The 71675-nt window shown below is 42.6% G+C and overlaps 3 protein-coding genes and 3 pseudogenes across 3 annotated transcripts; all 6 read right to left on the bottom strand.

The window, feature by feature from the left end:
* Window positions 1–10376: 10376 nt before the first annotated feature.
* On the bottom strand, window positions 10377–11058 carry LOC128052281 (interferon omega-1-like; annotated as a pseudogene).
* Window positions 11059–15295: 4237 nt separating this feature from the next.
* Window positions 15296–32399, bottom strand: LOC128052697 (interferon alpha-1-like). Its single transcript, XM_052645261.1, has 2 exons — window positions 32243–32399; window positions 15296–15795 (listed from the first exon to the last, which is right to left on the bottom strand). The coding sequence occupies exons 1-2, from the start codon at window positions 32397–32399 to the stop codon at window positions 15296–15298; spliced, it is 657 nt and encodes a 218-aa protein (XP_052501221.1).
* Window positions 32400–33620: 1221 nt separating this feature from the next.
* LOC128052299 (interferon omega-1-like) lies at window positions 33621–34239 on the bottom strand (annotated as a pseudogene).
* An 11793-nt stretch (window positions 34240–46032) lies between these two features.
* Window positions 46033–46602, bottom strand: LOC128052432 (interferon alpha-1-like). The gene has a single exon (XM_052644992.1). The coding sequence runs from the start codon at window positions 46600–46602 to the stop codon at window positions 46033–46035; it is 570 nt and encodes a 189-aa protein (XP_052500952.1).
* Window positions 46603–53080: 6478 nt separating this feature from the next.
* On the bottom strand, window positions 53081–53762 carry LOC128052282 (interferon omega-1-like; annotated as a pseudogene).
* A 10868-nt stretch (window positions 53763–64630) lies between these two features.
* On the bottom strand, window positions 64631–65200 carry LOC128052431 (interferon alpha-H). The gene has a single exon (XM_052644991.1). It carries the CDS (start codon window positions 65198–65200, stop codon window positions 64631–64633), a length of 570 nt encoding a protein of 189 aa, XP_052500951.1.
* Between the last annotated feature and the right edge of the window lie 6475 nt (window positions 65201–71675).

The following is a 71675-nucleotide window of genomic DNA, read 5'->3' as shown; positions in this document are numbered from 1 at the left end:
TAAAGACAAGCTGTAATAACTGACTCTTGGGATGAAGGCATTGGGGTTTTGTTTTTTGCTTTCTCAAAGGATCCTTGAATTCTGCAATGCAAATTTACTCCCCCACCTCTATGATCAATTACCTGCAAGTTCTGCACATTAATTTCTTTCTTTTTAAATATACAATTTTTTAATTTTTAAATTAATATTTTGGCTGCTCTGGGTCATACTGCTGTGCTTGGACTTTATCTAGTTGCAGCAAGGGGTGGTAAGGAAGTTTCTCACTGTGGTGGCTTCTCTTGTGACTCATGGGCTGTAGAGCTCGGGCTCAGTAGTTATGGTGTTAGGACCAAACTGAAGCCAGGACAGGCTCTAAGGGGCAGGCTAGGCCTGAGGTTTAGTCTCTAGGAAAGCTGAGGCACTGGGAACTCCCGCAGGCAGTGTAGCTTGATGAATCAGAAAAAATCCCCGTAGCCCCCCGCCGGCGCCAGACCTGAGCCAATCCGGATAGGGATGCAAGGTGAAAAGTCCCGCGCGCGCATACGGTTTAACCAATCAGCTATGCTGTTACAGGAACAAAGAACCGTCTGTATAAAAGTAAATGTGATTCAGAGCTCGGGGCTCTGGCCTTATTCCACTGTGTTGGATGTAGCCAGGGCCCTGGCTCGAGCTAGTAATAAACCCCTTTATGCTTTTGCATTGCTGTGGACGTCTTATTCTCTCAGTTTTGGGGACTCGGACTCTGGGCATAACAATGGGACACAGGCTTAGCTGCCTCAGGGCCTGTGGGATCTTCCAGACCAGGGATCCAGTCCATGTCCCCTGCACTGGGAGGTGAATTCTTAACCGCTGTACCACTAGGGAAGTATGATAATTTCTTTCTTAGAAAGAATTCCTTGAAAGCATATGCTCACTGGATATTTTTTTCTCTCCGTGGACTCACAGGAGCTATGTCATGATCACAAGCACCACAGTTTTCAGAGCCAGAAGAAAATTCACTGTGGGAAAAAAAAAATACACAGTGATATGAGTAGCTCATGATGAGGCTAGAAATGTAATTTTTCCAGCCAGATTCAACAACCTTCCTGTAAACATTCCAAATCTCTGGACTACAGAAAACCAGGTTTCAGCTCCATCTCTTGGAGCTCAGTTTCCAGGCCCCTTTCAAGCAAGTTGGACCTGACTATACCTATACCTGTTGACATTCCTTCCCCAAGAGGTTGTCCCACAGCCCTCTCCTGAGATGACATCTTAGCCTAGCCCAGCCTGAGTTCCTGTCCCTTTGTAGAACTCTGAGGTGGAAAAGATAGGAGTATGAAGAGTGAGCAATCCGCCCTTTCTTCCACAGTTCTGCTGACCCAGAGTTCATATTCATGTCAGGATTTGAGCAGACTTCTGCTTCTGGAATGTGGTGACCTGTCTTCTGGGATATGGTGACCTGTTGCATCTGAGGGGTACTGAGGGGCATGGCAGTGATACTTCTAGCTTGAAAGATGGTAGGATGATGAAATCTTTCACCTACTCAGTGATATCAAGGGGAGAAACATAACTAGGCTTTCATTTTTCATGCCTGACTCCCATTCATGAGTGCTGTTAAGCTGGAAGAATCAGGCACAACAACACCCTTGTCAAGGATCTTCGGTAGGTCTAAATTTCATATTGTTACCGAATCCATGCTTGCTCTGCTCACCACACAACAGGTCAGCGAATCCGAGGGAGGAAGTGTTGAGGCAAGGAGGAGACTTAAATCGGGGAGCCGGCAGCCAGAGAAGATGGGAGGCTAGTGCTTCAAAATAAACATCTTGTTTAGGCCTAGATGCCAGGTTCCTTTATGGAACAGAGATGCACGGGAGGAAACAGAATAAAAAGACTTTTAACTCTGCACACTTGCAAATGTCCCCTAGAATGGCAAGCCCCAGGCAGGGGAATGTGTTCGTTTTACTTCCTTACAGTTAGTCTTTCACAGATGGGCAGGGTCAGGTTATCTCCCTGAGGCAGGCCATTATGGATGTTTATAATAACAAAAATGGGTTAAAGTCACAGAAGCAGATCCAGTGCAAATTTAAAATTAATTCTTCCCGGTTATAATATCAGCCTTCACCTGGACTCCAAGGCTGCAGTCACATTAACAAAATGCCTGTGTTGAAAGCTGTTGTCCACATCGTCCACAGTATAGGAGACTTGCTTGTGTTTCCCACCATAGAAGGGTAGCAGATCAAGCGGCAAGATTGTGCTGGATTTGAAGTGAGAAAGACCTGGATTCAATTCTGAGTACTATTTTGAACCATTTGAGCTATAAGGAAAATCACTGAAGCTGAGTCTGTATTTTCTCATCAGTAACAATTTCCTACTCACGTCTGGTTGTCTCTAAGGTTCTACGAGTCCTGTTTGATGGGCTCAGACAGACGACTTTTAGAAACGAAAGTTCACAGAACCTGAGGATAAGAATACTGGCGACAATGACCGTCTACCTTGTCCAGTTCCTAAAGCCTCCAGCCTGTGGAAAACGAAAGCAGGAACACTGGTGACAGCAACGCTGCAGAGCTCCTGAAGGGTTCGGATTTCTACTCTCGTTTTTCATCTTGCTGAAAATTCACCTGATTGTAAAGTGTACATCAACACTTCTATAATGTAGATGTATCGTTTTTATTATGTACACTTTCCAGTAAAGACAAAAAGCTTTAGAAATACTCAGTAATTTGCCTGAGGCCACACAGTTACCAAGTGATGAAGTCAAGACTGAAACTCAAGGTAGTCCATCCTGACTAACCCCTTCTACCCTTATACATTGCGCGGGGAGCAGAGATGAATAGATAAGCTCTTAGCCTACAGCTTACAAGTAATTAATAACAGGCCAGAAGCATTCTGCCAGGGCCTTGCTGAGAGGTCGAATGAATGGTAAGGAAGAGCTGTAGGGTAATCAGCATGGCTACGAGCCAGCAGAGACTGATTTGTAAGGACCCCACCTAAGAGCTGGACATGACCGAGTGACTAAGCACATGCACACACATGCTCTCAACCCAGAAGCAGGTGTGTTTCAACTTTAACCTATGCCCTCGGGAACCACAGGGCCAAAAATGTTGTAAACACCTGTGCATTCTTCTCTCATTCTCACATGCCTTGCCTGGTTTTAATTTGTGGAATCAGATCTGCAGTCAGAATTTCTTGGATAAAATGTACACCAGCAAGAAAATTAGCTCTTTCTTCTAAAAACAGCGTTAGTGCACATAGTTTAAAAATGAACAGGGTTCTTCTTCAGCAAGATTGAATCTTCTTCCCACCAGCCACAAAATTAGACTCCTGTTCCTAGTCTCTTTACAGTGAGGAATGGTCATGACAATGAATTCTGGCCAGTTGAACATGGTTGGAAGTCATGTTTTCCTTGCACAGGTCTGGCCTTTGAAAACACAGCCATGTACTCCATCAGGCTTTTTCCCTTTACCAAGGAGAGGAATAAACCCAACACCACAGAGACATTTAAAATCACATATTGTTGATAGCAAAGGCATTGTAGGGAAGTGTCCCTGATTCACTGTTTGGGATAGAGCCATCTGGTCAGGAATGCTTACACTGATGAGGTGTTAACATGGATGGAAGATAAACCTCTATTGTGCTCAAAATGCAGTTATTTTCATGTTTTTCTGTTTGAGCAGCTAATATTAATTACCTTAACAGACCAAAGTCTGTAACAAAATAATGAAGAAAGTTTGCCATGAAAAGTTACATCTCAGCTTCTAGTAAGAAATGGAATATTTCCTGCCATATTAGTAAACAAGGATGTTACAGTCATCAGCAATTGCAGCCCTTCCCAGGAGCTTGTGAGCCCTGAGGGAACTCCTGAAGGAGAACACATGCCATCTAGCAGCCCTCATACTGTAGCCACTCCCTACAGTGAGCCCTGAGGAAAAGAAGATCAGGATGTGTCAACACAAGAAACTGGCCCCAGACAGCCAAGGTGCAGATCAAAGGAATGATTCCGGTCAGCCCAGACTCTTGCATCTTCCATACATAGAAAACTGCTAAATTCCTTTACTGGGCATATCTAATTTTAGTTCGGGATAATCTTTTGATGTTCAGACTACCTGCCCTTTGTTGCAAAACTTCTAGGTAACCTGGGTCTTCCCCATGCCTCCTCGGGGCAGTCCTCTCAGGATGACTTAAGATGTTGTCTCCCAGGCTTGAAGTCCTAAAATTTCCCATTGAATAAAACATAACTCTCAATTTTTAGGACATGAATAATTTTAAAGTCAACACAAGGGACAGCATATACCTTCCAAAAAAACAAAAAAGATAAATGATTTATTATAACGAGGTTATTTAAAGAAGCATAAGTTAAAAAAATAGCGTAAGTCATTTACATTTCTGAAACTGTCTTTTTTTGGAAACCCTATGGATTTTAAATATAAAGCCTTGAATTTCAGATTTTTTGTAGCTGATACAGAAAATACAATGCAGATTGCTTGCTTGGATTTGACAAACAGTAGTATTAACATAATTGATTAGAGAGTTATGAGAATTGCGGGGGACTGCCCGTAAAGGGTTAAGTCTTGGGAGCTGCTCGGCAGATATGCAGAGCCTTAGGCACGTTCCTAAGCTCCCTGTCCCGCCACCCTCAAGAATTTTTATAGCCCTTAAAGCCCCAAGATGTCTTGTTTCTGCAACATGTAAGATAGATAATCTTATAGTGCTCTGTACACAATGGTAAGGGTCTGGTGATTGTATCCTGAGGTTAAAAAATAATCCTGTGCATGTCTTAAGTCACGTATTTTATCCTATAAATATTGTAGCCTAATAAAGAAAGGCATCAGCCATTTGTGGTCTGATCCTCTCAACCCCATCTTTTGTCTCTATCTCTTATTTTTCTTAGCGGGGACACTCCGTTCTCTCCCTGTGCAGGTGCAACTCTTGCTTGTGCTGGCCGCGGCAGAGAATCATTTTATTATTTTCTGAATTTTCTGTGAAATTTATTCAATGGGGAAAGCACACTTCACTCATCCTTTGGACAATCTCCAAGGCAAGGCAGCTATAGTCCTCCTCTTCTAAATAGCTGCTGACTCCTTGGAGGCACTTTTGGGACAACTTTCCCAAGCAAGGACAAGCTAGAAGATTGTCTATTTTCATCTTCTGCTCCAGCTCCAGACTGGCTAGAGAGTAATTTAACAAGCAGGTCTTACTCCAAACTATACTGTAGTTTTCTGAGTGGAACAGGTTTAAGATCTGGAACAGATTGAGAATCCAATGGTAGACACAGGTGGCTTGCCTAGTTGTAGTGAAAAAAAAAGAAAATGAAAGCCGGTCCTGTCATGCTTGCGTGATTGATCTGACATCTCAAAACGGAGGATTTCCTGCTTTTCACAGCTTTGAGCCTAGGAGAAGCTGAAGCAAGGTATCACTAGCACCATTAGCAAATAGATTTTGCCATTCCGCTCAGTGATTCAGCGGACCACGGAGAAATGGCACGCGCTGCTGCGGTTCAAGTGAGCCCAAAGCTCCTTTGGCTGCGCCCCAGCGGCCGGGAGGGCGCACCCCAATTCGCCGTAACGCACCGACAGCGCCGCCCACCCAGCGGGACCCGCCTCCAGGTTCAGCGCCGCGAACTCTAGCGCGGGATCCACCGGGAGAACCCGGGAGTCCCCGTCGGCAGGAGCCTCGGCCTCGGGCGAGGCGCTGCCGGGGCCCAGGGAGCGCGTGGGGCCGCCGGAGCCGTGAGGAAATTTCCTTTTCGGGCCCGACTGCCCACGGCAGCTTTGCCGCGGCATCGCTCAGAGCCTTTGATTTCTGCACCTGCTCCTGCGTTCACCCTCCCCTTCCTGGGAAGAGATTTTAGCCAGAGCGGTTTACACCATGCCTGTTGATGCTGCGACTGATGGCTTGAAATCAGAGCATGTCGTGGTATGTTTTCAGATTCAAGGTTGTTTCTGGGGGAAAAGACTAATTCAGGGAAAGGGGACAGGCATCTACAATCTGGACAGGTATCTATGGTGTAATGGGATCCCCGAGACCTGTGAGTGGAATGACTTAGGGACACTGCTGATGCGCGACTCAAACTTACTGGAGCCTGAGGCAGAGGTAAGCTTTGTTTCTATAGGCTTCCTTTTATGATTTTTAATGGATTATTTTTCCTACAGCTTTAAATTGGTGGAGAAATATTGAAACTATTTTTGAAAATATTATTAATATTAATAACCATGTATTATTATAAACTTATTAAAATGCACAGCAACATTTAAAATATTGAAACTATTATTTAAAATACTATTAATGATTAACATTGAAATTTTAAATATTGAAGCTATTATTTATTAATAGCTGCGTAATTAATATACACTGTCAATTATTAATATTAAAATTCACAGCACCTTTGAAAATTTACATGTTTTATTTATACCCAAACCAGAATTCATTATACTTTTTTCTTCGTTCTAATAAAAGGAAACTAATCAATTTTCAAAATATGCTTCTTTAATTATCTTGTCATTATTAAGAATTGCTATTTTGACATTTTTTGTGGTTTTAAAGAATTTTTAATTAACTTCAGCTCACTGGAATTTCTTTTGCAGCATCCCACTGTGACTAGTATTTGCTATAAATTTTCAAGGTCACTTCTGATTTTGCTTAAGATTGCACTAAATCGAATTTGTGAGTCACTTGGGAAGATACAAAACTGATTTTATATTACAAAGTACTGATGCTGCATCTTGCTTGTGTGTGTGTGTGTGTGTGTGTGTGTGTGTGTGTGTGTGTGTGTGTTAGTCACCCAGTCATGTCCCACTCTTTGCAAGACCATGGATGGTAGCTCGCCAGGCTCCTCAGCTCACGGAATTCTCCAGGCAAGAATACTGGAATGGATGCTATTCCCTTCTTTAGAGGATATTTCCAACCCAGGGATTGAACCCAGGTCTCCGTATTGCAGCAGGATTCTTTACCACCTGACCACCAAAGAAGCCCCACATCTTGCCTGAAACCACTTAAAATGAATTTCTGCAGAACCTAAATCATCAAAATACGTAAGAGCCAAGTCAGTGGCTGCTTTTTGCATATCAGATATATCTACATGAAAATAAAGTTCCTTTGTTAAATACTCAAAATGTGAATGCGCTTAGTTTGGATTTTTATATTGCTATCTAAATGTCAAAGTTGAAATCAGGACGTCTATAATCTAACTTTAAAAATATGCTTATAGCCCATAATAATTGATACTTTCATCCAGTTATTCCTGCATTTCCAATTTCTAATTCCTGTTTTCCCATTTATGTTCAAGTTCAGAAAGTGCGTTCATATCTATCCCAAGCATTTACATTTATTAACATACTTTCAGGGCTTCCCAGGTGGCTCAGTGGTAAAGAATCCACCTGACAGTGTAGGAGCCACAGGAAACAGGGGTTCTTTGCCTGGATTGGGAAGATTCCCTGGAGGAGGAAATGGTAACACACTCCAGGATTCTGGGTGGGATAATCCCATGGACAGAGGAGCCTGGTGGGTAAATCCATGCGGTCGCAAAGAGTTCAAGCAAGAGTTGAACACCACTAAGCGTGCGGGCAACATACTTTCAAACTTACTGTGTTTCATTTGTTGTAAGCAACATGGTAGGCCTCCTATGAGTAAGCTGTTTTGTTTTTGTTTCGTTTATTTATTTCTTTGGCTGTGGTGGGTCTTAGTTACTACTTGCAAGGTTTTCCATCATCCTTGCAGTGTGATCTTTAGTTTCGCCTGTGGGACCTAGTTCCCTGACGAGGGATGAAACCGGGCCTCCTGCACTGGGAGCTTGGAGCCTAAGCTACTGGACCACCAGGGAATTCCCCGAACAAGCTGTTTCATTTCAAGAAGGGTTTATGCAGGGTTTTAGTAGAGCTTTATAAACTTTTACCATTTGGTTTAAAATAGCATCCTGCCAAATTAAACTGTACGAAAATGTATAATCTCTTTGTGCCAAAATCCTTTAGATTTTAGCACAACATACATTGTCACTTGATACTATATCTTTTAATATTTGGCAGACATCTTTGTGTGTGAAGTGCCATGATTGCACATGACCTTGATACCCATCAGATGTCTATTTAAGTTTTTAGTATGGATTTTAGAATAGGAAAACTGAAAAATACATTTATCCTCTGTACAGTACTACAAAAGCTTATCATACGTCAAGTCACAAAAGCAATATGTTGATGATTGAACTAAAACTATGAGTTGAATAAGGCACAAAGTTAGCATAATGATCCTTGAGGGAAATAATGACTTGTTCATCACTGCATGCGCTTCTCTGTCTTTCCACTCTGACAAGTCCACCACAAAGTGATATTATTTACAGAAATGAGAAATTGCTATGTTAGCCAAACAGTCATTTAAAATAGTAAAATATTTAAAATACTCATGTTTCTGTCATTTCCTACATTCTTCAAAATAACTCTCAGAAAACATATTGCAAAAACATAAAAAAATATGCACAGAGATAGTAAGCTACACTTCCCTCAAAGTTCCACCTTATTTCTCTCCTCTGCTTCACAAACAAGTTTGCAAAATCGTTGTCTGTACACAGCACCCTTAATCCCCCTTCCTCTTCACTTACTCCCATCTGGTTTCTGCCCCGTTAATTCTGCTAAACCAGATCCTGCTATGGTCACTGGTGGCGTATGTTTCAGGGCCGCTGGCACAGTTCAGTCCTCACCCACCCTGCAGGCCCCACTGTGTCTTTGAAGCACACGCCTTCCCTTCAGTAGTCTCTCCCCTGGTCATCCTTGTGTCCTTCTCGCTGCCCTGCCCCCTGCCTCAGTGCCTGTTACAGACTCTCCTCTGCCTGACCCTATAATACTGAGGGTCCTCTTCTCATTGTCTATTCTATTTATAAGCGACCACATCCATCCCCATGTCCTTATTACCAGACTCACAACGCTGCTACTGCTGCTGCTAAGTCACTTCAGTTGTGTCCGACTGTGCGACCCCATAGATGGCAGCCCACCAGGCTCCTCTGTCCCTGGGATTCTCCAGGCAAGAACACTGGAGTGGGTTGCCATTTCCTTCTCCAATGCGTGCATGCATGCTAAGGTGCTTCAGTCATGTCCGACTCTGTGCCACCCCATGGACATCAGCCCACAGGCTCCTCTGTCCACGGGATTCTCCAGGCAAGAATACTGGAGTGGGTTGCCATTTCCCTCTCCAAGACATACAGTAAAGAATTTCAAATCAGCACTTATACCCGTGGCATTTGTTTATTGTAGACCCACTTGGCCAACAGCCATTCAGGCTTCTACAATTACATACCTCTCACGTATGACTGAGAGACTTCACTTTCACTTTTCACTTTCATGCATTGGAGAAGGAAATGGCAACCCACTCCAGTGTTCTTGCCTGGAGAATCCCAGGGACAGAGGAGCCGGGTGGGCTGCCGTCTCTGGGGTCACACAGAGTCGGACACGACTGAAGCCAACTTAGCAGCAGCAGCAGCAAGTACCATAGCAAAGGTATCCCTCTTTTTTTCCCTGAAAATTACCTGTAAAAGTTACCTGTAAGTATCTTCTGATGTGAGAACCCAGTTTTCCATTACTTCTTTTTGGATTTTTTAATATAATTGAAATTTTAAAAAAATACATTATTTTTATGTATCGTTCTCTATGAGACTGAAAGTTTCAACATAGAAGGTACTGAATTAGATTTATTTATCAGTGTTTCTTAAGGCAGTTCCACCATCTGCCACTTTGATACTCAATTAATACATGTGACGTGAACTGAATGAATGAATGAGTAGAGAAGTGTTACCATCAGTTACTCACTTTTGTTTAGAATACTGAAGATTGAATTTAGGTGTTAAGAATAAACAGACTCAGTGTCTGGATTTCTACACAGAGACCACTGCACAAATATGTTTCCAGTGAGGCAGTGGAGATCTTCACCTGTGGAGATTTCTTTCATCAAAACACAGGATTTTCTACATAAATGCTCATTGCTGGATTAGTTCATTTTGTGTTTATTCAATCATTCAGTAAAAATATGTTTAGAAATGCCATCCACTAAAAGAGAGCAGAATAAATATGATCTCACACACAAAAAAAGAAAACTAAAAGAGTTTGATAAGAATTTAATAAATAAAAAAATCATATTTAATGAAATGGAAAGCTGAACATATTTCCTAAATCTTAATACAGTGTGAAGGAAAATATCCTTATATGAAAATATAAATATGACAAGAACAAGTATAAATAAATAATAAATAACTCAGGGAAATAATCGCTTAAGGACTGATGACCCTAGAGCTAAGTTTTTAACATCCTTGCTTAATACTACAAAATATATGCTTAAGTAATTCAGTGAATTTTGTGGCTAAAGCAGAAATCAGAAACTTCTGAAATGACCACAGGTGAGTGTGCAAGGCTGATGTGACATCTTAGTGAGTGAGAGTCCTTTCAAGGTGAGTTCAGATCTCCACCCATCTTTCTTAACCTTTCTTGCAAGCTGGTTGATGATGAGAGGGCTTTCATCATCTCCACTCTGAGGATTTCCCAGGCGCAGTCGCTGTATTCCTTCTCTTGCAGGTAGACATGGATGCCCTGGAAGTACCTCTTCACAGCCAGAGTGGGGCCCCTCCTTCCCAGGGCAGAGTCTTCCTCTCCCATCACCTGCCCCAGGCAGGCGTCCAAGTCGTCCAGCTGCTGATGGAGTCCAGTGCGGAGCTGCTCCAGGAGGGTGGTGTCCCAGGCAGCAGAGGAGCGCTCTGTGTGGAAGAGGTTGAAGCTCTGCTGGAGCATCTCGTGGAGCACAGAGATGGCCTGGGCCTCCTGGAGCTGGCCGTCCTCCACCATCTCCTGGGGAAAAGCGAAGTCTTTTCTGTCCTGCAGACAGAAGCGAGGGGAGAGTCTCCTCATTTGGCCCAGGAGCCTGAGGTTCTTCCTGCCAACCAGCATGTGGTTCTGGGACAGGTCACAGCCCAGGGATCCTCCTGGGCCGTAGCTGACCAGCACCAGGGCCATGAGTAGAGAGAGCACGAAAGCCATGGGGAAGATGCGGCTGCTGCTGGGCTGGCTGAAATGGCATCGGGTGGAACCTTGAGGTAGGTTCTCTGATGCCAGGCTTTCTAAGTGAGGCCATTAAATAGGGAACATGGTAGTTTTCATTTTCTAGTCATTTCTCTACACTTTTACTCCCTTTTTTGATTTTCATTTATGTATTCACAATATGATCAAATAAGATGACATCAATATAAACTATTACTTTTGTGTATTTCCCAATAACTTCCTATGTGCCCATCCAAATGGATATTTATCAATCAAATGAGAAAGGTCTTTTTCTTAACTCAGGAGTGATGTATGTGTGTAGTTACATACATTATTGCTTTTTGTCTCTCATGCGTAAATGTTGCTTTCCTCTTGTCCATGAACACATCTGCAGCCCTGATCTTAGGCTCCACTTTTCCCTCTTACTTTACATAGGAAACCAGGCTCCCTCAGCTCTATATTTCTGTATTTATAAAATATTTACCAGTTCACTCTGGTAATTAAGCTCTTTGAAATAAATGATGTTTGTCTTTAGTTTTTGATTTAGAGAAGATTCTGAATATTATGAGTCCATGAGCTCCCCCCATGTTTCTCTTCCTTCTAGAACCCGTTCCTGCAGGTCCATGTGTTTGTGCTTCAGGGAACCATGGAGTCAGGACTATTGCAGACATGACGCTTTCTTTTCACCATTTCCATACTGGAGACCTGTTGTCCTTCACTGGCTGGGCCAATACCCGCAGAAGAATCCTGGTTCTTGTCAGGGAACATGGGTGAGGAGACTAATTCCAGGATGATTGTGTTTCCCCAGCAGCACCTCACTCACAGGGAGAGATCACATACCCCCTGTCCTCTGGGTGACAGAGTCCCCTTGCTCACCTGCTGGACTCCCTCCCTGCAGACAGACTCACCACAGCCTGAGGATGCGAAAAATCTCCTTTCTGTGGAGGGCTTGTTTACTTGTTGGGAAAATAGATGGTCTTCCTAAACCCCCACCTTCTCCTCTGGAATGTTTGTGTGAAGGACCCGAGTTCCCAGTGGTGACCTCTCTTCTCCTGGCCCATATCCCCAAGTGTCCTAAGTGTCAGTATTGCCCACATGCTGAGAGTAGGATGCATTTGTGCAAGTAGACAGAGGAATTATCCAACTGCCATTATTTTACCTTTAGTAGAGAGATAATTTCATTTTACCAAGTGTAGATTTTATCGTTCAACTCTCTTAATTTTTTGAACACGTGTGATGTTCAAAGTTTCTGAGTTGGAGGAATGAGATTCAGTGGTGTTGCTGTCTCTCATCAGAAGTTTATGTCACAGAACCTAGTGAGCTTCAGTTGCTCCTTCAGTCAGTTGATTCCACTGGGCTTCTTTGTTCCTGTGTCTCTGTCTTCCTCTGAGAATGCAGGGCAGAGAGACTCATGCTACTCAGTCGAGGGAAATAGCCTTCGTCCTTTGCTTGTGGGTGATTCTTCAGTTGAAGTTGTTTTAATTTATATTGACATACTGGACAAGATGAGTCTCACTGCTCCTGCTCTAGTCCTAATTCATGATGAGGTGAGAACAATAAAAGGAAGTAAAGAAAGCCAGAGGGGCTGTACTCTATCATTTTCAAGGCTTTAGATTTTTTTGTTTTTCTTTGCAACTTTCCTAGAAAGTAAAATTCGAGATGAGAAAACCAATGTAGACCAAAAGAAAACCAATGTCAATCTGAATGTCATGAATATGAAAAAAGGGAAGTGGCTTTCCCCTGACACAATGATGTATTCTGAGTTAGCAAACTTCAGTGCAGCACAGCTGGGGACATGCTGAGGCAGAGGGGAAGGATGAGGCCAGTATGAACAACAGAAAGCCTGGGACAGAGCTGGGTCTGCCAGAAACTCAATGAAGGAAAAGTTCTGGGTCAGTTGACTGCTCTTTGCTTTGCAAGGTCAGTGGCCTCATTTTTCTTTCATTTAATCCATGTAAGATCAGTTTCAGGAGAGAAGGAAGAAGTCACACCCATCAGCTCACAAGGAACTGAGAAGCAGAGCCTCAGCTGGTGAACACTAACCCTCTCTGGCAGAATCGTGGGGACCAGCCTTGCTGAGCATCTGTCCTGGTGATAGATCCGCTCAACAATGAGAAGATGCTTTGTGAAAGCTGGAATTAAATAAAACGGAATCAGATAATTCCAAAGATCCTTGTGTTAATCTGAGTAATAGTAATCATAATATTAAAAAGTAATAACTGAATTTTGTTTGCTACTAATGGACTTGCCATTTTAAGCTCTTTAAGATATTAACTCAGTTCTCTCATTAACCCTATTTGGATCACACCATTTATACAACTGGAGAGAAATATCAATCTGGAGCATTGAATTATTCCCAATGTGCCAAATACAAAGGAGCTTTACAATGATTTGTCTGAACAAGCCCATTAAAAAGAGTGAAGGGTTCACATGAACATGATACTGGGAAACCAACAAAATAAGTTGAAGGAGGAAAATGAAATGACAAAAGCCCTTAAGCCCCCTGTAGGGCAGTAAGGGAGCTGGTCTTAAGTCTAGAGAAATCTCTTTAAGGTCTAATCAGAACAGACAAAATTGCTATTGGGTAGTTAGAGGGGAATAGATTTTTCTGCTAGATGAAAAAAATAAATAAATGAGGGACTTTCCTACAGGTGAGGATCTGCCCCTTTCACACTGTGACCTGAATTCAGTCCCTGGTATGAAAAATGACATCCCACAAGCCATGAGGCGGTAAATCTAAGATTTTATGAGTGATTTCTTCAATGAGATATAGTAAACTCACTTTATTAACCCTATAAGAGCTGACCCCTGGGATCTTTGTATTTTAAATTCTTGACTTTTCTCATGAGTTTAAGAACAAAGGAAGAGCATCAATTTCTAGCCACATAAACTCTGACTTTTCTCCTCTAAGATGACAGCTAAAACGTCACTTGGCATCTTGTTCTACAGGAATGAAGTCATTACCCATTGTGTCCCCTGGCCTCCAGCAGGCTCTGATAGAAGTTCAGGGTGGAGATCAGGAAAGAGGCACTCTGTGCTCTGGGAAACTAACACAACAGACCAGCAGAGAGTCAGATAATTTTCCTGAGAAAAAGTTATGAACCGTTTTTGCAACTTCTCATAGGTAGAAGAGCACTACAATCATTCATGGAGATGCCTGTTCCTGCTGACTCTCAGCCACCTTCTACCAAGTGATGGCATGCAACCCCTTTACCACACTCACATTTATATACTGACCCCCTCTAAAACCTTGAAGCAGTTCCTCAGAGCTGCGTAGACTCTCTCCTCTTGGCTAGAATCCTCAGTAAGTCCACCCAAAAAACTGAACTCCCAGCAGTCATGTTGCCAGTATTCTTTCAGTTGACAAGAATCCTTTGTGGTGTTCCCTCCCTTTTAAGATTGAGGTCATAGGACTCAATTTTAAGTCCTTTTCTCATTTTATACTCTTTTCCGATTTGATCAGTTTTTCTGTTCCATGCTTTATATTTAATGGAATTGCTTGTAAATTGCCATCTCCAATATCCAATGGGCATTTGCAGTGATATGTTTACTAATTACCTATAGTAGTTAACTTTTTATATCCTCCACAGCTTGGTCCATATTCTACTGGCAGTATTCCAATTTTCTCCCTTTTATTGTAGAACTCAACCTAACTGATATTCATTTCTGCTACTAATTAGTACTATTTTTAAAATAGTTAACATTTTAATATGCATTAACTGATTATTGATTTGATATAATTTCCTTTTAAAGAAATCAAAGTTACAAAAATGATTGAATTAGTTATGTCTATATCTAGGTCTTGAGGGCAACACGCAACCTGGCTAAAGGAAGTGTATTTTTCATTCTAATCTGCATATTAAAAAAATGGGTCAAGGACTTGTAAAATAAATTCTTTAATCAAGTTGTGCAATTCAGCTTGGTGTTTCTTTTTTAAAGAAAAAAGCAAAGGATGTTTTTTAATAGTAAAAATTTAATGATAAGAAAAATTATAAGCTGACTAAATACAAAATATGTATTTTCTCTTAAGTATACATACATAATATTATATCAACAAAATAATTTTAGTAAATATAAATAGATAAATAAATATTAAAGTAGATAAATGTCCATGTAGATAAATAAGCAGATAGATCAGCTTGAGTATCTGTGAGGGAGTAGTTCCTGTAGAGTAGAACATGTTATGCTTTAATCTTCCTGAAAACCTTTGACAAACTGAATCAATTCAGGCCATGATGACAGCAGAAATGAGAGTCCTTGACATAGCACCACAGGAGTAAGGGTGGTCTGTTGGTCCATGAGAATCATTTCCGTGTTGAACCAGGTGTGTGTCAGTCCTTGCTCCTGAATCTCTCCTGCAAGTTTGTTGAGGAAGAGAAGGCTCTCATGACTTCTGCTCTGACAACCTCCCAGGCACAAGGGCTGTGTCCCTTCTCTTGCAGATAGAGAGTGACTCTGTGGAAGTATTTCCTCACAGCCAGGCTGGAGTCCTCCTTGAGCAGGGGAGCCCCTCGCAGCCCCTCCTCCTGCCTGAGACAGGCTTGCAGGTCAGTGAGCTGCTGATCCAGAGCAGTGCAGAGCTTGTCCAGGAGCCTCTGGTCCCATGCGGCAGCTGAGCCCTCTGTGCTGAAGAGCTGGAAGGTGTGCTGGATCACCTCGTGGAGCACAGAGATGGCTTGAGCCTTCTGCAACTGGCTGCCACTCAGCACCTGGGTGAATGTGAAGTCTTTTCTGTCCTGCAGGCAGGAGGAAGGGGAGACCCTCTTCAGTTGTCGCAGGAGCATCAGGACCCTCCTGTTGGCCAGAAACTCCAATGAATAAGTGTTAATTGCTCAGTCGTGTCTGATCTTTGTGACCACATGGACTCTAGCCAGCCAGTTGCTCTCCTGTCCATAGAATTCTCCAGGCAAGAATACTGGAGTAGGTTGCCATTCCCTTCTCCAGGGGTCTTCCCAACCCAGAGATCAAACTCGGGTCCCCCGCATTGCAGGTACATTCTTCACCATTTGAGCTATCAGGGAAGCCCTATATTTTGGCCATCTGATGTACAGAACCAACTCACTGGAAAAGACCCTGATGCTGTGGAAGATTGAGGGCAGGAGGAGAAGGGGGCGACAGAGGATGAGACGGTTGGATGGCATCACCAACTCAGTGGTTATGAATTTGAGCAAACTCCAGGAGATAGTGAAGGACAGGGAATCCTGGTGTGCTGCAGTCCATGGGGTTGCAAAGAGTCAGACAGGATTTAGTGGCTCAAAAATAACAGTAAGATTTCCTTCCATTGAACCCTGAATGGTAAGCTTCTCCAGGCAGCTGCAGGAGGGAGAAGGTCTTTTTCTTGGGTTCCTTTGGGAAATGCCCACTTGGGAGAGTTTGCAGTTCTGGGCTCTGCAGACAACCAGGGCATAGCATCCTCAGTGAGCCTCTTGTACTGACTTACTGTCAGGGGAAAAACCTTTCTTTTTTACAGGGAACCTTGTCATAGCCGTGCCAGCAACAGTGTTCTCTGGTTGGAAGCATGGAACCTTGCATTTTCCGAGCCATCCCTAGAGTTTTGTGCTTTATTTTCCAGGAAGGATTCCACTTATTGAGGGGTTTCAGGTAGGGAGACAGCAAGTTGGAGTCTATTTTACAGATTCGGATCCTTTCTGGTGTGATCCAGCGACAGCTCAGAGACAGGGGAATCTGGCAGTGGTGATGGGACCTCTGGAAGGTGTCTGGGATGCCCTGGGGGGTGAGTCAGAGGGTGGCCACCACCAGGGCCAAGGACTGGGGAGCTGTGATTTCCTGTTTTAAGAATATTTATCCCTGCGCAGACTAAATTTTAAAAAATCTTCTTGGCCTATCACAGATAGTAAGAAAAGAAAAGAAAAGAAAAGAAAAGTAATTTAGAACATGGAACCAAAAGATGCAGGAAAACTCAGGAATTAAGGGAAAATATTTTAATTGTCAAGATGCTGAAATTTACTGACTCTTACTGATACGTGAAGTTAAGCAAATTGGTTAATGTCATTCCCCCTCTCTGACTTGTTACTGATTAAAAGATTGGCTGATGCAAATATCTGGACCAAGCCATGGATACGGAACAATTGGCTAAAAGATTAAATGCCTTAAAAAAATACAATTAAAAAAATTAAAAATTATTTTGAGTATATTTTCCCATTATCCCCTAGGAGGAACATGAAGGCAGAGCATTCTTTCCTGTTGCCTCATATTTCTTGATGTTTTTTTTTCCTCTCAAAATACTTTTAATGTCTTTAAGATGGGCCATCATTCCTCTCTGTTTGATCCAGACTCTATGGTCTTTATTTGTGAGCACAGATTATCAGTTCTTTTTGTTAAGAAGGTGACTGAGAATAATTACACATGACAATTTCTTCTCTGTCATGGGTGCTTTGAACATGAAATATTTACGTACAGCTTCAACTAGTGTATTGCAGGAGCTAAATGTGCCATGCCCTGTGTCTTAATTCAGGCTGCTCTAACAAGATCCCAAAGACTGGGTGGCTCATCAGTGATAGAAGTTTGTCAGAATGGTGGGGGCTGAAGTGTGAGATCAGTGTACCAGCAGGGTTGAGTTCTGGTGAGAAACCTCTTTTGGGTTGCAAACTGCCAGCTTCTCTCTGTCCTTCCATGGTGGAGAGGAAAGAGGAAGTAAAGTGTCTTGTGAGTCTCATAAAGACAATACTCCCATGCTTAAGGAATCCCTCCTCATAACCTCATCTATTGGAAGTGGATGAGCAAATTAAAAGTGGTAAAACGAGATGGCAAGAGGGAAGATTGACATTTTAGGATTCAGTGAACTAAAAAGGACTGGAATGGGTGAATTTGACTCAGATGACCATTATATCTACTATTGTGAGCAAGAATCCCTTAGAAGAAATGGAATAGCCATCATAGTCAACAAAAGAGTCTGAGATGTAGTACTTGGATGCAATCCCCAAAATGACAGAATGACCTCTGTTCATTTCCAACCGTTCAGTATCACAGTAATTCAAGTCTATACCTCAACCAGTAATGCTGAAGAAGCTGAAGTTGAACAGTTCTATGAAGACCTACAAAACTTTCTAGAACTAACACCCCCAAAAGATGTCCTTTTCATTATACGGGACTGGAATGCAAAAGTAGGAAGTAAAAAAATACCTGGAATAATAGACGAATTTGGCCTTGGAGTTCAGAAGGAAGCAGGACAAAGGCTAATAGAGTTTTGCCAAGAGAACTCACTGCTCATAGCAAACACACTCTTCCAAAAACACAGAAGACTCTACACATGGACATCACCAAATGGTCAATACTGAAATCAGATTGATTACATTCTTTTTTTTTTTTTTTTTTTTACTTTATTTTACTTTACAATACTGTATTGGTTTTGCCATACATTGACATGAATCTGCCATGGGTATACATGAGTTCCGTATCCTGAACCCCCCTCCCACCTCCCACCCCATAACATCTCTCTGGATCATCCCCGTGCACCAGCCCCAAGCATCCTGTATCCTGTATCGAACATAGACTGGCGATTCGTTTCTTACATGATAGTATACATGTTTAAATGCCATTCTCCCAAATCATCCCACCCTCTCCCTCTCCCTCAGAGTCTAAAAGTCCGTTCTATACATCTGTGTCTCTTTTGCTGTCTCGCATACAGGGTTATCATTACCATCTTTCTAAATTCCATATATATGTGTTAGTATACTGTATTGGTGTTTTTCTTTCTGCCTTACTTCACTCTGTATAATCGGCTCCAGTTTCATCCATCTCATTAGAACTGATTCAAATGTATTCTCTTTAGTGGCTGAGTAATACTCCATTGTGTATATGTACCACCGGTTTCTTATCCATTCAAATGCTGATGGACATCTAGGTTGTTTCCATGTCCTGGCTATTATAAACAGTGCTGCGATTAACATTGGGGTACATGTGTCTCTTTCAATTCTGGTTTCCTCGGTGAGTACGCCCAGCAGTGGGATTGCTGGGTCATAAGGCACTTCTGTTTGCCTTTTTTTAAGGAATCTCCACACTGTTGTCCATAGTGGCTGTACTAGTTTGCATTACCACCAACAGTGTAAGAGGGTTCCCTTTTCTCCACACCCTCTCCAGCATTTATTGCTTGCAGACTTTTGGATCACTGCCATTCTGACTGGTGTGAAATGGTACCTCATTGTGGCTTTGATTTGCATTTCTCTGATAATGAGTGATGTTGAGCATCTTTTCATGTGTTTGTTAGCCATCCATATGTCTTCTTTGGAGAAATGTCTATTTAGTTCTTTGGCCCATTTTTTGATTGGGTCGTTTATTTTTCTGGAATTGAGCTGCATAAGTTGCTTGTATATTTTTGAGATTAGTTGTTTGTCAGGGGCTTCATTTGCTATTATTTTCTCCCATTCCGAAGGCTGTCTTTTCACCTTGCTTATAGTTTCCTTTGTTGTGCAGAAGCTTTTAATTTTAATTAGATCCCATTTGTTTATTTTTGCTTTTATTTCCAGTATTCTGGGAGGTGGATCATAGAGGATCCTGCTGTGATTTATGTCGGAGAGCGTTTTGCCTATGTTCTCCTCTAGCAGTTTTATAATTTCTGGTCTTACATTTAGATCCTTAATCCATTTGAGTTTATTTTTGTGTGTGGTGTTAGAAAATGATCTAGTTTCATTCTTTTACAAGTGGTTGACCGGTTTTCCCAGCACCACTTGTTAAAGAGATTGTCTTTAATCCATTGTATATTCTTGCCTCCTTTGTTGAAGATAAGGTGTCCATCGGTGTGTGGATTTATCTCTGGGCTTTCTGTTTTGTTCCATTGATCTATATTTCTGTCTTTGTGCCAGTACCATACTGTCTTGATGACTGTGGCTTTGTAATAGAGCCTGAAGTCAGGCAAGTTGATTCCTCCAGTTCCATTCTTCTTTCTCAAGATTGCTTTGGCTATTCAAGGTTTTTTGTATTTCCATACGAATTGTGAAATTATTTGTTCTAGCTCTGTGAAAAATACTGCTGGTAGCTTGATAGGGATTGCATTGAATCTGTAGATTGCTTTGGGTAGTATACTCATTTTCACTATATTGATTCTTCTGATCCAGGAACATGGTATATTTCTCCATCTATTAGTGTCCTCTTTGATTTCTTTCATTAGCGTTTTATAATTTTCTATATCTAGGTCTTTAGTTTCTTTAGGTAGATATATTCCGAAGTATTTTATTCTTTTCGTTGCAATGGTGAATGGAATTGTTTCCTTAATTTCTTTTTCTACTTTCTCATTATTAGTGTACCGGAATGCAAGGGATTTCTGTGTGTTGATTTTATATCCTGAAACTTTACTACATTCATTGATTAGCTCTAGTAATTTTCTGGTGGAGTCTTTAGGGTTTTCTATGTAGAGGATCATGTCATCTGCAAACAGTGAGAGTTTTACTTCTTTTCCAATTTGGATTCCTTTTATTTCTTTTTCTGCTCTGATTGCTGTGGCCAAAACTTCCAGAACTATGTTGAATAGTAGCGGTGAAAGTGGGCACCCTTGTCTTGTTCCTGACTTTAGGGGAAATGCTTTCAATTTTTCACCATTGAGGATAATGTTTGCTGTGGGTTTGTTATATATAGTTTTTATTATGTTGAGGTATGTTCCTTCTATTCCTGCTTTCTGGAGAGTTTTTATCGTAAATGGATGTTGAATTTTGTCAAAGGCTTTCTCTGCATCTATTGAGATAATCATATGGCTTTTGTTTTTCAATTTGCTAATGTGGTGAATTACATTGATTTATTTGCAGATATTGAATAATCCTTGCATCCCTGGGATAAAGCCCACTTGGTCATGGTATATGATCTTTTTAATTTGTTGTTGGATTCTGAGTCCTAGAATTTTGTTGAGTATTTTTGCATCTATGTTCATCCGTGATATTGGCCTGTAGTTTTCTTTTTTTGTGGCATCTTTGTCAGGTTTTGGTATTAGGGTGATGGTGGCCTCATAGAATGAGTTTGGAAGTTTACCTTCCTCTGCAATTTTCTGGAAGAGTTTGAGTAGGATAGGTGTTAGCTCTTCTCGAAATTTTTTCGTAGAATTCAGCTGTGAAGCCATCTGGACCTGGGCTTTTGTTTGCTGGAAGATTTCTGATTACCTTTCAATTTCCGTGCTTGTGATGGGTCTGTTAAGATTTTCTATTTCTTCCTGGTTTAGTTTTGGAAAGTTGTACTTTTCTAAGAATTTGTCCGTTTCTTCCATGTTGTCCATTTTATTGGTATATAATTGCTGATAGTAGTCTCTTATGATCCTTTGTATCTCTGTGTTGTCTGTTGTGATCTCTCCATTTTCATTTCTAATTTTGTTGATTTGATTTTTCTCTCTTTGTTTCTTGATAAGTCTGGCTAATGGTTTGTCAATTTTATTTATCTTTTCAAAGAACCAGCTTTTGGCTTTGTTGATTTTTGCTATGGTCTCTTTTGTTTCTTTTGCACTTATTTCTGCCCTAATTTTTAAGATTTCTTTCCTTCTACTAACTCTGGGGTTCTCCAATTCTTCCTTTTCTAGTTGCTTTAGGTGTAGAGTTAGGTTATTTATTTGACTTTTTTCTTGTTTCTTGAGGTATGCCTGTATTGCTATGAACTTTCGTCTTAGCACTGCTTTTATAGTGTCCCACAGGTTTTGGGTTGTTGTGTTTTCATTTTCATTCGTTTCTATGCATATTTTGATTTCTTTTTTGATTTCTTCTGTGATTTATTGGTTATTCAGTAGCGTGTTGTTCAGCCTCTATATGTTGGAATTTTTAATAGTTTTTCTCTTGTAATTGAGATCTAATATTAATGCATTATGGTCAGAGAAGATGCTTGGAATGATTTCGATTTTTTTGAATTTATCAAGTTTAGATTTATGGCCCAGGATGTGATCTATCCTGGAAAAGTTTCCATGCGCACTTGAGAAAAAGGTGAAATTCATTGTTTTGGGGTGAAATGTCCTATAGATATCAATTAGATCTAACTGGTCTATTGTATCATTTAAAGTTTGCGTTTCTTTGTTAATTTTCTGTTTAGTTGATCTGTCCATAGGTGTGAGTGGGGTATTAAAGTCTCCCACTATTATTGTGTTACTGTTAATTTCCCCTTTCATACTTGTTATCATTTGTCTTACATATTGCGGTGCTCCTATGTTGGGTGCATATATATTTATAATTGTTATATCTTCTTGGATTGATCCTTTGATCCTTATGTAGTTTCCTTCTTTGTCTCTTTTCACAGCCTTTGTTTTAAAGTCTATTTTATAGGATATGAGTATAGCTACTCCTGCTTTCTTTTGGTCTCTATTTGCGTGGAATATCTTTTTCCAGCCCTTCACTTTCAGTCTGTATGTGTCCCTTGTTTTGAGGTGGGTCTCTTGTAGGCAGCATATGTAGGGATCTTGTTTTTGTATCCAGTCAGCCAGACTTTGCCTTTTGGTTGGGGCATTCAACCCATTTACGTTTAAGGTAATTATTGATAAGTTTGATCCCATTGCCGTTTACTTTACTGTTTTGGGTTCGGGTTTATACTCCCTTTTTGTGTTTCCTGTCTAGAGAATATCCTTTAGCATTTGTTGGAGGGCTGGTTTGGTGGTGCTGAATTCTTTCAGCTTTTGCTTGTCTGTAAAGCTTTTGATTTCTCCTTCATATTTGAATGAGATCCTTGCTGGGTACAGTAATCTGGGCTGTAGGTTATTTTCTTTCATCATTTTAAGTATGTCTTGCCATTCCCACCTGGCCTGAAGCGTTTCTATTGAAAGATCTGCAGTTATCCTAATGGGAATCCCCTTGTGTGTTATTTGTTATTTTTCCCTTGCTGCTTTTAATATTTGTCTTTGTGTTTGATCTTTGTTAATTTGACTAATATGTGTCTTGGGGTGTTTCGCCTTGGGTTTATCCTGTTTGGAACTCTCTGGGTTTCTTGGACTTGGGTGATTATTTCCTTCCCCATTTTAGGGAAGTTTTCGACTATTATCTCCTCAAGTATTTTCTCATGGTCTTTCTTTTTATCTTCTTCTTCTGGGACTCCTATAATTCAAATGTTGGAGCGTTTCATATTGTCCTGGAGGTCTCTGAGATTGTCTTCATTTCTTTTAATTCATTTTCTTTTTTCCTCTCTGATTCATTTATTTCTACCATTCTATCTTCTATTTCACTAATCCTATCTTCTGCCTCCGTTTTTCTACTATTTGTTGCCCCTAGAGTGTTTCTGATCTCATTTATTGCATTATTCATTATATATTAACTCTTTTTTATTTCTTCTAGATCCTTGTTAAACCTTTCTTGCATCTTCCAATCCTTGTCTCCAGGCTATTTATCTGTGATTCCATTTTGATTTCAAGATTTTGGATCATTTTCACTATCAACATTCAGAATTCTTTCTCAGGTAGATTCCCTATCTCTTCCTCTATTGTTTGGTTTGGTGGGCATTTCTCCTGTTCCTTTACCTGCTGGGTATTCCTCTGTCTCTTCATCTTGGTTATATTGCTGACTTTGGGGTGGCCTTTGTATACTCTGGGAATTTGTGGAGTTCTCTTTATTATGGAGTTTCCTCACTGTGGGTGGGGTTGTATCAGTGGCTTGTCAAGGTTTCTTGGTTAGGGAGGCTTGTGTTGGAGTTCTGGTGGGTGGAGCTGGATTTCTTCTCCCTGGAGTGCAATGAAGTGACCAGTAATGGGTTATGAGATGTCAATGGTTTTGGAGTAACTTTCAGCTGCCTGTATATTGAAGCTCAGGCGTGTGTTCCTGTGTTGCTGGAGAATTTGCGTGGTATGTCTTCTCTGGAACTTGTTGGCCCTTGGGTGGTGCTTGGTTTCAGTGTAGGTATGGAGATGTTTGATGAGCTCCTATTGATTAATGTTCCCTGGATTCAGGAGTTCTCTGATGTTCTCAGGATTTGGACTTGAGCCTCCTGCTTTTGGTTTTCAGTTTTATTTTTACAGTAGCCTCAAGACTTCTCCATCTATATAGCACCAATGATAAAACATCTAGGTTAAAGATGAAAGGTTTCTCCACATCGAGGGACACCCAGAGAGGTTCACTGAGTTACATGGAGAAGAGAAGAAAAGAGGGAGGGGGTAGTTAGAGGTGACTGGAATGAGATGAGGTGGGATCAAAAGGGGAGAGAACAAGCTAGCCAGTAATCACTTCTTTATGTGCACTCAACAGTCTGGACCACTCAGAGGTGTTCACGGAGTTATACAGGGAAGAGGAGAGGGAGGAAGTAGACAGAGGTGGCCAGGAGGATAAAGGAGGGAAATGAAAAGGAGAGAGACAGATCCAGCCAGTAACCAGTTCCCTAAGTGTTCTCCACTGGCTGGAACACACAGAGATTCAGAGAGTTGGGTAGAGAAGAGAAGGGAGAGGGAGGAGACAGAGACAACCTGGTGGAGAAAAAGGAAAGTCCAAAGGAGGAGAGAGTGGTCAAGCCAGTAATCTCGCTCTCAGGTACAATTGGGTAGTGAAGTTTGGGTTTTTTAATGTACAAAATTGACAACAAATACCAAAAAGCAAAGATTAAAAATCTAGAGTAGAGGTTGGATTTTCAAAAATACAATATTAAAGAAAAGAAGAAGGAGAAGAAAAAAAAGAAAAAAAAGCCACAAGAATTATTTAAGAACAACAACCACAAAAAGAGTATATACGGCATTTGCTTTAAAAATAGGGTCTTTTATTTTTTTTTGGAAAATAGTAGGTTATAAAAATATAAATTAAAGGAGAAATAGAGGACTTAAAATTTTAAAAGTTTTAAAAAAAGAAGAAGAAAAAGAAAAAACAATCACACAACAATATCAACAACAACAACAACAAAAAGAATGATCGTAAAAATAGTAAAGATATATCTGGGTCTTTCACTGGTGTTGTGGGCAGTGTGGGGTCACTTCCAAGGCGGTTCCCTCTGTTCAACTTCTTCTGTTTGCTGGTCTCTTCAGTGTCTGATTTCCGCCCTGACACGGTGGGGCGGCGGGGGTGGGGGTGGGGGCGGGGCGGGGGAGAGCAGTGGTGGACACTTATTATTATTTTTTTTAGGCTCACTTGTTCAGTCACGCTGTGGGGAGGGAGGGATGCTGCAAACAAATAACACTGGCGTGTGCTCGCAGTGTCTCAGCTCTGCTGGGCCTCCCCCTGCTTGTGGCGCACACCGCTCAGGCTCTACATTGTTCCTCCGGAAACCGTCTGAGGCCGGCCCTAGGCTGCGTGCACCTCCCCTGTCTAAGCCGCTCAGGTAGCCCTCAGAGGCACAGATTCAGTTGGGCCTGCGTTTTGTGCCCTTCCCAGGTCCGAGTAGCTCAAGTGTTTGGCGAGTGCAGTCGCTGCGACTTACCGCCTTCCCGTCTCTGCTGCTCAGTTTTCTGGGTGTATCGCTGGCGTCCCTTCTCAGGCGGATGATGACTGTCCAGAACCCCCATAAGTCTTAGTTAGCAAAGAAGCCTGCTTGCATTTTGGTAGGTAATGTCTCTCTTGGGCTGCGATTGCCCCCTTCCAGGCTCTGGCTGCCTGTCACCGGAGGGGGATGGTCTGCAGCCGGCTATTTCTGTTCCATCCTTTGTTCTGTGCGCGGTCCTGGTGGTGTCCTATGTTTGAGCTTTTTGCGTGGTAGCTATCCCACAGTCTGGTTTGCTAGCCCAAGTTAGTTCGCTCTGGTTACCCGTGGGGCGTTCCGGCCCGTATCTTACAAAGCACTGCAGCCCGTGCCTCCTGCGCCTCCCTGCCCAGCCTGCACTTGCTAGTGGTGGATGCAGGCGTCTGCACTGCTTCTCTGCTGGGGGAGTTACTGTTGGGCTTGTAATCTGTTGGTTTTAATTATTTATTTATTTTTCCTTCCTGTTATGTTGCCCTCTGTGCTTCCAAGGGTCACCACAGACTCGGCAGTGAGAGTGTTTCCTGGTGTTTGGGAACCTCTCTTCTTAAGATTCCCTTCCTGGGACGCAGCTCCCTCCCTGCCTCCTTTGTCTCCTTTTTTGTCTTTTATATTTTTTCCTACCTGTTTCTGAAAACAATGATCTGCTTTTCTGGGTGCCTGATGTCCTCTGCCAGCATTCAGAAGTTGTTTTGTGGAATTTACTCAGCGTTGAAATGTTCTTTTGATGAATTTGTGAGGGAGAAAGTGGTCTCCCCGTCCTATTCCTCCACCATCTTAGGACTGCCGCCCCCCCATTTTTTTTCTTCTAGAAAAAAAAAATTTCTTTACAAAAAATTTCCTAATGTTAAATCTGATTTCTTTTTCTCTCAGTATGATTTTGAAGTATAACATAATCTGTAGCTTTAAAAGTGCATCAGAGGTTGTCTAAAACATACTGAGACTGAGGAAAGGGACTGCTTATTATCTCATTTATTAGCAGAGCAATTGTATTTTATTAGACAACTTTCCTAGAATCAGTTTCTCTGCAAAGAACTTAAAGTACTGTGGTATTTCCCTCCATAATGTACCAGGCACTGATCAAAAGGGAGGAAACGTGGGCTCCTGGGCTCCTTCAGAGCCATGCAGGCAGTCCCTCTCCTAGAATTAATACTTGAGTCTCAACATGCAGACCCTTGGCAGTGTTAAGAGATTTGCAGGCAAAACTTCTCTTGGTTGGACTGAGAGTGGAGTATAGAGGTTACTATTAGTTATATGCATCATGAGAAACGATGGGCTGGAGGAAGCACAAGCTGAAATCAAGACTGCGGGTAGAAATATCAATAACTTCAGATATGCAGATGACACCACCCTTATGGCAAAAAGTGAAGAAGAACTAAAGAGCCTCTTGATGAAAGTGAAAGAGGAGAGTGAAAAAGTTGGCTTAAAGCTCAACATTCAGAAAACAAAGATCATGGCATCTGGTCCCATCACTTCATGGGAAATAGGTAGGGAAACAGTGGAAAGAGTGGTTGACTTTATTTTCCTGGGCTCCAAAATCACTGCAGATGGTGATTGCAGCCATGAAATTAAAAGACACTTACTCCTTGGAAGGAAAGTTATGACCAACCTAGACAGCATATTAAAAAGCAGAGACATTACTTTACCAACAAAGGTCTGTCTAGTCAGTTCAGCTCAGTTCAGTCGCTCAGTCATGTCCGACTCTTTGTGACCTCATGAATTGCAGCATGTCAGGCCTCCCTGTCCATCACCAACTCCCAGAGTTCACTCAAACTCACATCCATCGAGTCGGTAATGCCATCCATCCATCTCATCCTCTGTCGTCTCCTCCTGCCCCCAATCCCTCCCAGCATCAGAGTCTTTTCCAATGAGTCAACTCTTCACATGAGGTGGCCAAAGTACTGGAGTTTCAGCTTTAGCATCATTCCTTCCAAAGAACACCCAGGACTGATCTCCTTTAGAAGGGACTGGTTGGATCTCCTTGCACAGCTATGGTTTCTCCAGTGGTCATGTATGGATGTGACAGTTGGACTATAAAGAAAGCTGAGCACAGAAGAATTGATGCTTTTGAACTGTGATGTTGTAGAAGTCTCTTGAGAGTCCCTTGGAGAGGGAGAAAGTAGACAGAGGTGGCCAGGAGGATAAAAGAGGGAAACGAAAAGGAGAGAGACAGATCCAGCCAGTCCATCCTAAAGGAGATCAGTCCTGGGTGTTCATTGGAGGGACTGATGTTGAAGCTGAAACTCCAATACTTTGCCACCTGATGTGGAGACAGCTGACTCATTTGAAAAGACTCTGATGCTGGGAAAGATTGAGGGCAGGAGGAGAAAGGGACGACAGAGGATGAGATGGCTGGATGGCATCACCGACACAATGGACATGGGTTTGGGTGGACTCTGGGAGTTGGTGATGGACAGGGAGGCCTGGCATGCTGGGGCTCATGGGGTCACAAAGAGTCAAACATGACTGAGCGACTGAACTGAACTGAACTGAATCGGTTATACTGGTATGAAAGACTGTTATCATTCACTAAGTTTCATATTCTCAGCCTAATTTTCAAACTGTATTATTTGAAGTAACGAATGTCCTCTGTGGCTGCTACTAAAGTTGTCGTCATCTTTTAGAAGAGGAAGTGAGAGTCTGGAACGGCTACACTCAGGAGCCCCAGGTTGTGTGAGAATAGAACTTCCTGCTGCTCCCTCCCTCTTCTTCATCAGCTCTGAGTACTGGCCCTCAGCTGCTCTGAGCACGTGCTGCCTCCTTCCTCCTCATCCTGCTTTGATGTCCTCTTCCCTGCTCCCAGGAGGGCAGTCACCATTTGTGCCTGACTGTTCTGGAATGCACATCATCAAGCACATTGTCACATGTGTGTGCGGTCAGCACACTTTGGTGACAGAATAAAGAAACTGTGAATTAACCCATGTTCAGTATTCAGTTCAGTTCAGTTCAGTTCAGTCACTCAGTCATGTCTGACTCTTTGCAACCCCATGAATTACAGCACACCAGGCCTCCCTGTCCATCACCAACTCCCGGAGTTCACTCAGACTCACGTCCATCGAGTCAGTGATGCCATCCAGCCATCTCATCCTCTGTTGTCCCCTTCTCCTCCTGCCCCCAATCCCTCCCAGCATCATAGTCTTTTCCAATGAGTCAACTTTTCGCATGAGGTGGCCAAAATACTGGAGTTTCAGCTTTAGCATCATTCCTTCCAAAGAAATCCCAGGGCTGATCTCCTTCAGAATGGACTGGTTGGATCTCCTTGCAGTCCAAGGGACTCTCAAGAGTGTTCTCCAACACCACAATTCAAAAGCATCCATTCTTCAGCGCTCAGCCTTCTTCACAGTCCAACTCTCACACCCATACATGACTACTGGAAAAATCATAGCCTTGACTAGACAGACTTTAGTTGGCAAAGTAATGTGTCTGCTTTTGAATATGCTATGTAGGTTGGTCATAACTTTTCTTCCAAGGAGTAAGTGTCATTTAATTTCATGGCTGCAATCACCATCTGCAGTGATTCTGGAGCCCCCCACCCCCCCCAAAAAAAGTCTGACACTGTTTCCCCAACTATTTCCCATGATGTGATGGGACCGGATGCCATGATCTTCATTTTCTGAATGTTGAGCTTTAAGCCAACTTTTTCACTCTCCTATTTCACTTTCATCAAGAGGCTTTTTAGTTCCTCTTCACTTTCTGCCATAACGGTGGTGTCATCTGCATATCTGAGGTTATTGATATTTCTCCCGGCAATCCTGATGTACTCTGCATAGAAGTTAAATAAGCAGGGTGGCAATATACAGCCTTGACATACTCCTTTTCCTATTTGGAACCAGTCTGTTGGTCCATGTCCAGTTCTAACTGTTGCTTCCTGACCTGCATACAGATTTCTCAAGAGGCAGGTCAGGTGGTCTGGTATTCCCATCTCTCTCAGAATTTTCCACAGTTTATTGTGATCCACACAGTCAAAGGCTTTGGCATAGTCAATAAAGCACAAATAGATGTTTTTCTGGAACTCTCTTGCTTTTTCCATGATCCAGCAGATGTTGGCAATTTGATCTCTGGTTCCTCTGTCTTTTCTAAAACCAACTTGAACATCTGAAAGTTCACGGTTCACGTATTGCTGAAGCCTGACTTGGAGAATTTTGAGCATGACTTTACTAGCGTGTGAGATGAGTACAATTGTGTGGTAGTTTGAGCATTCTTTGGCATTGCCTTTCTTAGGGACTAGAATGAAAACTGATCTTTTCCAGTCCTGTGGCCACTGCTGAGTTTTCCCAATTTGCTGGCATATTGAGTGCAGCACTTTCACAGCATCATCTTTCAGGATTTGAAATAGCTCAACTGGAATGCCATCACCTCCACTAGCTTTGTTCATAGTGATGCTTTCTAAAGCCCACTTGACTTCACATTCCAGGATGTCTGGCTCTAGGTGAGTGATCACACCATCGTGATTATCTGGGTCATGAAGATCTTTTTTGTATAGTTCTTCTGTGTATTCTTGCCACCTCTTCTTAATATCTTCTGCTTCTGTTAGGTCGATACCATTTCTGTCCTTTATCGAGCCCATCTTTGCACGAAATGTTCCCTTGGTATCTCTAATTTTCTTGAAGAGATCTCTAGTCTTTCTCATTCTGTTCTTTTCCTCTATTTCTTTGCATTGATCACTGAAGAAGGCTTTCTTGTCTCTTCCTGCTATTCTTTGGAATTCTGCATTCAGATGCTTATATCTTTCCTTTTCTCCTTTGTTTTTTGCTTCTCTTCTTTTCACAGCTATTTGTAAGGCCTCCCCAGACAGCCATTTTGCTTTTTTTCATTTCTTTTCCATGGGGATGGTCTTGATCCCTGCCTCCTGTACAATGTCACGAACCTCATTCCATAGTTCATTAGGCAGTCTATCTATCAGACTGTTATCTGTGGACCATCAGAAAATGAGGACTATGGTCCTGTAAATCACTGTGGAAGAGTTCAAACCTTATGCATTAGACCTTAAAAAGGAAATGCAGAAAGTTGTGCCTAAATTTATTTTGTGCAATTTAAACTATCAAAATAGACTATGTAGTCACACCTCTGAGTTTTCTTTTAGACTAAAAAGAGAGTTAGATTGAGCCTCGGGTTTTTATTTCAAGCTGAGTTGACTCATATAGATGAATATCTCCTTTTTGATTGAGATGTTTCCATGAGTATATTTCATTTCCAGTGTAATAACACAAAAGAATCATCGAAGCTGTGACATTCTCTGATGCCCAGAATACAAGGGAAAAGTTTCTCCATGAAAATAATATTGACAAAAGTGCAGAAAATGACAATTCTGCCCTATTTAAAGATCTTATTTGCAGGAAGGTGTTGGGAACAGCTGGATAAAGGCTGGCACAGCCCAACATCTGCAGCATCGCCAAGCTCACCAGATGCCAACCCCTTCCCTGATGATACAGAGGGTGATGTTCTCCAGCCCTGGAGAATGGTGATCATCACCATTGCCATCCTCCTAGAGATCAGGAATCGCCAAACTCAGCACTTCAGTGAAACTGAATCCCAGGACTACAGCTCTACAAGGAGCACAAGACTGCCTTCCCCATGCCTCTGTGGCTGGGGGCACATCTCCTGCAAGAGCACTGAATTCTCAAGGAGCTGTTAAAAACCATCCACAGGAGGACTCTGGAGCCCACCCAAAAAAGGTACCCCATGTCCAAAGACAAGAAATTATGAGATGGTAGGAGGTGCCCCATGTCCAAAGACAAAAAAAAAATTATAATGAGATGGTAGGAGGTGCTCAAGCACAATAAAAATAAATCCCATACCTGCCCGTTGGGAAACCAACAAACTGGAAAACAATACAACCAAAAAAGTTCTCTCACTGTTGTGAAGGATCTAAGACTCACGTCAGTCTTCCAGGTCTGCAAATCCAGCAAAGGGCCTGGGAATCCCCAGGAAATCTGACTCTAAAGGCCAGCGACATTTGATTACAAGTTTTCCACAATACTGAGTGGAAGAGAGACTCCATTCTCAAAGGGGACAAACAAAATCTTGCGAGCACCAAGATGCAGGGGAACTGAGCAGCAGTGACCCCACAGGAGACTGAAGCAGACCTACCTGCTAAAGGTGGAGTCTCCTGTGGAGGTGGGTCAGCAGGGGCTTGCCGTGGGGACAAGGGCACTAGCAGCAGCAATCCTGGAAGGTGCCCCTAGGTGTGAGTCCCCTGGGGGTTTCAGAAAATCACACTTCATTCATTAATAATGTTTCTCACATCTTTAGTATGAGAAGGGTAACAATTGGTTTCTGAACTCTTTGTTGGGTTTTGCCTTTCAGTAGCAATGCGGAGAGGGCAGTGGCACCCCACTCTAGTACTCTTGCCTGGAAAATCCCATGGACAGAGGAGCCTGGTAGGCCGCAGTCCATGGGGTTGCTAAGAGTCAGGCACAACCGAGTGACTTCCCTTTCACTTTTTACTTTCATGCATTGGAGAAGAAAATGACAACCCACTCCAGTGTTCTTGCCTGGAGAATCCCAGGGGCAGAGGAGCCTAGTGGACTGCCATCTATGGGTTCGCACAGAATCGGACATGACTGAAGTGACTTAGCAGCAGCAGCAGCAATGCAGAGGCTCCAAGAGGTGACATTGCCAGCAAGTATGGACAAGGGACTTTATTGAAAAGATAACTAGGATCCAACCTTTACAGCGTAGGACTGGAGGGCAGAAATACATTTCAGACTGCCTGCTCTTTCCTTCCTGCCTCTGCATGTGTTTGATTTTCTGGATTGTTATGATATCTCTAAGCATTTTCTACTAATTCATCTTTCTCAAAGAGCTCTTTATGAACTCATAGGAGTGCTTTTAGAGATATGAAACCCAGAAATTGGAATGCTCTTCAACATACAGCAAAGGAAAGTTCTCACACTGAAAACACTATGAAACTAGCACCCAAGGTGAAAAGAAAATACCTTTGTCGGGGGCCAGCACCTTTCCATGCTGCCCTCCAGTCACTGTCTCCGAGCAGCTGTCCTGTTTCCTCCCTGAGGGCAGCCACTCTGTGATTCTCACGGTCCTAATGATTTCTGCCAGGAGCGCAGTGATGCCTCTTGTGTGATATGGACTCATTGAATCCAAACAGTAATCCTGTGAAAACTACTCTTATTGTCCCCATATTAAAGATGAGGAAACTGACCTGTTATGTTTGTGAGATTTTTCAGAGTCACATTGTTGGTAAATAGCAGAGCTGGGATTCAGAGGTTTTGGAATTTCTGCTGCTGCTGCTAAGTCGCTTCAGTCGTGTCCGACTCTGTGTGACTCCATAGACAGCAGCCCACCAGGCTCCCCCATCCCTGGGATTCTCCAGGCAAGAACTCTCCTCTCACTTGGGCTCTCTTCCTGTGGCTTCCACTCTGACTACACCATGCAGCTAGAAACCAGCACAGAACAGAGCTTCTGTGTTGGAAGCAATGAAGTTACTGTGGAAGGGAGTGAATTGCTCAGTAAGGCAGGCAGTACTGAGGAGAAGGTGGGAGGCCGAGTAATAGGAGTCAGGAGCAGCCAGTCAACACCATATGGCATCAGCTTCCTAGCAGGAGGTGACTGCTTCCCTCAGATATGTACATCAACCATTCTTTAATGAGTGGGTACAAATTAGTTACGCCTGTGACATCAAGACTAACCATTTTCTACAATTTCATAATCTCCTTTCTAACTTTTTTTTTTTTTGGCACCCTCCACAGCTTATAGGATGTTAGTTCCTCAACTGAGGCTCCCTGGAGGAAAAACTCAGAGTCCTAACAACTGCACCCACAGAAGATTCTCAAAATTCCACCTTTTGACAAACATTTCCTAGAAAATTATAGAAATGTTCCACAGTATAAAGTGAGCAAATACTATTTTATGATAGGTATATGTAGACAGAATAGGATTTAGGTTTTCAAAATAAAAACTCAAGAAATTTATCTTGATAACTATTTAATAAATAACAATTTTAATGAAATAGGGAAATATATTTTCTAAATTTTGATACAGTGTAAACATATACATCTTTTATATGAAAATATAAATATGAGATAAAATATTACATTAACTAAATAAAGAATAAATAACATCAGGGCAGTCATCATTTATGGATTGATATCCCCATACTTGATTACTTTTGTGTCTACTTGCTTATTACTACTGACATGTATTGGCTGAGTTAATTCAATAAATTTGGTGGCTAAAGCAGAATTCAGAGTCTTCTGAAATGACCCCAGGTGAGTATACAAGGATGATGTGGCATCTTAGTCAACGAGAGTCATCTCAAGGTGAGCTCAGGTCTCCATCCATCATTCTTAACCTTTCTTACAAGCTGAGTGATGAAGACAAGGATCTCATGATTTCCACTCTGACGATTTCCCAGGCGCAGTCGCTGTATTCCTTCTCTTTCAGGTAAACATGGATGCCCTGGAAGTACCTCTTCACGGCCAGGGTGGGGCTCGTCCTTCCCAGGGAAGAGTCTTCCTCTCCCATCACCTGCCCCAGGCAGGCCTCCAGGTGGTCCAGCTGCTGATGGAGTCCAGTGCGGAGCTGCTCCAGGAGGGTGGTGTCCCAGGCAGCAGAGGCGCGCTCTGTGTGGAAGAGGTTGAAGCTCTGCTGGAGAATCTCGTGGAGCACAGAGATGGCCTGGGCCTCCTGGAGCTGGCCGTCCTCCACCATCTCCTGGGGGAAAGCGAAGTCTTTTCTGTCCTGCAGACAGAAGCGAGGGGAGAGTCTCCTCATTTGCTCCAGGAGCCTGAGGTTCTTCCTGCCAACCAGCACGTGGTTCTGAGACAGGTCACAGCCCAGGGATCCTCCTGGGCCATAGCTGACCAGCACCAGAGCCATCAGTAGAGAGAGCACGAAGGCCATGGGGGAAGATGCGGCTGCTGGGCTGGCTGAGACGGCTTCTGGGTGAACCTTGAGGTAGGTTCTCTGATGCCATGCTTTCTAAGTGAGGCCATTAAATAGGGAACATGGTAGTTTTCATTTTCTAGTCATTTCTCTACACTTTTACTTCCTTTTTTTGATTTTCATTTATGTATTCACAGTATGATCAAGGAAAACAATCTAAACTATTATCTATTTCCCAATAACTTCAAATGTTCCCAGCCAAATGGAAATTTTTCAATGAATTGAGAAAAGTCTTTGTCTTAAGTCAGATGTACTTTTGTAATTACACACATTATTGCTTTTTGTCTCTCATGCATAAATGTTGCTCTCCTCTTATCCAGGAACACATTTGTAGCCCTGATCTTAGGCTCCATTTTCCCCTTTTACTTTACATGGGAATCTAGTCTGTCTCAGCTCTGTGGTTTCCATATTTATTAGGAATTTACCTGATCACTCTGGCAATTAACCTCTTTAAAACAAATCATGGGTTTTCTTCAGTGTTTGATTTACAGAAGAGGCTGATTATTACGAGTCCAAGATCTTCTTCCATGTATCCGTTCTTTCTAGAACAATTTCCTGCAGGTCCCTGTGGTTGTGGTCAGGGACTGTTACAGACAGTCCCTTTTTCCTTGAGGTCAGGACTGTTACAGACATCACCCTTTCTTTCCACCATTTTCTTACTGGAGACCTGTTTTCCTCCACAGACTGAGCCAATAATTCCACCAGAATCCTGGTTCTTCTCAGGGAACATGGGTGAGGAGACTCTAGATGTAGGACAATGGTATTTTCCCAGCAGCACCTCGTAAGGGAGAGATGACATGGAGACTCACCCTGTCCTCTAGAGTGATAGGGTCTGCTTCCAAACCTGATGGATACCCTCCCTGAGAGCAGGCTCAATCCTCAGAATCCTGAAGACTTGAAAATCTCCTTTCTGTGGAGGGCCTGTTTACTTGTTGAGAAAAAATTCATTGCCCAGAACCCCTTTCCTCTCCCCTGTAGTGTTTGTGTGAAGGACCCTGTTACTCTGAGGTGACTTCCTCTTCTCCTGATCCGTGTCCTCAGGTGTCCATAGTGTCAGCGGCCCTCAGACACTAAGAGCAAATGTGTATTTGTGCAAGTAAATGGAGGAACTAATCCAACTGCACTCCCTTAACCTTAATAAAAATAAAAAGGACCCAGGTATTGAACCTGGGTGTCCTGCATCACAGAACAAGTCTTGGCCATCTGAGCTCCCAGGGAAGCTCTAGACTTAGCAGACAAATAATTTTTATTTGACCAAGTATAGATTTAATTATTCAACCCTTTTACTGGTGAGCACTTGTTCTACTGAAATTTTCTGAGCTTGAGGTAGGAGATTCAATGATGATGTTGTTTTTGATTAGAAGCTATTTCACAGAGCCAAGGGTTGAGCTTCATTTGTTCATTCAGTTCAGTTCAGTTCAGTTGCTCAGTTGTATCTGACTCTTTGCAACCCCATGGACTGCAGCACGCCACGCTTCCCTGTCCATCACCAGCTCCCAGAGCTTACTCAAACTCATGTCCATTGAGTCAGTGATGCCATCCAACCATCTCATCCTCTGTCGTCCCCCTCTCCTCCCACCTTCAATCTTTCCCAGCATCAGGGTCTTTTCCAATAAGTCAGTTCTTCACAGCAGGTGGCCAAAGTATTGGAGTTTCAGCTTCAGCATCAGTCCTTCCAATGAATATTCAGAACTGATTTCCTTAAGGATGGACTGGTTGGATCTCCTTGCTGTCCAAGGGACTCTCAAGAGTCTTCTCCAACATCACATTTCAAAAGCATCAGTTCTTTGGTGCTCAACTTTCTTTATAGTCCAACTCTCACATCCATACATGACTACTGGAAAAACCATAGCTTTGACTAGATGGACTTTTGTTGATAAAGTAATGTCTCCACTTTTTAATATGCTATCTAGATTGGTCATAACTTTTCTTCCAAGGAGCAAGTGTCTTTTAATTTCTTGGCTGCACTCACCATCCGCAGTGATTTTGGAGCCCCCCAAAATAAAGTCTGACACTGTTTCCATTGTTTCCCCATCTATGTGCCATGAAGTGGTGGGACCAGATGCCATGATCTTCGTTTTCTGAATGTTGAGCTTTAAGCCAACTTTTTCACTGTCCTCTTTCACTTTCATCAAGAGGCTCTTTAGTTCTTCTTCACTTTCTGCCATAAGTGTTGTGTCACCTGTATATCTGAGGTTATTGATATTTCTCCTGGCAATCTTGATTCCAGCTTATGCTTCATCCTCCCAGCATTTCTCATGATGTACTCTGTATATAAGTTAAATAAGCAGAGTGACAATATACAGCTTTGACATACTCCTTTTCCTATTTGGAACCAGTCTGTTGTTCCATGTCCAGTTCTAACTGTTGCTTAAGCCAGCTGAATTCCATGGGCATCTCTGTTCCTCTGAGAATTCATGGCAGTGAGGACCAGGCTAGTAGGTCAGGAGAAACACCCTTTTTTCCTTTACTTGAATGTAATACTTCATTTAGTTTTTAATACCCTATATTCACTTAGTGACTTACTGGGCAAGATTTATCTCAGTGGTCCTGATCTAGTTCTAATTCATGATGAGATAAAGGAAAGTAAAGAAAGCCATAGGGGCTGCATCTCTATCACTTTCAAGACTTTAGATTTTGTTTCTCTTTGCCAGTTTCCTAGAAAGTGCAATTGGAGATGTGTTTTGTGGACAAAAACAAAGCAAGGGCAAGTCTTCAAAGTCATGAATGTGGAAGAAGGGAAGTGGTTTTCCTGTGACACAGTGACATATTCTGAGTTAGCAAATTTCAGTGCAGCACAGCTGGGGACAGGGCTGTGGCAGAGCAGAAGGATGAGGCCAATATGAACAAGGAAGGGCTGGGGCACAGCTGCTTCTGACAGAAGCTCAATAAAGGCCAAGCCCTGGCTCTATTGACTGCTTTCAGCTTTGTATAATAGTCATCTGATGTTTCTTTCATATAATCCACATGGGATCAGTAATAAGGAAAGAAGGAATAAGACACACCCACCAGCTCACAAGAGACTGACAAGCAGAACCCAGTTGTTAGAACAATAACCCTCTCTGGCAGGATCGTGGAATCTAGCTTTGCTGAGCATTTGTGTAGGTGATAAATACCCCTGGGCACTGAGAAGATGATTGGGAAAGCTGGAATTAAAAGGAAAGGAATTAAATGATTTTAAAGATTCTAATCTTATTCTAGATAATAGTAATTGTGATATTAAAAAATAAGAACTGAATTTTATTGCTTGCTACTAAGGGACTAGCCACTTCTCTAAGTTCTTTCAAATTTTAACTCAGTCCTCTCACTAACATTATTAGGTTATAGTCAGTCATGCAACTAGAGAGAAACATAAATCTTGACAACTGAACTATTCCTAAGGTACCAAATATATAAGAGAACACCTTAGTGGGTCTGCAATGATTTTTTCTTAAAGAGCCCATTAAAAAAGTCAAGAGTTCAGATGAAGATGATATTTAGGAATGAACAAAATAAGTAGATCCAGGAGAGTGAGATGACAGAGGACCCGAATCCACTACAAACGCCAAAGGGTGCTGTCTATGGTTTTGTGGGGTGATTTGGGTGTGGTCTGAGTGAACAGAACTAAGTTCTAATCAAAAACAGAAAATCACTATTGTGTAGTTAGAATAGAATAGATATGTCTGCCAAATGAAGAAGGAAAAGAAAGCATTTCCTAGAGTTTCCTAGAGGTCTAGTCATCAGGATCCTATATTTTCACTGCTGCAGGCCGGGTTCAATCCCTGATTGGGGAACTGAGATCCCACAAGCCACACAGCAAGAACTCTTAAGATTTTATGAATTATTTCATCAATGAAATTTAGTAAAATAATGTTATTAAACCTACAGGAGCTGACTAACTCCTGAAATCTTTGTTGTTTTAACTCTTGACTTTTCCAGTGAGTTTGAGAACAAAGAAAAAGCACCTACCCATTTTAGCTCTGATGTTTCTTCTTCAGGATGACAACTAAAATGTCATTTGCCATCTTGTTCTACACGAATAAAGTCATTATACCCACTGCAGTCCCTGACCTCCAATACACCCTGATAGGAATTAAGGGTGGAGATCAGGAATGAGGCTGGGAAAATTGACACAACAGGCCAGCAGAGAGTTAGATAATTCCCAGAGAAAATTTTTGAACCCAATTTTTGCAACTTCTCATACTTAGAAAAGCTGTTACAGAGACATCTGTTCCTCCTGACTCTCAGCCACCTTTTATCAAGATATGAGCTTGATGCCATGTAACCCCTTCACTACAAACACGTATACACTGACCTCCCACTAAGTCCTTGAGCAGGTCCTCAAGGAGAGGCTGTCTTCCAGCCTGTAGTCCTCAGGAAGTCTTCCCCAAAACTGAACTCCTGGCTCTCACACTGTTGGATGTTTTTCAGTCGACAAGGACCTCTCCCAGGAGACCGCCTCAGGTCAGCCTGTTGCTCTCACTCTCATTCTCTTCCATTTCCCACCTCCAGTCCAGACGGGTCATCCTGTCGTCCACTTAGTCCAGTGAAGACCTCCTGCTCTTTATTTTTCCAGCTACTAGTTATGATGTGGGCACTGAAGAGACCTCATGCGTGACCAAGATGGAAGAGCATACAGGCTTCATGGACAGAGGCAGTGCAGGTTTAGTGTATGTGCTGCCCAGGTGAGCACAGCAGCACCAGTTTGCATGGGCTTCTTAGCAGGGAGGGTCAGGAATGAACTCCAGAGTCAGCCTTATGATCTTACATGGTTGTGTTTATTTAAACTTCTAACCTCAGTCTTTTAAACATCAAAAATAATACTGTAGGGTTGAAATAAAAATATTACTTAAGAAATCATTTGTTAACAAAATGATATTTTTAGCAGTAATATAGGAATGGTTAGTTTTTTAATTTTTATTTTTACTTTATTTTGCTTTACAATACTGCATTGGTTTTGCCATTCATTGACATGAATCCGCCACGGGTGTACATGAGTTCCCAATCCTGAACCCCCACCTCCCACCTCCCTACCCATATCATCTCTCTGGATCATCCCCGTGCACCAGCCCCAAGCATCCTGTATCCTGTATCGAACATAGACTGGTGATTCGTTTCTTACATGATAGTATACATGTTTAAATGCCCTTCTCCCAAATCATCCCACCCTCTTCCTCTCCCTCAGAGTCCAAAAGTCCATTCTATACATCTGTGTCTCTTTTGCTGTCTCGCATACAGGGTTATCATTACCATCTTTCTAAATTCCATATATATGTGTTAGTACACTGTATTGGTGTTTTTCTTTCTGGCTTACTTCACTCTGTATAATCAGCTCCAGTTTCATCCACCTCATTAGAACTGATTCAAATGTATTCTTTTTAATGGCTGAGTAATACTCCATTGTGTATATGTACCACCGGTTTCTTATCCATTCAAATGCTGATGGACATCTAGGTTGTTTCCATGTCCTGGCTATTATAAACAGTGCTGCGATAAACACTGGGGTACACGTGTCTCTTTCAATTCTGGTTTTCTCGGTGTGTACGCCCAGCAGTGGGATTGCTGGGTCATAAGGCACTTCTGTTTGCCGTTTTTTAACGAATCTCCACACTATTCTCCATAGTGGCTGTACTAGTTTGCATTCCCACCAACAGTATAAGAGGGTTCCTTTTTCTCCACACCCTCTCCAGCATTTATTGCTTGTAGACTTTTGGATCACTGCCATTCTGACTGGTGTGAAATGGTACCTCATTGTGGCTTTGATTTGCATTTCTCTGATAATGAGTGATGTTGAGCATCTTTTCATGTGTTTGTTAGCCATCCGTATGTCTTCTTTGGAGAAATGTCTATTTAGTTCTTTGGCCCATTTTTTGATTGGGTTGTTTATTTTTCTGGAATTGAGCTGCATAAGTTGCTTGTATATTTTTGAGATTAGTTGTTTGTCAGTTGCTTCATTTGCTATTGTTTTCTCCCATTCAGAAGGCTGTCTTTTCACCTTGCTTATAGTTTCCTTTGTTGTGCAGAAGCTTTTAATTTTAATTAAGGAAACAATTCCATTCACCATTGCAATGAAAAGAGTAAAATACATAGGAATATATCTACCTAAAGAAACTAAAGACATATATATAGGAAACTATAAAACACTGATGAAAGAAATCAAACAGGACACTAACAGATGGAGAAATATACCATGTTCGTAGATTGGAAGAATCAATATAGTGAAAATGAGTATACTACCGAAAGCAATCTACAGATTCAATGCAATCCCTATCAAGCTGCTGCTGCTAAGTCACTTCAGTTGTGTCCAACTCTGTGCGACCCCATAGATAGCAGCCCACCAGGCTTCCCCGTCCCTGGGATTCTCCAGGCAACAATGGAGTGGGTTGCCATTTCCTCCTCCAATGCATGAAAGTGAAATGTGAAAGTGAAGTCGCTCAGTCGTGTCCGACTCTTCACGCTACCAGCGGTATTTTTTCACAGAGCTAGAACAAATAATTTCACAATTTGTATGGAAATACAAAAAACCTTGAATAGCCAAAGCAATCTTGAGAAAGAAGAATGGAACTGGAGGAATCAACCTGCCTGACTTCAGGCTCTACTACAAAGCCACAGTCATCAAGACAGTATGGTACTGGCACAAAGACAGAAATATAGATCAATGGAATAAAATAGAAAACCCAGAGATAAATCCACACACCTATGGACACCTTATCTTTGACAAAGGAGGCAAGAATATACAATGGATTAAAGGAATGGTTTTTGCTAGTGTTAGGGCCCTAATCCTCTGGAAGGGTTCCAAACCTAAAACGTAGTTTAAATGTCCTCTATCTTTAAAAGCATCTACTCAGTGCTATATGTACCAACTGGAGAGAAGAGAGAGAATCAATCCATCAATGTCTTCTTTCCCAATTGCCCACACTAAATACATGAATTTCCACAAAAATCGTTGCTACCTTTAGAAAACGTGATCTTCCAGTGTGCATGTTACTGTCATATGTCCTGCGAGGAAGGCTCTGTCCCACTGTTGCTAAATGTATTAAAAGCCCTGCCTGTGCCCCTTCTATTCAATCTTGTTTGATTGTGTTTGTCTCTGAGATGCAAAGACACCAGGATGGAATTTAAGAACTTCCTTGGATTGCATTGTCCCCAGGCACCCATTGCCCTGCTCTGTGATAACTTGCTGGGTCATAAGGAAGACACAAGTCTGCAGCTGTGACGGGAGTGGCCGTCGCCCCTTCCAGGACTCTGCAGCCTGCTGTGCTGTGAGCATCTCCCATGCTGGGGACACAACTGGTGGCCAGGCCTTTGTGCTCTGTCTCTGCTCTCAGCATCCGCTTCAGTCTTCTCTGTCTCTGAAAAGGAATGTTGTGGAGAAACACTTGCCTCAGTGCAGCTCATCTGTGTTGTTCCGTGTTGACCCGCTGCTGCTCCAGGGAACACTTTAAATATCTCTGTTCTCCTTCCAAGTTCTCAAGCTGCTGCTGACTTTCAACTCCAAGTTTCCGGTGCTTTGGGCTTTTTGAGCAAATGAGACTCCTGACCCAGGCAAGCTCCTCCTAGTGTAATCAGCACGTGGAAGAGCCCAGGTAGAGGCACAGAGGAGCCCCTGGAGTCTCCACCATTGTTCATTGTGGTGCAGTTCCCTCTATTTACTGTGTTTCTCTGGGAGGCTGGACAGTCTGGACCTGCAGTGCCTTTCAGGCAGAGTGGGTAAAGTCATCAGAGAGTGTCTGACAGACCTAGAACATTAACTCAGGTTCTGCTTTTTGGTTGTTGGCTTTGCTGTCTTGGGGTAAATTGACAACCAGAAAGCGTAATGGAGAAGGACACAGCTGTATGAATGGAGAGGACGCCTTCATGCAGGGTGAATGAGGAGAGCACACTGGGGATTTCAACACTGGGAGGAAGTGAATGATTGTGATATTTGAGTGTAACAATGAGACCCAGGGGAGCAGAGATGAAGCAGAATGGTGCCATGTATCAGAATAAGCAGATAGGTATATGGTATGTTATATATGTAGTATGCTTTATTACTTTGTTTTCACACATGTATATATTATTATTTTATCATGTATATAATTACATACAATTGATGAAACACCTTCCCCCAATACTTTTATTTAGGTTGTTATTGTTTTGCAGTCAGTGAAAGAGGGAGGGCAGGAGAATTCATTATTCCTATTTAGATTTGTACGAAAGAAAAGAAAACAGGCACTACCTGTTTAGCCCTCACTCAGTGGGTGATACTTGGCTAAGTGCTCTTAAATGTTCTGCTTTGTCTGACACTCCAAACACTATGAACATTTTCACTTACTTCATATTTGAGGAGACTGAGGCTCAGGGAAGTTCAGTGATTTCCTTGATTACCACTATGTCCTGACAGAGTCTAGACTCTATGCAGGATCTAATATCACATAGAAATCATTTTTTAACTTTAACCCGTGTGATTCTCAACCCTTTGTGTTCTTCTCTGGTGCTTTGGGGAGATCGTTTCTCCAGGTTGGCTCCCAAGTGCACTGGATGCTCCACCTCTGGGCCCTTTGCAGACTCTCCTTTACTTTCTCAGTCTTCAGAGTGGCAGGTCCTCATGAGCTTTAGGTCATCTTCTCATTCTATACTCTAATCCTAAAGCACAACATCCACATAAGCTTCTACCAATGGGAAATGGAAAATCTGTTTTTAGGTGTTTCTTGGCACTTTATAGACTAATCAGCTGTCTCCCCTTCTCGAGAGGCCTCAACCAGATTCTGGTGGGAGAATCCCCTTTTGTCTAGCTCTCATTGTAACAGGAAACTTAAATGATTAAGCATGATTATTGCTTAATTATTAATTATAACCTTTCTTTTCCAAATGAAACCCTCCAAAAGAAGAGGTTTCTCATCTGGTTTTTCCACCTCTGTGTTTTCAGAACTTAAAATATATCTGATATAGAAATAAACAATTTTAAATCATATATCTGATATAGAAATATGCAGTTTTAAGTTATAACCTGCTGAAAGAAGTAATGAGTAGAATTTTTCATCTATGTTTCAGCATGCATTGTGAATTTAAGCTATTTCTTTTTATAAGAATTACAATTCCAAGCTATCTTCTGGAGAAGAGTTTCATAAATTAAAGGAGAAAATAATTTGAAAAACAATAAAGGTAAGTATCTTTTCTTATATTTGAATACATTATAAATTTGAACATGATATTATATGAACAAAACTATTCTAAACACCATACATAGTACGGCTGAGGAAAAGTACAGGGGTAAGTAGGTGAATACATTAGAGCCCTTTGCACTTTAATCACTGTTATTTTGACTCTGGATCTCATAATTCCTAAACTTCTAGTGTATCTGAGACTAGTTGGGATACTTGCTGTGTGTCCTCAAACTGCGTTCTTCAGCTATTAGTACAGTAAATGTCTGTTAAAAGTTGATGATGATGGACTGGACAAATGAATGGAGGTAAACTGGCCTTGACAGTGATCATTAGCATTCATTTTGGGAGGAATTGGGCTGTTTTTACTTCTAGTTCTGCCTTTGTTTCTGCCCTCTTGATTTTGTATATCAACTACACTGGCTTACTGTACTGGATTGGTCTTCTTGAAAACAGATTTATTAGATGTGTTTGACAAGTCACCACCATAGGAGAAAGGTGTATGTCTTGTTCACCATTCTGTTATGAGCCTAGAGTTCATAATAATTACACCAAATTCACAGAGTATTCTTAGAGTTTCCATCAGACCTCCCATCAGAATTTTCTATTGAATCACTTATTGACCTTGTTAAGAGAAGTAGTTAATAAGCATCATTAGCTGACTGAGTACATTTCTACTGAGCCTCTTGGATCATCATTTTCATCTCACAGTGGAGCTGTAGGGTCTGTGATGCTAGGTAATCAGCCCTCATGCTTTCCTGATTTCAGAGTCTTTGTAATTTTATATGTTCTATTTCATTTAGTATTTTTCTGGGAAGTGGTTGTCTTGCTACTTCTGAATTACTTTCTGTATCATTTTGAGGTTGTAGCTTAATAAGCAAGTAAAAATGGAAACATAAAGGGAGGGCCTGTACCATGATTTTCCATAATGTTCAATACATCATTGATTTTCTTCTCCATTCAGCTTTCTTGGAAAGCTGTCACTGTGTTGGAAGCACTCAGGTAAAAGGAAAACAAATGCTATTCTAACTATGGTGAGAGTGAAAGAACTAAAGAGAATCCCCAAAGGAAACAGTGACATTGGGACTTTGTTTCTTATTAAATGCCACCTAACCCAATATAGTTCCTGGTGGGTAATTCCACCCCATCATCAGGTCAGTTCCATCTGTTTCCGTGCAGCAAATGCTTTCAACCACAGAGCAGCTTCCTGACATTCAACACTCTATAATGCAATCAAAAGAATGATACTTTATCACTATGTGTTACTAAATTTCATAATTTAAAGTAAATCAGATCTTAAACAGTGATATGTGTTTTCAATGCATCAAATCCATGAACTCTCTTCATAAGCAAAGTATTCCAAAAAGGGAAAACACTGCAGAGCAGGGGAAAAAAAAAACCACCTTCCACTCTAAGTCCCACCCTATTCTCTCCTCAAATGAGACAGCAAATATCTCAAAACCATTTTCTATACATATTACTATTACCTTCTCTTCTCCATCCTTCCACTTTGTCCACTATGGTGTCTGTTGATTAATTCTACCAAGCAAGCTCTCATTAAGGCGGCCCATGCCATCTCTTTTCCAAGTAGGAAGCACTTTCCATCTACATGTTCGTGAATGCATTGAGTCTTAAGTGGTTGCCGCCTTTGCATCTCTGTCTTCTCACCATTCTCTCTTGTGTAGTTAACATAGGGCCATTCCATCTCTGCTTCCTTTGTGGCATTCCCTCCCTTTTAAGACTGAGGTCATGGCACTCAATTTTAACTCCTTTTCTCATTCTATACTATTTCTATACTTTTTCTCATTCTATACTCCTCCTATTTGATCAGTACTTCTGTTACACCTTATGCTTTATGAAATTGCTTGTAAATTGCCATCTCCAATATCCATTGAACATTTGCACTGAAATGAAATTTGCACTGAAATGAAAAGTAGTTAACTTTTATTTTTACATCCTTTCACAGCTTGATCCACCTTCTACTAGGGGAATTCCACTTTTCTCCCTCTCATTGTAGCATTCAAGCTAACTGATAGTCATTTCTACTACTAATTATACTATTTTCAAAATAGTTAACATTTTATTATAAATTAACTCATTATTGTTTTTAGGTTACTTTCCATTAAAAAAATCAAAGTTACAAAAATGATTGGATTAATAATGCTCATGTCTAGGTCCTGAGGGCAACACACCACCTGGCTAGAGAAAGTATGTTTTTACTTGTAATGTGCAAATCATAAAGATGGGTGAAGGAATGTAAAATACATTCTTTAATCAAGTTGCATACTCAGTCTTGGTGTTTCTTTTTTAAAGAAAAACAAAGGAAGTTTTTTATAGTAAGGTTTAATGAGTGAAGAAAACTCATAAATTGACTAAATACAAAATATATTTTTCCCTTAAGTATACATACATAATTATGTGAACAAAATAATTTAATTCTTTATATATAGGTAAATAAATATTAAATTAGATAAATAAAAGTCCAAATAGATAAATAAGTAGATGGATCAGCTTGAGTATCTGCAATGGAGTAGTGCCTGTAGAGTAGATCATGATGTCACTTAATATTCCTGAAATCATTTGACAAATTGATTCAATTCAATGCATGATGACAGCAGAAATGAGTCTTCCACATGGCAGCACAGGAGGAAGTGTGGTCTGTTGGTCCATGAGAATCATTTCCGTGTTGAACCAGGTGTGTGTCAGTCCTTGCTCCTGAATCTCTCCTGCAAGTTTGTTGAGGAAGAGAAGGCTCTCATGACTTCTGCTCTGACAACCTCCCAGGCACAAGGGCTGTGTCCCATCTCTTGCAGATAGAGAGTGACTCTGTGGAAGTATTTCCTCACAGCCAGGCTGGAGTCCTCCTTGAGCAGGGGAGCCCCTCGCAGCCCCTCCTCCTGCCTGAGACAGGCTTGCAGGTCAGTGAGCTGCTGATCCAGTGTGGTGTGGAGCTTGTCCAGGAGGATCTCGTCCCACACAGCAGCCGAGCCCTCTGTGCTGAAGAGCTGGAAGGTGTGCTGGGTCACCTCGTGGAGCACAGAGATGGCTTGAGCCTTCTGCAACTGGCTGCCACCCAGCGCCTCCTGGGGGAATGCGAAGTCTTTTCTGTCCTGCAGGCAGGAGGAAGGGGAGACCCTCCTCAGTTGTTGCAGGAGCGTCAGGACCCTCCTGTTGGCCAGGCTGTGGGTGTGAGGCAGGTGGCAGCCCTGAGAGCAGATGGCATTGCAGCTGAGCAGCAGCAGGGCCAGGAGTAAGGACCAGGCTGGGGCCATCGGGGACCTTGCAGATGCTTCAGGCCTGGGGAGGTGGGTGACTCTGTGAACCTGCTTTCTAGGTTCTCTGAAAACCTTCCTTCAGGCCTGTGTCTTAAATAGGAGCCCATGGTTTCCATTTTCTGAAAGTTCCCTCGTACTTTCTACTTTTGTTTTTGCTTTTCAATTTGCACTTTTCAGATGGGTTAGGACAGCATTTCACAAATGTTGTTTTCACTCTTGCCCCCCTCCCCCTATTGACAGAGTCTTCTGAGATTTTTTTTTCCTAATTACCCCCACCATGAAATTTTGACAACACAGTTATGCTGTGGATCCATCTTCGCACTCCATGCATATCTTTATACATAGGAAAAGAAAGTGCAAAACTCCTTGTTGTATTCACCCTAGGGTTAACAATGCCATAAAATGAAAGGTGTACAATAAATGCAAAGCTGTTGAGTTTTATTTAACTTTATGAATGAGTTTGAAGAATGACTTTTGATGGAGGATATTTACTTATATAAATAGTAATGTACCACATTGAATACTCATATGGAATTCATATAAAAATTATAATAATACAACAGTATAGATAGACTTAAAAATCTTTTAAAACTCAAAATCATTGAAAATCTTAGATTATTTTCCTCTTATTTATTTTGAGGCACTTTTAACTTTGTTTCATATCAGAAACCAATTTTTACTTTCCTGTCTGCTGAATATTCATCTCAATTTTATCAACATTTTTTCTTGTTTAGCTCTTCACATACTTACGGATGTTCTTAACAACTTTGATAGGAATAAATAATAAAATACCATGATACCAATCCAATGGAGGAGAGTGAAGAGGAACTAAAGAGCCTCTTGATGAGGGTGAAAGAGGAGACTGAAAAAGCTGGCATAACACTCAACATCAAAACACCTAGGCTTCTGACATCTATGGTAAATAGATGGCAAAAGAGAGAAAACAGTGACAGATTTTCTTTTCTTGGTCTCCAAAATCACTGTGGACATTGACTGCAGCTACAAAATTAAAAGACACTTGCTCCTTGGAAGAAAAGCTATGACAGAACTAGACAGCATGTGAAAAAGAGTAAACATCACTTTGACAACAAACGTCTGTATAGTCAAAGCTGTGGTATTTCCAATAGTCTTGTATGGATGTGAGGACCATAAAGAAGGCTGAGTGCAGTAGAATCAATGCTTTCAAATTATGGTGCTGGAGAAGACTCTTGAGAGTCCCTTGGATAGCAAGGAGATCAAACCAGTCAAGAAATCAACCCTGAAAAGCATTGGAAGGATTGATAATGAAGCTGAAGCTCCAATAAGTAAGTAAACGTTAGTTGCTCAGTCGTGTCTCATCTTTGTGACCCCATGGACCATAGCCAGCCGGTTGCTCTTCTGTCCATGGAATTCTCTAGGCAAGAATACTGGAGTAGGTTGCCATTCCCTTTTCCGGCGATCTTCCTGACCCAGGGATCAAACCCGAGTCTCCCGCACTTGCAGGTACATTCTTTACCATCTGAGCTACCAGGGAAGCCCTGTACTTTGGCTGTCTGATGTGCAGAGCCAACTCATTGGAAAAGACCCTGATGCTGGGGAAGATTGAGGGCAGGAGGAGGAAATGGTTGGATGGCATTACCAACTCAATGGATATGAATTTGATCAAACTCCAGGAGATAGTGAAGGACAGGGAACCCTGGTATGCCTCAATCCATGAGATCACAGAGTCAGACAGGATTGAGCACAGGATTTAGCAACTCAAAAATAGCAATAAATACCCTTCCCTTGAGGCCTGGACAGTGCACTTCTCCAGGCAGCTGTAGGAGGGCCAAAGAGCTCCTTTTCTCGGGTTCCTTTGGGATGCCCACTTTGGAGACTTTGCAGAGCTCTACAAAACTCTTTGCAGAGTTTTGGGCTCTACAGACAGTCAGGGCACAGCATCCTAAGTGAGTTTTTTCATACTGATTTACTACTGGGGGAAAAACCTTTTGTTTTCACAGTGCTGAGAGCTGAAGAGAGAGCCTTGTAGCCCTGCCAGCGACAGTGTTCTCTGGGAGCTTGGAACCTTGCATTTTCTGACCCTTCCCTAGTTTTGTGCTTTATTTTCCAGGAAGGATCCCATTTACTGAGGGACTTCAGGTGGGGAGTCAACGAGTTGGGGTCGATTTTACAGATTCGGGTCCCTTCTGGCACCATCCAGGAACAGTTCAGAGACAGGGGAAGCTGGTAGTGATGGGACCTCTGGAAGGTGTCCAGGATGTCCTGGGGGTGTCAGAGCACAGCCACCACCAGCACCAAGGACCAAGGAGGTGTTATTTCCTGTCTGAAGAATATTTATCCCTGTACAGATTAAATTTAAAAAAAATTTCCTATATTCATGGATAATAAGGAAATAAAATAAATTAATCTAGAACATGGAACCAGCAGATTGCTTCTTGATCAAGTTGGCAGGAAAACTCAGGAATTAAGGGGAAATATTTTAATTCTCAAGATACTGAATTTACTGACTTTCACTGAAACATGAAGTCAAGCAAATTGGTTAATTTCACTGCTCCCTCTCTGACTGGTTACTGATTAAAGGAATGGTTCATGCAAAGATTTGGATCAAGCCATGGATAGGGAACACTATTGGCTAAACAGTTAAATGATTTTTAAAATATCCAATTTTTTTCAAAATACATTAAAATAAAAATTCTTTTAGGTATATTTCTCCCATTATCCCTTGTGAAGAACCAGAAGGCAGAGCATTCTTCCCTGTTGCCTCATTTTTCTTGCTGTTTCCTTGCTTTCATTAGTACTCTTACTGTCCTTTAGATGTCCTTCAGGTGGGCCATCATTTCTCTCTCAGATTCAGACTCTATGGTTTTTACTTGTGAGTGCAGATGATCAGTTTTCTTTCTGAAGAAGGGGATTGAGAATAATTACACATGACAATTTCTTCTCTGTCATGTATGCTTTGAACATGAAGTATTTACACACAACCTCAACTAGTGGACTGCCAGAGCTAAATGTGCCATGCCCTGTGTCTTGGTTCAGGCTGCTCTAACGGGTCCCAGAGACTGGTGGCTCATCAGTGGCAGAACTTCATTTGTCACAATCCTGGGGGCTGCAAGTGTGAGATCAGGGTGCCAGCAGGGTGGAATTCTGGTGAGAACCCTCTTCTGGGTTGCAGACTGCCAGCGTCTCTCTATGTCCTCACATGGTGGAGAGCAGAGACAAAGCAAAGAGTCTTGTGAGCCTCATGAAGACAGTAATCCTGTGCATGAGGAATCCCCCTCATTACCTCCTCTAACCCTATTGATTTCTCTAATATCGCACCTCCTGATATGATCACGTGGTGGGGGAACGCACACACATTTAACCTGTAACATGTTAACAAGAAGATACCCAGGCATTGTGTTTATTGCAGATTCATTAGACTATGTTTCATCCTTGATATTTGTTTGAGGAGAACACATTCCCTGATGCTGTCATCCCTCATTATGGCTCATTCATCCTGAATTGATTCCTAATGAAATGTTACAATGCTACTGTGCACATGATTACCAAGAACTTGCCAAACAAATTCCACAGACTTTCAGTCTTTATAAAAAATAACGTTGACAGCAACTACAAATTTCTTAGCCCTTCAAAGGGAAACTTAATCCTTCCAACATAGTTGAACCTGAGTTGTAAATATTCTCACTTCCAGGAGCCAGCTGCTAAGACTTTATTTGAATAAAGCAATCTAATGAGAAAATGGCAAGTCCAGGTTTCAAAACCTATTATGTTAAATTCCAAACTCCACCTCCCCATCCATTCCATAAACACCTGTGCAAATTGTCTTTATTGAACCATCGCTTATTTTCCTATTTCACTAACACACGTGTGCCTTTGTTTTCCATACGTTGCTGTTACAGTACTCTATATTTTCATTAGTTTATCATCTACCTCCAAATTTCTAGATGAATTGAGCAATTGACAAAGAATTCTGATTATTTTATGTAATAAGCAAAATGAAATTATCAACTGGTAATTCTTTCTGAGAGTCTAAATGTGATTGACAAAATTAATGATTCTAATAATTATAAAATAATCATATTTAACTGTTCAAGATTATTTATATACACTGCTCAATTAACCATCACCATAAACTTGAGATGCATGATAGATAAGACCCTTGAGAATTATAGCCATTGCAAGAGATTGGATTACAAACATTTCAGTGAGCCTCTGTAGAAAACAAGCTTCCCTCGCGGGAAAGAATTTTTCAGTGGCTTAAAAAATCTACGTGTCCATGCAGGAGAGGGGTGTTAGATCCCTGGATTGGGAAATCCCATACAGAGAAGCCTGGCAGGCTACAGTCCCAGGGGTCACAAAGAGTCGAATAAGACTTAGCAACTAAACAATGAGAACTGTAGAAAACACCAAGCTGACAGGGCTCTTGTGGATTTAGGTTAAAAACACTTAATGCTACCAAATACATGAATATGGGAAATGACTGGAAGAATAAAAGACGACATATGCTAATGGATGAAACGTTAGGGATGGAGCAGAGCATCCCGGTTGCCATCAGCAGGGAGGCCAGAGTTTCAGAAATTCAGCACTTCATCTGGGTCTCAGTGAAACAGCTCAGGTCCTGCACTAAGCTAAGTCCTCCAAGCTCCCTTCGCTGCGCCCCAGCGGCCGGGATGTGCACCTGAACTCTCAGTAATGGACCGGACGCGCCTCCAGGTCCAGCGCCGCGAACTCCTGCGCAGGATCCAGGGGAGAACCGAGGAGTCCCCGTCAAGAGCCTTGACCCCGGCGAGGCGCCGCCATAGCCCGGGGAGCCCGTGGTGCCGCCGAAACAGTAAGGAAGCTCCCTTTTCGGTCCCACTGCCCAGGGGAGCTTTAATGCTACTTTGCTCAGATTCTTAAATTTCTGCACCTGCCCTCATGTCCACCCTCCCCTTCCTAGGAGGAAATTTTGGCCAGAGCGGTTTACACCGGTGCCCGTTTATGCTGCGATTGATGGCTGGAAATCAGAGCATGTTGTGAAGTATTTTGAAATTCAGGATTGTTTCTGTGGAAAAAGACTAATTCTTTCAGGAATTCAGGGAATGGGAAAGGCACGTGAAGTCTGGACAGGAATCTACGAGATATTCAGACCCTCCAGTGGGAAGACTTGGGGACAAGACTGAAACTTAACGGGAAAAGTATTTCATTTAATATTAATATAAATGGCTAACTTCTCTTGCAATGTTAATTGGTTAAAAAATATTTCAGAATTTATAGTGAAAGTCGTTAAGTTGTGTCTGACTCTTTGAGACCCCATGGATTATACACTGTTCTTGGAATTCTCCAGGCCAGAATACTAGAGTGGGTAGGCATTCCCTTCTCCAGGGGATCTTCCCAACTCAGGGATCGAACGCAGGTCTCTCACATTGCAGGCAGATTCTTTGCCAGATGAGCCATTAGGGAAGCCCAAGAATACTGGAGTAGTTAGCCTGTCCCTTCTGCAAGGGATCTTCCTGACCCAGTAATCTAATTGGGGTCTCCTACATTACAGGCAGATTCTTATAATTTAAAAAAGTAATTATAAATAACATAAAATGTATAAGTAAGCCTAAAATATCAATTTAAGATATTTTATGACCAAACAAAACTTTAGTTTAAGTTCTTGGCTTCAGTGGAAGCAAAATCATCAGTAATATTTTGAAAATTGCTTCCTAGTTTATCTCACTTCATTGCACAAATGCCATATTTGACTAACCTATGACCCAGTAACTATTCAGTTTACAAAATCCCTTTTTCTCTCATGTCTTTCAACCAAGGGTCTCCCCTAGTGGCTCAAACAGTAAGAATCTGCCTGAAATGAAGATTCCAGATTCCATCCTTGGTTGGGGAAGATCCCCTGGAGAAGGAAATTGCAATATACTAGAGTAATCTTTTTCACTTTCATGCATTGGAAAAGGAAATGGCAACCCACTCCAGTATTCTTGCCTGGAGAATCCCAGGGACAGGGGAGCCTGGTGGGCTGCCGTCTATGGGGTCGCACAGAGTTGGACACGACTGAAGCGACTTAGCAGCAGTAGCAGCAGAGTAATCTTGCCTGGAGAATCCTATGGCCAGAGGAGCCTGGGCTATAGTTTATGGGGTCACAAGAGTCGCACTTTACTTAGCAACTAAACAAAAAACAACAAAAAACTCAAGAAGTTCACCTTGATAATATTTAATAAATAAAATGAATTATAAATTTAATGAAATAAATGTGAATGTATTGGCTAAATTTTAATACAATGTAAACAAAAATATTTTATATGGAAAAATAAATATGAGAAGATAAAAGAATAAATATAACAAAATAAATAAGCAAACAAACAATAACATCAGGACAATCTTGACTTCGGAACTGATGCACCGGCAGCCAAATTCAGTAAATTTGGTGGCTAAAGCAGAAATCAGAGTCTCTGAAATGACCAGTGTGAGATGAGTGTGCAAAGATGATGCGGCATCTTAGTCAGTGAGAGTCATGTCAAGGTGAGTTCACGTCTCCATCCATCATTCTTAACCTTTCTTGCAAGTTGGTTAATGAAGAGAAGGATCTCAGGATTTCCAGTCTGATGATTTCCCAGGCACAGTCGCTGTATTCCTTCTCTTTCAGGTAGACATGGATGCCCTGGAAGTACCCCTTCACAGCCAGGGTGGGGCCCGTCCTTCCCAGCGCAGAGTCTTCCTCTCCCATCACCTGCCCCAGGCAGGCGTCCAGGTCATCCAGCTGCTGATGGAGTCCAGTGCGGAGCTGCTCCAGGAGGGTGGTGTTCCAGGCAGCAGAGGCGCGCTCTGTGTGGAAGAGGTTGAAGCTCTGCTGGAGCATCTCGTGGAGCACAGAGATGGCCTGGGCCTCCTGGAGCTGGCCGCCCTCCACCATCTCCTGGGGGAAAGCGAAGTCTTTTCTGTCCTGCAGACAGAAGCAAGGGGAGAGTCTCCTCATTTGGCCCAGGAGCCTGAGGTTCTTCCTGCAAACCAGCACGTGGTTCTGAGACAGGTCACAGCCCAGGGATCCTCCTGGGCCGTAGCTGACCAGCACCAGGGCCATGAGTAGAGAGAGCACGAAAGCCATGGGGAAGATGCGGCTGCTGCTGGGCTGGCTGAGACGGCGTCTGGTGGAACCTTGAGGTAGGTTCTCTGATGCCAGGCTTTCTAAGCGAGGCCATTAAATAGGGAACATGATAGTTCTCATTTTCTAATCATTTCTATGCACTTTTACGTCCTTTTTTGGCTTTTGTTTATGTATTCTGAATATGGTCAAAGAAAATGTCATCAATCTAAACTATTATTTTATCTATCTCCCAACAGCTTCAAATGTACCCATCCAAGTGGATATTTATCAATCAAATGAGAAAGATCTTTGTCTTACATCAGAATTGATGTGGGTTTCTAAGTTTCACTGGGCATCTCTGTCGCTCTGTCTCATCTCTGAGAATGCAGGGTCTGAGGATCAGGCTACTAGATTAGGAGAAACAGCCTTCTTTCTTTTACTTGAGTGTAATTTTTCGTTTAAACTTTATATATGCATTTTCATTTACTGACTCACTGCGCTAGATTTGTCCTGCTGCTCCTGCTCTAGTTTTAATTCGTGATGAGACAAGAATAATAAAGGGAAGTAAAGACAGGCAGAGGGGCTGTATCTCTATCACCTTTGAGACTTTAGATTTCTTGTTTTCCCTTGCAGCTTTTCCTAGAAAGTAAAATTTGAGATTTTTTTGGTGGGCAAAAAGTAAACAAGTGTAAGTCTCAATGTCATGGATATTATAGAAAAGAAGTAGTCTGACACAATGACATATTCTGAGTTAGCAAACTTCAGTGCAGCAAAGCTGGGGACAAGGCTGTGGCAGAGGGGAAGGATGAGGTCAGTATGATGAACAGAGAGGCTGGGACATGGCTGCTTCTGACAGAAGTTCAGCTAAGGTCAAGTCCTGGGTCAGTTGACTGCTCTTTGCTTTTCAAGATCAGCTACATCATTTTTCTCTTTTAATCCATGTAGGATCAATTTCAGGAGAGAAGGAAGAAGTCACACCCACATGCTCACAAGAGATGGGCAACTAGAACCCCAGTTGCTGCAACATTAACCCTCTCTGGCAGGATCATGGACACCAGCCTTGCTGAGCATCTGTCTCGGATGATAAATCCACTTAGACAATGAGAAGATGCTTTGCAAAAACTAGAGTTAAAAAGAAGGGAATCAAATGATTCCAAATATACTTATGTTAATCCCCAGGTAGTAGTAATCATGATGTTAAAAAGTAACTGAATTTTATTGCTTGCTACTAGCAGACTAGGCACTTTCTAAGGTCTTTAAAATATTAAATCAATCCTGTCATTAATCCTGCTGGGATCATACCCACTTATCCAGCTGGAGAGAAGTATAAATCTGAACCACTGAACTATTCCTAGTATACCAAAGGTACAAAGGCACATTTTAGGAGCTTTACAATGATTTGTCTGAACAAGCCCATTTAAAAAAGTAAAGAGTGCAGATGAATATGATATTTAGGAACCAATGAAATAGGTACATGGAGGAGTGAGGTGACGAAGGACCTGTAATCCATTTCAGATGCCAAAGGGTTACATTCTGTGGTTTTGTTAGGCAATTCGGAATGGGATCTGAGTCAACAGAATTGACATTAAGTTTTAATCAAAAATAGACTAATAAATACTTAGAAAAGTATAGATTTTTCTGCCAAATGAAAGAAAAAAAAAAGCATTAGTTTTCTAATCTAGTGGTCTAGTGGTCAGGATCCAGCACTTTCACTTCTGAGGTCTGAGTTCAACTCCTGGTAGGAAACCAAGATCCCACAAACCTTGAGGCACAAAGTCTGAAATTTTATGAGTGATTTCTTCAGCAAAATATAGTAAATTAACTTTATTAACTGTACGAGAGGTGAACCCTATAATCTATGTATTTTATACCCTTAACTTTTCTCATGAGTTTATGAACAGAGAAAAAGTACCTAACAATTTCTTGCCACATGAGCGCCAACATTTCTCCTTCGGGATGACGACTAAACTGTCATTCACCATCTTGTTCTACATGAATGAAGTCACTAGCCACTGCAGTCCCTGATCTCCAATTCGCCCTGATAGAGGTTCAGGTTGGAAATCAGGAATGAGACACTCTGTGCTCTGGGAAAATTAGCAGAACAGGGCTTAAGATACTTAGATCACTTCTGGAGAAAGTTTTATGAAGCTATCTTTTTTGCAACGTATACATAGAAAAGCACTAAACTCATTCATAGAGACATTTGTTATCCTGACTTAAATCCACGTTCTACCAAGATGTGAGGTGTCTTCATGTAACCCCTTCACTGCAATCACATATACGGACCTCCCCTGACCTCCTTGGAGCAGTTCTTGAGAGCTGATGAGATGCTGTCCTCCTAGCTATAACCTGCAGCAAGTCCTCCCAAAAACTGAACTCGCAGCTCTCACAATGTTTTGTTTTGTTTTGTTTTCAGTTGAGGATGACTTCACTGATTTCCCAGGAGACCCCCTCAGGTCTGAAAGTAAAAGTGACTCAGTTGTGTCTGACTCTTTGTGACCCCATGGACTTTACAGTCCATGGAATTCTCCAGGCCAGAATACTGGAATGGGTAGCCATTCCCTCCTCTAGGGGATGTTCCCAACCCAGGAATTGAACCCAGGTCTCCTGCATTGAAGGCAGATTCTTTCTTTACCAGCTGAGCCACAAGGGAAGCCCAAAAATACTGGAATGAGTAGCCTATTCCTCCTCCAACAGATCTTCCCAACCCAGGAATCGAACTGGGTCTCTTGCACTGAAGGCAGATTCTTTACCAACTGAGCAGATTCTTTACCAACTGAGCTATCTGGGAAGCCCCTTGGTCAGCCTGCTGCTCTCATTCTCATTCTCTTCCATTTCCCACATCTAGTCCAGATGGCTCATCCTGTTGTCTACTGAGTCCAGTGAAGACCCTCTGCTCTTTATTTTTCCAGCTACTAGTTATGATGTGGGCACTGAAGAGGCCTTATGTGTGACCAAGATGGAAGAACATACACAATTCCTGAACAGAGGCAGGGAAGGTTTTGATGGGCTCCCTAGCAGGGAGGGTCTGAAATGAACTCCAAAGTCAGCCTCATGGCCTTGCACGGTTGTGTTTATTTAAATTTCTAGCCTCAATCTATTAAACATCATAAAATAATACTGTAGGATTGAAATAAAAATATTATTTAAGAAGTCACTTGTTAGTGATATTTTTAGCTATAATATAGGAATGGTTTTTGCTTATTTATGGCCTTATTCCTCAGGAAGGTTTCCAAACCTCTAAATGTACTTTAAATGTCCTTCTGACTTTAAACATTCCTACTCAGTGCTGTTTGTACCAACTGGAAAGAAAGGAAGATGATTGATCCATCAATGTCCTCTTTCTAAACTGCCTACATTAAAAATAAATTTCCACAAAGATCTTTATTGCTTTTAGAAATTGAGGTCTTCCAGTGTGCATGATGGGTTTCCCCACTGGCTTAGTGGTAAAGAATCTGCTTGCAATGCAGGAGACACAGGTTCGATCTCTGGTGCTGGGAGGATCCCCTGGAGGAGGGCATGGCAACCCACTCCAGCACTCTTGCTAGAGAACCCCATGGACAGAGGAGCCCGGCGGGCTGCAGTCCATAGCGTCACAAGGAGTCGGACACGACTAAGTGAAAGAGCACACACACAATGTGCACTTTACTGATATATGTCCTGCTAAGAAGGCTCTGTCCCAGTGGTTCATTTCAGTTCAGTTCAGTTGCTCAGTTGTGTCTGACTTTGCAACCCCACAGACTGCAGCACGCCAGGCTTCCCTGTCCATCACCACCTCCCAGAGCCTACTCAAACTCATGTCCATCGAGTTGGTGATACCATCCAACAATCTCATCCTCTGTCGTCCCCTTCTCCTCCTGCCCTCAATCTTTCCCAGCATCAGGGTCTTTTCCATTGAGTCAGTTCTTTGCATCAGGTGGCCAAAGTATCGGAGTTTCAGCTTCAACATCAATCCTTTCAATGAATATTCAGGACTGATTTCCTTAAGGATGGACTGGCTGGATCTCCTTGCAGTCCAAGGGACTCTCAAGAGTCTTCTCCAACACCACAGTTCAAAAGTATCAATTCTTTGGTGCTCAGCTTTCTTTATAGTCCAACTCTCACATCCATAAATGACTACTGGAAAAACCACAGCTTTGACCATATGGACCTTTGTTGGCAAAGTAATGTTTCTGCTTTTTAATATGCTGTCTAGGTTGGTCATAGCTTTTCTTCCAAGAAGCAAACATTTTTTAATTTCATGGTTACAATCACCATCTGCACTAAATGTATTAAAAGCCCAGCCCTTGTCTCTTCTATCAAACTTGTTTTATTTTTTATTTTTGTCTTTCAAAGAGGCAAAGACATCATGATGGAATTTTAAGAACTTCCTTGGATTGCATTATCCCCAGGAACGCCTTGCCCTGCTCTGTGATAACTTGCTGGGTCCCGAGAGAGTCAATTCCTAGGCAGGTTGATAAGAAGTCTGGGGTCCCCAAGGAGGAGAAAGGTGTCTGGGGCTGTCAAGGAGGAGGTAGGGGTCTGGAATTCTCAAGGAGAAAAGAATAAACTTTTTTTCTATGTTCCTTAGTAAGGATTATATAACAATAATATATCCTACTTGAGGACATGTTTCTCCTTCCTGAAAACCTTCTAACTAATCCTGTTATCTTAAAATGTATATTGTTGGAGTGGGTCTAGTAAGATCTTTGCAACCTTGAGACATTCTTTTGATTTATTGTAATAACCAATTAAAAAACTATATAACTCCCTTGCTAACACTAGCAAGGGGGACGCTCTCCGTCCCCCTTCTGATGTCTATGTCAGAAGCTTTCCCTGTCTCTTTTTCATACTTTAGTAAAACTTTGCTATATAAAAGCTCGTGAGTGATCAAGCCTTGTCCCTGGTCCTGAAGCTAAATCTTCTTTTTCGGAGATGATGAATCCAACATCATTCACTGTAAGCTATCATTCCTAAGGAAGACACAAGCCTGCAGCTGTGATGGGAGTGGCCGTCGTCCCTTCCAGGACTCTGCAGGCTGCTGTGGTGTGAGCGTCTCCCGTGCTGGGGACACAGCTGGTGGCCAGGCCTTCATGCTCTGTCTCTGCTCTCAGCATCCGCTTCAGTCTTCTCTGTCTCTGAAAAGGAATGTTCTGGAGAAATGCTTGCCTCAGTGCAGCTCATCTGTGTCGTTCCATGTCCTGAGGACCTGCTGCTGCTCCATGAAAACTTTAAACATCTCTGTTCTCCTTCCAAGTTCTCAAGCTGCTGCTGAGTTTCAGCTCATGTTTCCTGGGCTTTGAGCTTTTTGAGCAAATGAGACTCCTGACCCAGGTGAGGTCCTCCTAGTGCAGTCAGCACACAGGAGAGCTCAGGTAGATGCTCAGAGGAGCCCCTGGTGTCTCCACCATTGTTCACTGTGGGGTGGGGTTCCCTCTGTTTTCTGTGTTTCTCTGAGAGGCTGGACAGTCTGGACCTGCAGTGCTTGGCAGGCAGAGCGGGTGAAGTCATAGGAGAGTGTCTGACAGAGCCAGAACTTTCACCCAGCTTCTGCTTTGAGTTGGTGGTTTGCAGTCGTAAGGGGAAATTGACAACCAGAAAGCGTAATGGAGAAGGACACAGCTGTATGAATGGAGAGGACGCCTTCATGCAGAGTGAATGCGGAGAGCACGCTGGGGATTTCTACACTGGGAGGAAGTGAATGATTGTGATATTTGATTGAAACAATGAGATCGAGGATAATGCAGAGAGGAAGGCAAAACTATACCATGTATCAGAATCAGCAGGTGTGTAGTATATTATGTACGTAGTATACTTTAATCAATAACCCCAGATACTCAGGTGACACTACCCTTATGGGTAGTGAAGTAAAGAAGAACTAAAGAGACTCTTGATGAAACTGAAAGAGGAGAGTGAAAAAGTTGGCTTAAAACTCAGCATTCAGAAAACTAAGATTATGACATACCGTCCCATTGCTTCATGGCAAATAGATGGGGAAACAATGGAAACAGTGAGAGACTTTATCTTGGGGGGCTCCAAAATCACTGCAGATGTTGAGTGCAGCCATTAAATTAAAAGACACTTGCTCCTTGGAAGAAAAGCTATGACCAACCTAGACAGCATATTAAAAAGCAGAGACATTACTTTGCCAACAAAGATCTGTCTAGTCAAAGCTATGGTTTTTCCAGTAGTCATGTATGGATGTGAGAGTTGGACTATAAAGAAAGCTGAGCACTGAAGAACTGATGCTCTTGAACTGGTGTTGAAGACTCTTGAGAGTCCCTTGGACTGCAAGGAGATCCAACCAGTCCATCCTAAAGGAGATCAGTCCTGGGTGTTCATTGGAAGGACTGATGTTGAAGCTGAAACTCCAATACGTTGGCCACCTGATGTGAAGAACTGACTTACTGGAAAAGACCCTGATGCTGGGAAAGATTGAAAGCAGGAGGAGAAGGGGACAGAGGATGAAATGGTTGGATGGCATCACCAACTTGATGGACATGAGTGTGAGCAAGCTCCAGGAGTTGGTGATGGACAGGGAAGCCTGGCGTGCTGCCATCCATGGGGCCGCAAAGAGTTGGACACGACTGAGAAACTGAACTGAATGGAGTATACTTTATAATATGTTTTCATATGGTGTATATGTATATTATTACGTATATAATTACATAATAATTGATGGGACACTTTCCTCCGATTCTTTTCTTAGATTTGTTTGCAGCCAGATACAGAGTGATGGTAGGAGAGTTCATTATCGCCACTTAGATTTATATGTAAAAACACAATAAAATATGCACTACCTGTTTAGCCGTCACTCAGTGGGGCATACTCTGCTAAGTGTTCTTGAATGTTCTGGTTTATCTGGTACTCAGAACAACTCTAGAAACATTTTCACTTATCCTATATTTGAGGAGACTGATGCTCAGGGAAGTTCAATGATTTCCTGTGGTTACCTGTATGTTCTGACAGAGTCTAGACTCGATGCAGGATCTTACATAACATAGAAATCATTCTTTAACTTTCAGCCTGTGTGATTCTCAGTCCTTTGCTTTCTTCTTTGATGCTTTGGGAAGATCATTTCTCCTGGGTAGCTCCCAATTGCCCTGGTCGTTCCACCTCTGGGCCCTTTGCAGACTCTCCTTAAATTTCTCAGCCTTCAAAATGAAAGGTCCTTATAAGCTTTAGGTCATCTTCTCCTTCTATACTCTTCTCCTAAGGCACAACATCCACATAAGCTTCTACCAATGGGAAATCTGTCTTTAGGTGTTTCTTGGCCACTTTATAGACTACATCTGCTTTCTCCCCTTCTCGAGAGTTCTCAGCCAGATTCCCATGAAAGAATCTCCTTTCGTCTAGCTCTCATTGTAACAGGACGTTTAAATGAAATAATTAAGCATGATCACGGTTTTTAAATCTTTGTTTTGCAAACAGAAGTCTTCAGAAGAAGAGGTTTTACGTTTGCTTTTTTCACCTCTGTATTCTCAGAGCTATCATATATCTGATATAGAAATGTTTAGTCACTAAGTCATGTCCGACGCTGACCCCATGGACTGTAGCCCACCAGGCTCCTCTGTCCATGGAGTTTTCCAGGCAAGAATGCTGGAGTAGGTCGCCATTTCACTCTCCAGGGGATCTTCCTGACCTAGGGATTCAACTCACATCTTCTGCATCTCTTGCATTAGCAGGAGGATTCTTTACCACTGAGCCACCAGAGAAGTAATATATAAATATAAGGTTTTAAAATATAACCTACTAAAGAAGTGAATAATGAGTAGAAACTATCATCCATTTTTCATTTTGCTTTGCAAATTTAGCCTATTTCTTTTTGTAAGAATAACAGCTCCAAGATCTCTCCTGAGGAAGAGTTTCATAAATAAAAACAAGAAAATAATTGGAGAGATGATAAAGGTAAGCATCCTTTATTATATTTGAATACATTATAAAGTTGAACATGATATTATATGAACAAAAATGTTAAATACCATACATAATATGACTGAGATAAAGTGCAGGGATAAGTAGGTGAATACATTAGAGCCTTAGCACGTTAGTCACTGTTAATTGACTGCTGGTCTGATAATTTCTAAATATCGACTGTATCTGAGTCTAGTTATGATATATTCTCTGTCTCTTCAAATTGTGTTTCTCCCCTTTTAGTATAGCAAGTTTCTGTCGTACATTGAATGTGATGGACGGGATAAAGGAAAAGAAGTAAATTTAGGGTAAGGAGTTACATTTATCTTGCAAGGAGTTTGGCTGTGTTTACTTCGAGTCCTGTTTCTGTTTCTGCCTTGTTTATTTTTTTATACTAGTCCCTCTGACTTATCCTTCAAGTTGGTCTTCTTGAAAATAGATTTATTAGACACATTTAACAAGTAAACCAAAGGAGAAAGGTATATCTCTTGTTCACCATTCTATTGTTAGCACAGAGTTCATAATTAATCCAAAAGTTATTCACAATGAGTATTCTTAGATTTTTCCATCATACCTCCCATCATAAGCGTCTATTCACCTTACATCAGAGCTGTAATAGAAGTAGTTATTAAACGTCATTCGCTGATTGAGTACATTTCTGTTGAGCCGCTTGGATCATCATTTTCATCTCACAGTGGAGCTGTAGTGTCTGTGATGCTACGTAAAATCAGCCTCATGCTTTCTTGATTTCAGAGTCTATGTGATTTTATGTTCTTTTTCATTTCATATTTTCTGGGCAGGGGTTTTCTTGCTACTTCTGAATTACTTTCTGTATCACCTTGAGGATAGTAGCCTAGTAGGAAAGTAAAAATGGGAACATAAAGGGTCTGTACCATAATTTTCCATAATGTTCAACACATCATTGATTTTCTTCTCCATTCAGCTTTCTTGGAAAGCCATCATTGTATCGGATACACTGAGGCAAAAGAAAAACTAATGCAAATCTGACTTGGATGAGAGTAAAAGAGGCGAAGTGAATCCCAGGTGAGTAACTGTCCAGAGGACTTCGTTTGTTATTGATCTTCCGCCTACTCCCATATGGTTCCTGCTGATTGATTCCACCGCAGCTCTCACTAAGGTCAGTTCCGTCTATTTCCCAGGTAGTGAGTGCTTTCAACCATGGAGCAGCTTCCTGATATTCAGTTCAGTTCAGTTCAGTCGCTCAGTGATGTCCAGCTCTTCGTGACCCCATGGTCTACAGGACGCCAGGCTTCCCTGTGCATCACCAACTCCCGGAGCCTACTCAAACTCATATCCATTCAGTCGGTGATGCCATCCAACCATCTCATCCTCTGTCATCCCCTCCTCCTCCCGCCTTCAATCTTTCCCAGCATCAGGGACTTTCAACATCCAATTAATCAAAATAATGATATGTTACCATTGTATGTGACTGAATCTCATGATTTAAAGTAAATCTGATCTTGAACACTGATATGAGTTGTCTATATATCAAATCCATGAAATCCCTTCATAAGCAAAGTATTTCAAAAAGGGAAAACACTGCAGAGCAAAAAAAAAGAAAAGAAGAAAAGCCACCTTCTACTTTAGGTCCCACCCTATTGTCTCCTCCTATTCAGACAGCAAATATCTGAAAGCCATGTTCTATATATCATCATTACCTTCTCTTCTTCATCCTTTCATCTGTCCACTATGGTTTCTGCTGATTAATTCTACCAAGCAAGCTCTCACTGAAAGGTCAATGTCATCTCTTTTCCCAGGTAGGAGGCACTTTCCATCTACATGTTCATGAATGCATTGCCTCTTAAGTGGTTGCAGCCTTTGCATCTGTCTTCTCACCATTCTCTCTTGTCCTGTTAACTTACAGCTACTCTACCTCTGCTTCCTTTGTGACATTCCCTTCTTTTTAAGGTTAAGGTCATGGAACTCAATTTAAGTCCTTTTCTCATTCTGTACTCTCCTCCCATTTGATCACTTCTTCTGTTCCATGCTTTACACTTCATAAATTTGCTTGTCAATTGCCATCTCCAAATCCAATGGACATTTGCACTGAAATGTCTCTTTGTCTAGTGCTGTGCTGTGCTAACTCACTTCAGTTGTGTCTGACTGCTTGAGACCCTGTGGACTGTAGCCTACCAGGCTCCTCTGTCCATGGAATTCCCCAGGCAAGAATACTGGCACGGGTTGCCATTTCCTTCTCCAGGGATCTTCCGGACCAAGGGATTGAACCCATGCCTCCTGTGGCTCCTGCATTGCAGGCAGAGTTTTACTACTGAGCTGTGGGGGAAGCCCACTAGTCTAGTAGTTAACTTTTATTTTTATGTCCTCATATAGCTTGATCCATCTTCTACTGAAGGAATTCCATTTTTCTCCCTTTTGTTTTTGCATTCAACCTAACTGATATTTTCTACAACTAATTAACACTATTTTTAAAATAATTAACACATTATTATGAATTAACTGATTATTGTTTCTAGGTTATTTTCCTTAAAAAAAATCAGAATTACAAAAAAGACTGGATTAGTTATGTTCACCTCTATGTCCTGGAGGCAACAAACACCCTGGCTAAAGGAAGTGTATTTTTACTTTTAACATGCAAGTTGTAAAAAAGGGTCAAGGAATTGTAAAATGTATTCTTTAATCAAGTTACACATTCAGGCTTGGTGTTTCTTTTATAAAGAAACTGCAAATAAAGGAAGTTTTTATAAGAAGAATTTAATGAGTGAAGAAAAATAATAAACTGCATACAGAGTATATATATTATTCTTTTAATGACAACATATATATACACATAATATTATATGGACAAAAATAATTTAAATCTTTATAAATAAGTAAATAAATAAATGTCCAAGTAGATAAATAAATGGATACATCAGCGAGGGCATCTGTGAGGGACTAGTGCCTATAGAGTAGAACATGATATCCTTTAATATTCCTGAAATCATGTGACAAATTGATTCAGTTCAGGCCATGATGACAGCAGAAATGAGAGTCTTCCACGTGGCAGCGCAGGAGGAAGTGTGGTCTGTTGGTCGATGAGAATCATTTCCGTGTTGAACCAGGTGTGTGTCAGTCCTTGTTCCTGAATCTCTCCTGCAGGTTTGTTGAGGAAGAGAAGGCTCTCATGACTTCTGCTCTGACAACCTCCCAGGCACAAGGGCTGTGTCCCTTCTCTTGCAGATAGAGAGTGACTCTGTGGAAGTATTTCCTCACAGCCAGGCTGGAGTCCTCCTTGAGCAGGGGAGCCCCTCGCAGCCCCTCCTCCTGCCTGAGACAGGCTTGCAGGTCAGTGAGCTGCTGATCCAGTGCAGCGCGGAGCTTGTCCAGGAGGCTCTGGTCCCATGCGGCGGCCGAGCCCTCTGTGCTGAAGAGCTGGAAGGTGTGCTGGGTCACCTCGTGGAGCACAGAGATGGCTTGAGCCTTCTGCAACTGGCTACCACCCAGCACCTCCTGGGGGAATGCGAAGTCTTTTCTGTCCTGCAGGCAGGAGGAAGGGGAGACCCTCCTCAGTTGTTGCAGGAGCATCAGGACCCTCCTGTTGGCCAGGCTGTGGGTGTGAGGCAGGTGGCATCCCCGAGAGCAGATGGCGTTGCAGCTGAGCAGCAGCAGGGCCAGGAGTAAGGACCAGGCTGGGGCCATCGGGGACCTTGCAGATGCTTCTGGCCTGGGGCAGTGGGTGAATCTGTGAACCTGCTCTCTAGCTTCCCTGAAGACCTTCCTTCAGGCCTGTGTCTTAAGTAGGAGCCCATGGTTTCCATTTTCTGAAAGTTCCCCCTTACTTTCTACTTTTGTTTTTGCTTTTCATTTTGCACTCTCCAAATGTGTTCTGACAGCATTTCTCAACCATTAATTTTTTTCCATTATTGCCTCCCTTTCTCCCCATCCAGAGTCTTTTGAGATATTTTTTCTAATTTGCCCGCACTGTGCAGTTTTGATATCACAGACATACTGTGGATCTATTTTTATACTCCATGTGTGTCCTTATACATAAAGAATGGACGTGCTCTCCTTTCTCTTTGTGTTGAATACAAGGTTAGGTATGACATCGGCACTTCCCTGGTGGTCCAGTAGGACTCCAGGCTCCCAGTGCAAGGGGCCCAGGTTTGATCCCTAGTCAGGAAACTAGATCCCGCTAACACCCGGCACAGCCTAATAAATTAATATTTTTCTTTTAAAAAAAGAATGACATTGGCACTTCCCTGTTGGTCTAGTGGCTAAGAATCCACCTGCCAATGCAAGGGACCACAGGTTCGATCCATCATCCAGGAAGATCCCACATGCTGCAGGGCAACTAACCCCTACACACTCCTGAGCCCATAACTCCTGAGTCCTAGGGCCCATACTCTGCAACAGGAGAAGCCACTGCAATGAGAAGCCTGTGCACCACCCCTAGAGAGTAGCCCTGCCTTCTGCAGCTATAGAAAGCCTGAGTGCAGCAAAGGAGACCAAGCAAAGCCAAAAATAAATAAACAACAACAATAATAATAAAAGATAGGAGTCCTGCGGCTTTATTTTGAGGCCACAGCTCTGCCATTTCCCCTTCTGACTGCAGGGAGAGGAAAGGAAGCAATTTGCCCTGGTACTCCAAGTGAAATTGCTGAAGGAATTATTCTAATTTGTTTGTGCTCCCTGTATTAGTTGACTCCGAGCATAGAGCACGTTATAGTAAATGTTGCTGCATTGCAAGTTATCATAAAATTTAGTAGCTTAAAACACTTTCTGCACACAATACAAACAATGTCCCTGTCACTATAGCTTTGAAATAACTTACTCTAGGATCAATCACCCTAGATAATAATTGTCTCAGCTCACAGATTCTGTAAGTCAGGGATTTATTTCCACAGGGCACAAAAGGAATGGCTTGTCCCTGTTTCACAATTTTTTAGGGCCTCAGATGCACAGATCACTGGGTAACTGGGGGTGACCTGGCAGTTGGTGGGTGCTTTCACTTATAGATCTGATGCTAATAAGCCTCAGCTGGGACCTCAACTGGCCCTGGGCAGCGACGCACCTCTCTATGACCTCTCCTGTGGCCTGGTTTTCCTGTGAGCATGGTGCACTCAGTGTAGTTGTACTTTTTACATGGGGAGCTTGAGCTCAAAAGTGAGTGGTCCAGTGAGCAAGCTATTATGACATAATCCACTGATTCTCAGTGAGGGGAATTTTGTCCCTGAGGGGATGTTGGCGATGTCTGGAGACATTTCCAGTCACTAAAACTGGTGATGAGAGCTGACACTGGCATCTAATGGATAGAGGTGAGGGATGCTCTTCAATGCCCTACAGTCCACACAGGATAGACAGCACAACAAAGAGTGATCTGCCCTCAATGTCTGTAGTGCCAAGGTTGATAAACCCTAACCTACCATTGGAAGTCATAGAATATGTTTCCAACAAATTACTCTGTAAACAGTGCACACGCTGTATGCTTAGGCAATTCAACCTGGATGTTCTCCTTTCTACATCCCCTGCTAGACCGGTCCCTGCAGACTTAGGCCCCACTCACAAGAACATGAGTGCCCCACCCAGTTTGGCAGGGGGGCGGGGGGGCATTCTACTGCTTGGGCTAAAGCAGTAAAGCAGCTACACTTGCTACTTCACTAAAGGGTCATATCAGCCCTGGTGTTGGTCATTAACCCGAGGGGTTGTGAGGGATGGCCAGGCTCCTGGTTTCCTTGGTAACTGATGAGCCAACCTGAGGTCAGTTCCCCCTGGAAAGGCAATCTCAGTCCTCCCCAGGCACTGAGTAGCAAGGATGACTGGTGCATCCTGCCTGCTGTTTGCTGTTCACAGTGGGGTGTTCTTTGAGGACCTTCTGCTAAGACCAGTAAGATCCCCAGTCCAATAAACCACTCGTGTCTCTGCCACCAACTCCGGGCTCTTTCCTCAGTCTCCAGAGTGGGCAGCTCTTAGGCCTGAAGATGTGGGGGAATGCTGCTCAACCACTGGTGAGCCAGCCAAGAGGCCACGGAAACTCTGGTGAGTGCTGAGATGTAGGGAAATAAAAATGGGAAACAGACTGGAAGGGTGTTGGGGAGGGGTGCTAATCCCAAGGTGGCCGTCCGCTAGCAAGGGGGACCCTGAGGCCACTGTCCACTGTAAGGTTTGTCTTTCTAGATCCTTCTACTGCTGATATCCTCTTAACCTCAGGGTCTGTTTCCAGGTAACAAGCAGCAGCCCTGAGCTCATTGTCTATCTGACTGGACAGGGAAGGCTGGTGAATGCAGGCAAAACGCAAGGACCTGGGTTTCCTATCAGATACTTTGGGAGTTAACCTGGTTGGGTAATCAAGCAGACCCCCAACCCAACACTGCTAAACAGTTAACAGTCACAAGATTTAGGGATATGTAACTGAGGACAGGGCGTAAATTGGGCATGGCCAGTTCCCCAGAAAGGTTTTATCCAGGCCTCTGGCGAAGGTAGTGTACTAAGGATACCCTGGAGCTTTGGGGCATTGGAAGGGGGCAGAGCAATGGTTCAGTGTGATGGAACAACAGCTCTCTGCCATCTGCAATGTCTTAGAAGCAATGGAAGCCATAACCACAGCCTTCAATGAGGCATAGAGCAATGTGAAAAGCCACTGATGGGGAATCTAGAACAGCTGTGTGGGATAAATGGGATTCCCAAAGTTCCCGGGCACGTTCCAGATCCTTGGGCTGCAATAGCATAGGAATGATATCATTTCCACAAGACTCTTGGGGAAGCAAAGATTTTTATTCAAAGAGCATGTGCACAAAGGAGAAGGGGCAAGAAAAAGCCAGCTCCCTGAGTAGAGGGGGGTGAGTTGCATTTCCAACAAATGGGAGGGTTTGTCTCTGGTGACTGATAATGTCCAGAAATCATCACACTTCTTGGTTCAGCAGCAGGAGGCCCATGGTGGCTATCAGGAATGGTGAGCTTCAGTGTGGGGAAAGGAGTGTGTGAGAATTTTCTGAAAGAAAGCACAAAAACAGGCACGGTTAAAGGTTACAATGGATGGACCTTCTTGCCTTGCGAACTAGGTATACGCTTTAGTGTAGCAGAGAGAAAATTCCTTTATTTCTGGGAGACCGCTGCCACCCAGGTACCCAGACTCAGGACCCCAAAACATTGTCTGGTCTTTTTTCAAAATGGATGTACTCTTGTCTTCCTATCTCACCATGGACATTGATAGCGACAAGGAATCCCACTTTACTGACCATGGATTTCAGGAATGGCTGATGAGGCTGGTAAGCACTGGTGTTTCCACTTTTCCTTACAACCGTGCTGCTACAGGGCTCATTGGAAGGGTTATCACATGGCACCTGCTGTGGGGACTGGGGGTGGACAGACTGTGTGGTACTGCAACCAGGACAGGAAACACAGGCCTGGGTGGCATTATCTGAGAGTGCTCTTAAGGCTTGTCTTTTGCTTACTGGTCAGGAACTCCCTGTATTGTCCTGCTGGATTTCCTCCCTGGCCTGAGGGCAGGGGATCAGCTGGAGCTCCGGCGCCAGGGGTGGCCTCTCTGCAAAGTGAGTCTGCTGGCTGGTGTGCAGCAGGACGCTGTGGGAAATCAGCCTGGCTAATGCAGCCATGTGGGGCCAACAAAGAGTCTTATCTTCCTTTCCTGGGTGCCCAGAGCCTAGCTTACTGTGACACTTCTTAGCTGCTTTCCCTTGTATTTGTGGTATTTGGTTGCTGGGCTGACCCAGCAACGTACTGACTGACCCTAAGGATGTCTAGGGTGGGGCAGCATTGTAAGGGTTGTGCAAGGTTATGTAGGGGGTCGGGGTGTATGTTCATGCCCTCAAGATGGCTGTTCTGCCCTTTCTATGCTCCCTGCTAGAGCATCTCTGCTGCACTTACACCCCACTCGCAGGAACCTGCTTGCCCCAGCCCCACCTAGTGGTTGATCCAATGCTTAGGGAGAGAAGTAGCTCCACCTGCTAGTTCCTGAAAGGGAAATACCAATCCTGGTGATGGTCATGAGCCTGAGGTGTTCTGAGGGAGTGGAACCTGCTGTTGGTTTCCTTGATAAATGATGACCCAACCTGAAGTCTGTTTCCCATAGAAATGCTAATCTCCACCTACCCCTGGGCACCAAGTATCAAGGATGCCTGGCCTTTCTTACCTGCTGTTTGCTGTTGACAGTTGGGTGTTCTTTGAGAACCTTTGGCTATGTAGCATCCTCAGTCCAATAAACCACTGATGTCTCTGCCACCAACCTTGGGCTCAACCACAGGTGAACCAGCCAAGAAGCCAAAGAAGTTTTGAGTGCTGAGATGTAGGGAAATAAAAATGGGAAACAGACTGGGGTCAGGAGTAGGGAAAGTGGGGGGAATGGGCAGGGGCACTAATCTCAAGGTGGCCTTCCACTAGCATGAGGGACCCTGTGGCTGCTGTCCACCATGAGGCATGTCTTTCTTAATCCTTTTATTGGTGATACCCTGTTAACCTCAGTTTCGTTTAAAAGTAGCAGCCCTGTGCTTGAGGCCAATCTGTGTTGGGATGGCTGGTGAATGCAGGCAAAATGCAAGGGCTGGGGTGTCCTGTCAAATACTTTGGGAGTAACCTGATCAGGTAATCGATTGTACCAGCAACCTACCACCCCTATCCCCAGAGCCACAGGCTTTGGGGATAATAACTGAGGACAGGCTTGTGAACTGGGTGTGACCAGTTCCCTTAAAGGGTTTCACTGGAACCTGTTGTGAACCCAACATATTAAGATACCATGGAGCTCCTGGGCCCAGCTCTGGAAGAGGATGGAGCAAGGACGCAGTGTGATGAAACCATAGCTCTCTGCTGTCCACAGTGTCTTAGAAGCAGTGGAAACCATAACCACATGCTTCTATGAGTCATCAAGCAATGGCAAAAATCACTTCTGGGGAATCTAGAACAGCTGTGAGCAATAAACAGGACTGCCATTGTTCCCAAGCCCTTTCTAGATCCTTGGGCAGCAAAATCATAGGAATGATACCACTTCCAGAAGACTCTTAGGCAAGCAAAGCTTTTTATTACAACAGAGGACTTGTGCCCAAGGGAGAAGGGGCAAAAAAAGAAAAAGGAAAACCAAAGCAGCCTCCACGAGTAGAACAGCGAGTTACCTGTTTAAGAAAAGAGACTTTGTCTCATGAGCTGATAAGGATGGTAAGCACTGGTATTTCTACCTGACTGACAACCTTGCTGCTGGGAGGCTAATTGGAAGTCTTACTATGTGGCATCTGTTGTGAGGACTGAGGGTGAACAGACTGCGTGGTACTGCAGGCCAAGGCAGGAAACACAGACAGGGGTGACATTATCTGAGATGGTGTCAAGGCTTGTCTTTTTCTTACTGGTCAGAACCTCCCTGTATCATCCTTCTGGATTTTCTCCCTGATGAGGGTGGGGAATCAGCTGGAGGACTGGGTGACCATGGTGGCCTCACTGCAAATGAGTGTGCTGGCGGGGTGTGCAGCAGGACTGGGTGGGAAATCAGTCTGGCTAGTGCAGCCACGTTGGGCCAGCGAAGACCCTTGCCTTCTTCCTGTCCTGGGCCTAGTTTACTATGACACTTCTTAGCTGCTCTCCTTTGTTTATTTGTTGTTATTTGGTTGCAGGGTACCTCTACACACTAGACTGACCCCACGGATGTCTCTGAAGAGGGACACCAGGATAATAAGTTGTGCAGGGTATGTTCAGGGCAGAATGTATGGTCAGGTCGCTGAAGATGGCTCTTCTCCATCCCCTGCTAGACCCGTCCCTGCTACAGGTATACCCCACTCAAGGACCATGCTTGCCCCTGTCCTACCTAGTGGCCAAAAGGGCTCCACTGCTAGTTCATTAAGGAGAAATATCAGCCCTGGTGATGGACATTAACCTGAGGGGTTGTGAGGGACTGGCCCCAGCTGCTGGTTTCTTTAGTAACCGATGAACCAACCTCAGGTCAGTTTTGCCTAGAAATACTAGTCTGTATCCGCCCCCCCTCCCCGCAACTAGAGTAGCAAAGATGACGGGTCTGTCGTTTGCTGTTCCCAGCTGGATGTTCTTGGAAGACCTCTGGCTTCAGACATGTAAGATCCCTAGTTCAATAAACCACTAATGTCTCTGCCACTTACTCTGGGCTCTTTCCTCAACCTCTAGGCTGGGCAACTCTAAAACTTGCAGGCCTGCCGGATGC

This window comes from Budorcas taxicolor, chromosome 8 (assembly GCF_023091745.1).
Source record: "Budorcas taxicolor isolate Tak-1 chromosome 8, Takin1.1, whole genome shotgun sequence".
Taxonomy (NCBI): Eukaryota; Metazoa; Chordata; class Mammalia; order Artiodactyla; family Bovidae; genus Budorcas; species Budorcas taxicolor.
The sequence above is the reverse complement of the archived record's forward strand: the minus strand, read 5'-3'. Positions and strand labels throughout refer to the sequence as shown.

Coding starts and splice junctions, on each gene's coding strand:
- LOC128052697 (XM_052645261.1), bottom strand. CDS start 32,399: ATGAGTCCATATCACACAAGAGGCATCACTGCGCTCCTGGCAGAAATC. Junction 15,796..32,242: donor GGTGCTGGCCCCCGACAAAG/GTATTTTCTTTT, acceptor GACACGACTGAG/CAATTAACACTTATTCATTG.
- LOC128052432 (XM_052644992.1), bottom strand. CDS start 46,602: ATGGCCCCAGCCTGGTCCTTACTCCTGGCCCTGCTGCTGCTCAGCTGC.
- LOC128052431 (XM_052644991.1), bottom strand. CDS start 65,200: ATGGCCCCAGCCTGGTCCTTACTCCTGGCCCTGCTGCTGCTCAGCTGC.